General features: G+C 38.2%; 1 protein-coding gene, 1 non-coding gene and 1 pseudogene across 3 annotated transcripts; 2 read left to right on the top strand and 1 right to left on the bottom strand.

Annotated features, from left to right (window-relative positions):
* Positions 1-28810: 28810 nt before the first annotated feature.
* Positions 28811-29310, bottom strand: LOC139358904 (cyclin-dependent kinase 2-associated protein 2 pseudogene; annotated as a pseudogene).
* Positions 29311-33145: 3835 nt separating this feature from the next.
* On the top strand, positions 33146-63486 carry LOC139358609 (POTE ankyrin domain family member G-like). 2 transcript variants are annotated; one of them, XM_071079833.1, is made up of 13 exons: positions 33146-33687; positions 33949-34074; positions 38821-38935; positions 39095-39268; positions 42157-42263; positions 43594-43731; positions 46167-46237; positions 52072-52142; positions 53511-53555; positions 54587-54753; positions 61664-61787; positions 62443-62589; positions 62698-63486. In XM_071079833.1, exons 1-13 carry the CDS (start codon positions 33251-33253, stop codon positions 62779-62781), a joined length of 1806 nt encoding a protein of 601 aa, XP_070935934.1. In that variant the 5' UTR covers positions 33146-33250; the 3' UTR covers positions 62782-63486. The 2 variants fall into 2 exon arrangements, with proteins under 2 accessions (XP_070935934.1, XP_070935935.1); XM_071079834.1 differs by lacking the exon at positions 62698-63486 and having other exon boundaries at positions 33146-33711; positions 33862-34074; positions 62443-62646.
* Positions 44957-45063, top strand: LOC139358990 (U6 spliceosomal RNA). The gene has a single exon (XR_011614489.1). It is a non-coding gene; the product is annotated as a U6 spliceosomal RNA (small nuclear RNA).
* Positions 63487-72089: the final 8603 nt, after the last annotated feature.

Raw genomic sequence — 72089 nt, 5'->3', positions numbered from 1 at the left:
ATTTATACTAATACAATTGCTGTAGATATGTATGTATTTCTTTTATTTTGCAGGGTTTTTTTTCCAATTTTTGGATATGTTTTTAAATAGCATAATTTATCTCATTGTTTTGAAAAACGTAATCACGAGCTATTTTTGTTTTAGAAACATACACAATATCTGTGTTCGTAAAAATTTACTTAGTATTTGTTGTATAAAGTTTCACTGACACAGAGCTGCGCTTTAACAAGAAATTGTTTCATACGTTTTAATATTTCAGGCAACTCTTAAGTCTAAGGAAAGTGTATGTACATGTTTATTTCTTGCAGTCACACATGAGTCTTTAAAAATACATTGAGACATATAGTTATGAGTAACATCTAGTTTATCTTGAAACAAATCAGTTTATTAAAAATATAAATTTCTATTTACATCATATTTCTAACATGCTGGAAATAACAAATTATTCTTAAAGTAATTTTCAGCCACAAAACCTATCATTTATTTTATTAAATTCCTAATGACTAAATTAACTGTTATTATATAAATCTCAATGAATGTTACTGATACATTATTAATGATTTTACCAACACTGAAAGGAATTCTGTAATTTGATCACATCATGACATTAGAGAAATAAAGTAGGACTTTTTCCTAGAGAGAGAGAACAAGATAAAGAACAAAAGAGAGAGAAACGTCCTTACCTTAATTACCCTCAGCCCAGCTTTTTCCAAACACATTTGTAAGTCTATGTTTACTAAACCATTCTTTTTGGCACACTTAGAAAAATATGAATTTCCATTTTCCTCTTACCTCATTTATAAAAGAAAACAAAAATACAGTTTCATGCTTCTATTATATTATCAACATTTAGTAGTTTAACTTATTGTAAGAGGAATTACCCATGGTGCATCTACACTGTCTTAGTTTTTCAGCCGTGTTTATCATTCAACAGACAATCAGCTAGCAGCTTTAAACTAACTGGGGATTTGTCATCCATCAATAGTCACCATTCATTTTAAATAAGAGAAGCTTCTCTTTGGTCTGAATTGTGTTTCTTCTTCCACAGAGATGACATTTTTCCACATACTAGATAGATTGCTCAGGTTGTATCAAAGAGAAGCGATTCATCTGTGACAAGCCAAGATCCACAATACAGTTAAGAATCCCACTGCTTACCTCCAATCCAGTAAGAAATGTTGGGTTTATCCTTCATGGATGGAGAACAAAGAAAGCAACTGACCCATGGAATAAGAAACATAGCTGAATAACTTCGGATGGCAAAGGACAAAAGTTGTCTCCTGGGTATCACAGAACTTTGAAACATATAACGGTGCAGTGCAGTGAGGGAGGTGGGACATCCAAGATGCATGAATCAATCCAAAAAGTATGGTCTAATTTTTACATAAGAGTAGTAAAATTAAAATGAAAATGGTTGTCACTAAGATTCTTATAAAATAATAATTTATTTTTATGAACTTATTTTAAATTTTTACACACACTTTCATCTGAACTAGAACAAATATACATTTACCTGTGTAGCATTATGAATATGAAAATAAGTTTTCTTGGAATTTTTAAATATGTGACCTGTCTGTGTATTTAATCACCTGCCTAAACAAAATAAGAAACATTAATATTATTTACAGTGTTAACATATCTGATGCTTTTGAAGTAGCCAGGAATATCTCAATGGTTTTATTTATAAAATGTTTAATTTTTAGAAAAACATTATGCAGTAGTTACCATTTTATCCATATTTGACAGTTGAGGAAACTGAGAGATAGAATGTTGGATTAAACTTACCAGGTCACTAGGCCAGTACATTGTGGAGACAGAGATTTCAAATTCTGAGAGACTGAAACCACAACACATACATTTAACACTCTAATATGACACACCTTAGTTTGACTATTGACAAAAATTCATTTCTTGGCCAAATTTTAAACTTCTGAGATGTCTTCTAGACCCATCTGTGCGCTGCCTTATAAAATCTAGTTTTAACAAAGACCTCACCAAGTCGGTTTAACAAGAACTCCCCACCTTTAATATCTGATCATCTGAATATCTGATCAGGTTCATCATCCTCCGCTGTCCTCTAGGCACTGTCTGATCCCCTGGCTGGTTTTCAACAAGAATTCTATAAGTCAGTTTAGCTGGAAACCCCTTGCCCTCGATATTTTCTCTCTGCAATTTTCCCTCTACTGAATCCCAATCCGCTCCTTGGCTATAAATTCCTACCTACCCAAGCTGTATTCAGAGTTAAACCCAATCTCTATCCTCCTCTGCAGGACCCCTTTAGAGTGGTCTTTGTTGATCCTAAAGAAAATCTGCCTTCCTTTACTAGGATAATGGAATATTTAATTATATTTAATACATATTCAAGTATAATCGAATATATTTTATTAATACAACCATCTATTCTCGAGTTAAAACAAATAATAAAAAATATTACTTAGTCTACATTTGTGCCAATAAAAAAAAATCCAGTATACAGGATACTCTTAGAAAAATATGTAGCACCAATGAATTCTCAGTAAGTAATTGTTGCAGGGAAATGGAATAAAACAAAATAAAAATAAATGACTGGATAAAAACTCAGAAAAATGAAAATTAACTATTTTTAATAAGTTTGATAATTTTGGTGGCTCATGTATCAAGGTGATATTTTATTCAATTTCTGGACAGCTCTGGTAGCTAGAATTGCTTATTTTGAAACAAATCTGCCTTCTGTCATTTACCTCAATAATCATAGTTCTGTCCTCTATTTTCATGCAAGCCTTTCCTGAAATTTGAAGAAGGACGTTTTTATTTCCAATATGGATTTGTTTAGGGTACCTCATTTCACTCTTACTTGTATTTTCTGCATTTTGACCATGTACATTTACTTCCACTTGTCAAAAGATATTAACTTTCTGATGCGTATTCATGCATTTATGTAGCTATGAACCTTGATTACATTTTATATGCAATCAAATTATATATTGAAATCTTCCATATTAAGAAATAAATATGGCCGGGCGCGGTGGCTCAAGCCTGTAATCCCAGCACTTTGGGAGGCCGAGACGGGCGGATCACAAGGTCAGGAGATCGAGACCATCCTGGCTAACACGGCGAAACCGCGTCTCTACTAAAAACACAAAAAATTAGCCGGGCGAGGTGGCGGCGCCTGTGGTCCTAGCTACTCGGGAGGCTGAGGCAGGCGAATGGCGGGAACCCGGGAGGCGGAGCTTGCAGTGAGCTGAGATCTGGCCACTGCACTCCAGCCTGGGCGACAGAGTGAGACTCCGTCTCAAAAAAAAAAAAAATAAAAAATAAAAAAAATAAAAATAAAAAGAAAGAAATATTACCGGCTTTCCAGAAAGCCCCCTTGTGCACCATTTTAATCATCAGCCTATTCCAAAAGTAAACACTATTTTTTAAAAAAAAGTAGAGACAGGATCCCTTTCTATTGCCCAAGCTGTACTGTAGTGTGGTGCAAGCAAAGCTCACTCTTGGGCTTAAGGGATCCTCCCACCTCAGCCTCCTGAGTAGCTAGGGCTACAGATGTGTGCCACCATGCCTAGCTAATTTTTATTTTTATTTTTAATTGGAGAGCTGTAGTACCACTATGTTACCCATGTTGTTCTTCAACTCCTGATTTCAAGTGAGCCTCTTCCACTTAGGGCTCCCAAAGCACTGGGATTATAGGTGTGAGCCACCACACATGGTCATAAACACTTTAAATTTCAACACCATAGATTTATCTTTTGCCTGTTTTTTAACTCTGTGTGTGTGTGTGTGTGTGTGTGTGGTGTCACTATTTTGTGTCTGGTTTATTTAGCTAAACTTTTTAAGATTAAGTCGTTGTTAAATTGTTTTAGTTAGTAATAATTCACTTATTTTAATTGTCATATAATATTTTAGTACATATATCATCATTAATGTAACCATTCTGCTGGTTGTGGGTACTGAGTTTTCTCCTAATTGTGAGTATGAAAAATGATTCCATTAATATTTTTGACTTGTCTTTTGCTGAATATGTGAATACATTCTTTTGGATGTTTTTCCTTTCTTTCTTTCTTTTTTTTTTTTTTTTTTTTTTTTTTGAGACACACTCTGTAGCCCAGGCTGGAGTGCAGTGGCGCAATCTTGGCTCACTGCAAACTCCCATTCTCTGGTTCCCGCCATTCTCCTTTCTCAGCCTCCCAAGTAGCTGGGACTACAGGCGCCCGCCACCGCGTCCGGGTAATTTGTTTTGTTTTGTTTTGTTTTGTATTTTTAGTAGAGACGGGGTTTCACTGTGTTAGCCAGGATGGTCTCGATCTCCTGACCTCGTGATCCGCCCATCGCAGCCTCCCAAAATGCTGGGATTATAAGCATGAGCCACCGTGCACGGCCAGATATTTTTCTTGACATAAACTAAACAGTTAAATTTCTGACTCATAGTGTTTGTATAAGTTTGTAGGTACTTACAAAAAATTTTCCACACTGATTACTTCATTCTGCATTACCAACAGCAGAATATAACATCTACGCTTGTTAGACATTCTCTTAAACACTTAGTTCCATTGTCTTATTTTTCATTATAGATGTTTTGCAGCATGAGTTATGATAGGTACCACATATAAGGTTTAATTTATTTTTTCCTAGTGGCTAATGGAGTTGAGTAACTTTTCATGTTTCTATTGAGCTTTTTGAAGCCCTGTTTATAAAGGGTCATTTCAAATTTTTTACCAATTTTTATATGATTTTTTTTTCCTCTTCTAGATTGGTAAAACTTCTTTTGTATATGTTGTATACATTTATCAAATGTATATATTACAAATATCTCCTCTCTTTTAATGGTGTCTTTAAGGCAAACCAATTCTTAATCTGAATATAGTTCACTATTCATGTTTTTCCTGTAGAAATAACAGTTATTTGTGTTCTATTAAAAATATTTGCCTATTTCACTTTAACTCATCAAAGGCAATATTCATGGATCCATATAGTTAAAAAATTATTATGCTTTATATGACTTTAAAGCAGAAATTGCAATTTGGTGGTGATATCAAGCTTCTTTATGAAACAACATTGATTAGTTCCCTACCACTTACTAATTTCAAATTTTGAGCTAGCGTAGGAACACAACACTTTATCTTTAAAAAGTTTGAGAAAATATTTCTTCTCTTTGATATAGTATACATTTCAGATTAGCCAACCAATGATTTTTTTTTTTTTTTTCTAGACGGAGTCGGGCTCTGTCACCCAGGCTGGAGTGCAGTGGCACAATCTTGGCTCACTGCAAGCTCCACCTCCCAGGTTCACGCTATTCTCCTGCCTCAGTCTCCTGAGTAGCTGGGATTACAGGCATCCGCCACCATGCCCAGCTAATTTTTTTATATTTTTATTAGAGACGGGGTTTCACTGTGTTAGCCAAGATGGTCTCGATCTCCTGACCTCATGATCCACCCACCTCGGCCTCCCAAAGTACAGGGACTATAGGCGTGAGCCACCGTCCCCAGCCCCAATGACTTTTTAATATGTAACATTACAATGCAAGGTGAAGAAAGCATTCAGAGAAATTAGAAGTAAGATGTTTACTTTCTATTCTATTTTACCCCCTAATTTTTTTTTTTATTATTATACTTTAAGTTCTAAGGTACATGTGCATAACGTGCAGGTTTGTTACATATGTATACTTGTGCCATGTTGGTGTGCTGCACCCATCAACTCGTCATTTACATCAGGTATAACTCCCAATGCAATCCCTCCCCCCTCCCCCCTCCCCATGATAGGCCCTGGTGTGTGATGTTCCCCTTTCCGAGTCGAAGTGATCTCATTGTTCAGTTCCCACCTATGAGTGAGAACATGCAGTGTTTGGTTTTCTGTTCTTGCAATAGTTTGCTAAGAATGATGGTTTCCAGCTGCATCCATGTCCCTACAAAGGACACAAACTCATCCTTTTTGATGGCTGCATAGTATTCCATGGTGTATATGTGCCACATTTTCTTAATCCAGTCTGTCACTGATGGACATTTGGGTTGATTCCAAGTCTTTGCGATTGTGAATAGTGCCGTAATGAACATACATGTGCATGTGTCTTTATAGCAGCATGATTTATAATCCTTTGGGTATATCCCCAGTAATGGGATGGCTGGGTCATATGGTACTTCTAGTTCTAGATCCTTGAGGAATTGCCATACTGTTTTCCATAATGGTTGAACTAGTTTACAATCCCACCAACAGTGTAAAAGTGTTCCTATTTCTCCACATCCTCTCCAGCACTTGTTGTTTCCTGACTTTCTAATGATTGCCATTCTAACTGTTGTGAGGTAGTATCTCATTGTGGTTTTGATTTGCATTTTTCTGATGGCCAGTGATGATGAGCATTTTTTCATGTGTCTGTTGGCTTTATGAATGTCTTCTTTTGAGAAGTGTCTGTTCATATCCTTTGCCCACTTTTTGATGGGGTGGTTTGTTTTTTTCTTGTAAATTTGTTTGAGTTCTTTGTAGGTTCTGGATATTAGCCCTTTGTCAGATGAGTAGATTACAAAAATTTTCTCCCATTCTGTAGGTTGCCTGTTCACTCTGATGGTAGTTTCTTTTGCTGTGCAGAAGCTCTTTAGTTTAATTAGATCCCATTTGTCAATTTTGGCTTTTCCTGCCGTTGCTTTTGGTGTTTTAGACATGAAGTCCTTGCCCATGCCTATGTCCTGAATGGCATTACCTCGGTTTTCTTCTAGGGCTTTATGGTATTTGTTCTAACATTTAAGTCTCTAATCCATCTTGAATTAATTTTCCTATACGGCGTAAGGAAAGTATCCAGTTTCAGCTTTCTACTTATGGCTAGCCAATTTTCCCAGCACCATTTATTAAATAGGGAATCCTTTCCCCATTTCTTGTTTTTCTCAGGTTTGTCAAAGATCAGATGGCTGTAGATGTGTGGTATTATTTCTGAGGACTCTGTTCTGTTCCATTGGTCTATATCTCTGTTTTGGTACCAGTACCATGCTCTTTTGGTTACTGTAGCCTTGTAGTATAGTTTGAAGTCAGGTAGCGTGATGCCTCCAGCTTTGTTCTTTTGACTTAGGATTGTCTTGGAGATGCGGGCTCTTTTTTGGTTCCATATGAACTTTAAAGCAGTTTTTTCCAATTCTGTGATGAAACTCATTGGTAGCTTGATGGGGATGGCATTGAATCTGTAAATTACCTTGGGCAGTATGGCCATTTTCACGATATTGATTCTTCCTATCCATGAGCATGGAATGTTCTTCCATTTGTTTGTGTCCTCTTATTTCACTGAGCAGTGGTTTGTAGTTCTCCTTGAAGAGGTCCTTTACATCCCTTGTAAGTTGGATTCCTAGGTATTTCATTCTCTTTGAAGCAATTGTGAATGGAAGTTCATTCATGATTTGGCTCTCTGTTTGTCTGTTACTGGTATATAAGAATGCTTGTGATTTTTGCACATTTATTTTGTATCCTGAGACTTTGCTGAAGTTTCTTATCAGCTTAAGGAGATTTTGGGCTGAGACAATGGGGTTTTCTAAATATACAATCATGTCATCTGCAAACAGGGACAATTTGACTTCTTTTTTTCCTAACTGAATACCCTCTATTTCTTTCTCTTGCCTGATTGCCCTAGCCAGAACTTCCGACACTATGTTGAATAGGAGTGGTGAGAGAGGGCATCCCTGTCTTGTGCCAGTTTTCAAAGGGAATTTTTCCAGTTTTTGCCCATTCAGTATGATATTGGCTGTGGGTTTGTCATAAATAGCTCTTATTATTTCGAGATACGTTCCATCAATAACGAGTACTTTTTTTAAATTTTGCTAGATCATTGAACTTTGATACTTTGTCTTTTTAAATAAAACTTAGACTTGGCATAACAAACATTTTGCAATAATACTGTCCTTTATTTGCTTTTTGGTTTTCAACTTATAGCAATTTATTCTTAATATTTAGAGAATAAGTAGTAAAATAATTAACTTATTAAAAATGTTCTTCCTATAAAATATTACTGTACACATCCAATAAATTTTTATGTGCAATGGTCTCACTCCCAGAGAGAAGATTTTCTAGTCCAATATCCAGGTCTAAGAAGGTTTTACGTATGCTCTACTTACTGCCTAATTCTCTGGAACTATAAAGAATGAAGCATACAATATATTCTAAATTCCAAACTGCATTATCATCATATTTGTTTTACTTAAACCCTAATAATAAGTTTCACTTTTGATGCCTGAAATTATTACAATGGGCTTCCATCATGCCATCTCAACCTCTCAATATTTCTGGCATTTGCAGTATTTTTCTGAGATATTTGAGAAGAATCATCTGAATAGTATTTTGTTTATCAGAGCCTCAATTAATATATACATATATTTTTGGTTAATACAGGCCCTTAATCTCTAAATACAAGTACTAAAATATGTTTTTATTTTTTTGGCTCAACTTTTATAGTTCAGATAGCCCAGGATTGGAAAGACCTGTTGATGCTTATTACTGTTTTATTCTCTCAGTTCTTGCTTACTTGTTGTTTTTTTTTTCTCCAAACTGAACCTATGTTCTAAAATTCTGAAATGAATTTTTTTCATGCTAGTATGAAGAGGGTTTAATTTGAACTTTTTTTTGCATCTGATTAGGATATGTAAATACACACTTAGAGTTTGTACATATAATCTCCAGCTAAAAATAAAAAATAAATATTAATAGTTTTAGTATTATGTTAAATTTTCTGAAAGTATATATATCATCAATGTCTTCTATAAATCCATGATTTTTTTATTTCCTCTTGTTTTTATTTCTATCAGCCACAATATATATTAGTAAGTTAGTCTGTATCTCTAACCTATTATCATATTCTGTTTTCCTTTTCTCCAAATAAGTCATTAGTAAGTATATTTTTGCTTACTATTAAAAATGTTGGCCAGGCTCAGTGGCTCATGCCTATAATCCCAGCACTTAGGGAGGCCGAGGAGGACAGATCATGAGGTCAGGAGTTCGAGTCAAGACCAGCCTGACCAACATGGTGAAACACCGTCTCTACTAAAAATACAAAAATTAGCCGGGCATGGTGGCACCTGCCTGTAATCCCAGCTACTCAGGAGGCTGAGGCAGGAGAATCACTTGAACCCAGGAGGTAGTGGTTGCAGTGAGGCAAGATTGTGCCACTGCACTCCAGTCTGGGTGACAGAGCAAGACTTCATCTCAAAAAAATAAACAAACAAAAAAGTAAATAGTTTATCAGTTGTCCATTTTTACAATATTTCCCACTCTATATGTTACCAGTATAAGACATGTTTACAAGGATTTTAGAGAATCTTTTTATTTTAATTGTCAATTTGAGGTATTATTTATTGGCTTTTTTTTCAAGTGGTTATGGATTTTGTATTTGCCCATGTTTAATGAGCCTTACAACACTGGTATCAGAGAACATGAATTATTTAATTTTTCTTTTTATTTTTTACATTGACACCTAAAACATGTTTTTCTCATTTATAACATTGAGTTATCAATATATATTCTTTTCATTTACTTTATTAATTTTATTACTGATAACTTTACAACTTCTTATTTATACATATTTTATAATATATATACAAACCTTTTCAGTTTTCCCAAAGTAAATATATATTGAATATATATTAACTATTACACCATTTTCTATTATTAAATAAATATTTTGGAAACAACTGAATAGTAAACACATTTTCATTCTAAATTATATATCTCAGTGTTACAAATAAACTAAATCAGGGCATTCTTAGATAGACATAAAGAACAGTACAGTGTTTACTACTATAGCAAACAAGGAGATATTTAAAAACAACAGACCGGACGCGGTGGCTCAAGCCTGTAATCCCAGCACTTTGGGAGGCCGAGATGGGCGGATCACGAGGTCAGGAGATCGAGACCATCCTGGCTGACACGGTGAAACCCCGTCTCTACTAAAAAATACAAAAAACTAGCCGGGCGAGGTGGCGGGCGCCTGTAGTCCCAGCTACTTGGGAGGCTGAGGCAGGAGAATGGCGTGAACCCGGGAGGCGGAGCTTGCAGTGAGCTGAGATCCGGCCACTGCACTCCAGCCTGGGTGGCAGAGCGAGACTCCGTCTAAAAAAAAAAAAAAAAAAAAAAAAAAAATTTACATTAACTATAATATCAAAATATTTTTTAAAAGTATTTGCTTTAAGCAACAACTGTTGAAGATAAAACACAGTTTGTTACATATGTTATCAGGATGTTGTTGGACCATCTAATAATTGCTGCATTAATTTAAGAGTAGTCATTTTAGTTTTTAACCTTATAAATTGTATTCTTAATTCAAAATTTAGGTAAATATGTTTTCATGAAAATTACCTAGAAATTTTATGACAGATTATTTTCAAAATAGCATGGAATTGTTCTTCATTAAATGTATAAACTTTACATGTGTAATTGAAATTAGACCAGAGTTCAGTAAAAATCAGTGACAAATTATTAAAACATCAAGAATATTATTTTTAAAATTTCACTTTAAGATGAAATTAAACTACTGCCATAATTTTTAGGAATTAGTTTTTTATTTATTGTTTCTATAAGCATAGATTTGTTGGACATCAATTTGTAACATGAATACATTAAATGTTTCTTTCCACCTCTGCAAATTAAAGAGAAAATAATGTAGATAAATTATGCCAATAAAGTTAAATTAATATGCTAGTTGAATTTTAAAGAATATAAGAAGGTGATTAAAGTGTAAAATGAGATATATTATGTTAACATAAAAAATATAAGTGCAATGCATGAATACTATAGAATATTGATATACCAAAGTAAACACTAAGAAAGAGAGCTAAATTATTGATAACACTATAAAGTTATATTGGGCTCAAATATACAATGGAAAAATAATACTGTAATCAGTTATTGTGGAATTAAATGTCAGTTAAAACCATTAGATTGTAGCTTAATTTTTCTAGGTCATAATTCAAAACACAACCATTTTTCATATTAAGCCTACATAAATAACACTGTAGTTATTGGTCTGAAAATTATACTGTGTTACTAAATAGGTTTGATATTAAATTACCTACATAGAATGACCGCACAAAACTAATCTACCACAAAAACTCAAGTTGCTATGATTCAGAGAAACTGAAAGGAAAAAGGTACTTTTAAAGTCCTTTTTGGCTCATTTTACAAACAAAGGAATAAAAAATCCACAAAAATATTTGATTAACATATATTGTAACTTGTTTGTAAAGATAACCTGATTTCTGCTTTTGTCCCTATTCTGGAAAAAAAAAAAAAAAAGACAAGATTTACTTACTATGCTGGTGCTGTCCACTGAGGCCTCTTTTGTAAAAGTTTTACAACTTTTGGTCCTGATTTCCTCCCCTCAAAAAAGAAAGCAATGGGGCTAAACCTCCATTGCATGGAAATCCACACAAGAATGGCTAATCTAGTGAAAGTACCAGCCTGTGGCTCAGTATCTACCCTCTAATAATATTATTTAATTATTACTCCTATGTGAACAAGGCTAGTCCTTAATTTTTCTTCCACAAGAAAGCCTCAATGGAGAACATTAGCATAGGATGCAGCCATTCAGAGAAAGCAGACCATACAGTCTCTACGGATACAGAGAGATTACAAAGGTGTCCTGTTTGTGCTGTTATAACAAAATATCTGAGACGGGATAATTTATAAAAAGCAGAAATTAGTTTTCTTACAGTTCTGGAGGCTGCAAAGGTCAAAGTCAAGGCACTGGCATGTTTGGTTGTCTGGTCAGGACTGCTCTCTGATCCCAAGATGCTTGGTTGGTGCGTTCTTTGTAGGGAAAGGGTACTGTGTCCCCACAAAGCAGAGATAGAAGGACAAGAAAGCTGAGTGCAGAGTGAAGCCTCTTTCATAAGAACCTTCCCATTCACAAGGGTGAAGTGCCCAAGACTGAATTAAAAAATAAGGAGCATATTGAAGTTCAATTTAAAAATTATTTAAAAACATAGTGTTAAGTGTGAGTAAACATGCCTATTCCTGTACCAATAATAGAAAACCTAAGGCTTCATGCTTACAGAAATTCATCAGATGAGGCCGTGATCCTAGATAAGAAAGATGAAGCTTAAAAATAAATACCACCAAAAGGCCAAACGTATGTTTACAACTACCACAGAGAGGACAATGGGGTATTTTTTGTTTGTTTTCTTTGTGTGTGTGTGTGTGTGTGTGTGTGTGTGTGTGTGTGTGTATGTATGTATTTTCTTACTGTCTAGTTCCTTGCTTTAAAAGTTTGGGTAGGGACAAGAGGGGAAAAAAAAGAAAAAAAGAAAGAAACTCAACTAAACGTTTGTGGCAAAACCCTATGTTTAAGCAAACTTAGCAATTTACACTCACATTGTATCTTTGGTTCAGCAGCTTCACCCTAGAATATGTGTATGAACTGATAATATCTCTGGTTCACCTAGTAGAATTGAAACAAAAATAAACGTAGAATATAGAGACAATGTCTCATATCATTTCAAAAATGCATTTTTTTTTAGGATCCATTGCTAGAGAATTACTGTGTTTCTTTTGAAGATATCATAACATTTTGCTTTTTCATAGTTCTAGTATTATTACACTGATTTCTTCACACCTGAAGAAGCAGTCACTTCTTATTTTTCAATTTACTTTCATTGGGGCAGGACTATTTTTTTCAGGCTGTGACTAGGACGTATGTTGATGGAGGTCATTTGGCTTCGCCTCTGGGGTGCTTCAGTGGCGAATATTCAGTGTGGTTTTCTTGATGATAAATAGACTTAGGGCCACGGCATTCTCAAATGCCAGTTGTAGTAGTCATGTACTGGGCAGGTGAGTGGGCTCACAGCCTCCTGTGTAGCTGGGATGATGTGGGTGATGGTAGTAGCAGGGAGCAGAGGTAGTAAGAAGCTTGTCTTTTTCCCAGGCACTGTGCACTTCTGTCAACAGATGTGATGGACTGTGCAGGCTGACTTCCAGGCCTGTAGGTAGCACTTGCAGGTGACAGCCAACTGCAGCAGTGACAGTGAGTTTATGCTTGACCTTTGTTAACCAGGTGGGGTACTTGGGTGTCCCAGGTGATAGGTTGACCCATGGAATACTCAGTGGTTCAGAGGTCCTGTGCTCAGCCTGTGAAGTGTAGGGCAAGGGTGGGAATCAATGAAGCTGGCAGGGCTAAGCCAGACAAGCCTGCACTTGGAACCTGCGATAACAGAAGCAAGTGCCAACCCAGAGGGGTGTGAGGCTCCACAGGCAAGTGAGCAAGAGTTGGACCCATTTGACTCTCACACTCTGGAGCAAGTGAAGCTCCCTTCCACAGCACAACCGCAAAGTTCATGTCAAACCTCACTCAGTTAGCACGGATAATAGTGCTCTAAAGATAAATAAATCATCCCAAGTCAGAGCACAGGAAAAGCTTATCCTCAGTAAATAAGACTGCCAACACAATCCACAGCCAAATTATTCACAGTAACACATTTCAAATTAAAGTAGTTTAGACAGGTTAAAAAATAAATATATATGCATACATAAAAAATCCATTGTGGGGGCCACATTATAAACAAAAGCATTGAAACATTTAGAAATAAGAAAAATAGAACTTTAATAACATAATTTTATATCCGTATATATTTATGTTGAGTAGATTAGCCATTGAGATTAAAATGAAATGGCTATATAAAGTAGAAAGTTAGGTTAATCTATAAATAATTAGTAAAAAGAAAGATATGAAGAAGTCATTCATAATAAAGCACCAAGTGATTAAACAGCTGCAATATATAAAACAGAGGTAATTCAAAATAGAATCCAAAATGATACAGGTCAACATATTTCAGATTTCCCAGAAAATGATACTGCTTTGGGAACACAATATTCAAACGAACAACGACCATTTTCTGGAATTGCAAATGGGCAGAAATGCTCAATTCAGGGAGCATAAGAAAGATAATTCACTCAGAGATTTTACAGCACCCCAGCAAATGCAAATTAGTACATCTGTAGATAAAACATATCTAAAATGTAGATTTCTCAGCCTCTGTTTCAGTCATGGGTGTTTATGTGATTAGATTTCAGTTTAATTCGACGTAAGCATATCTGATGTGGTCACTTTTCAGAGTATCTGGAAATTAAAGAAAAGCTGCTTGCTCATGAGTTCTTCTTTGCTCCCTTTCTATGGTCTGCAGTGTGTTTGCGGCAGTGAGTACCTTTCACCTTGAATGCAGAAATTAGAGTAAAAATGAGATCAATGTCCTAGGGGATAACACAGCATCATTTGAGGAGAAAACAATAGCGAAAGGGAGAGAAAGAGAGAGAGGATAATGAGTGGGTAAAGTCATAGGAGAGGGGAGAGATAAAAGTTTAGACTTTGTAAAATTGTCTCATGAAATTGTTTTATTTATAATAAAAAATAAAGTGAGAGAATATCAGCTTAGGGAATCCAAATACATTGCAGCTATGTGAAATTTATAAGTTACTCCCAGAAAACTTAAAGACTAAAAACATTAAAATTAAAGGTTGGAAAAATACACAACCAACAAGCAAAATTACTGCTAGCCAAAAAAAAAATTGTGAAAATGATATGAAAAAAATTGGCTGAAACAAGCAAACCTAAATGGCTAGCAAACATAAAAAGTGTCAAATTTGCTAGTAGTTATTGGGAAATAAAATTGACATATATGTATATGTGTGTGTATTATATATATGCATAAATGTATATATTCATAGATGTATATATCAACTTTTAATAATTAAACTAGTAGAAATCTTAAGAAGAGAAAGCCTTGGCAAATAAACATTTATAGTACGTATTGTTACAAACATTATAGAAAGAAATCTGCCAGTGTCTATTTAAATAAAAGTCTATAAACATACTAACCCAACAACTCCACTATTAAAGCTCATCTGTGTAGAAATATCCATATAGCAAAATAATAAATGTGTCTTGTTAAAAAACAGGATTCAGGTACATAAGTTGCTAGGGCTGCCATAACAAATATCACAGACTGAGTGGCTTAAAGAATGGTCTTTTAGCCGATAGCGGTGTCTCACGCGTGTAATCCCAGCACTTTGGGAGGCCAAGGTGGGCAGATCATGAGGTCAGGAGATCAAGACCATGCTGGCCAATATGTTGAAATTCCATCTCTACTAAAAATACAGAAAAATTAGCTGGGTGTGGTGGCGTGTGCCTGTAGTCCTAGCTACTCAGGGAGGCTGAGGCAGAAGAATTTCCTGAACCTGGGAGGCAGGGCTGCAGTGAGCCGAGATCACGCCACTGCACTCCAGCCGGGTGACAGAGCAAGACAACGTCTCAAAATAAAATAATCAATAATTAAAAAATGAATAAAAAATAAAAAGAATGGCCTTTTATTTTCTCACAGTTCAGGAGGCTACAAGATCAAGATGTCAGCAGAGCTGGTTTCTTTTTGAGACTTCTGTCGTTGGCTGGTAGATGGCTCTCATTTTACGTGGTCTGCCCTGTGTACACAACTGTGTCCTAATCTTTCCTTTGTATCAGGACACCAGTCATTAAATTAGAACTCACTCGAATGACTTCATTTAACTTAATTACTCTTTGAAAAGCTCTTTCTCCAACTACAGTCACATCTTGAGGTAGTGAGGGTAAGAACTCCAACACATAAACTTTGAGGGGACATAATTTAATGCATAACAATATAGCTGGCTATTCTACTGTATTTTTAGTAATAAAAATGCAGAAAAATTCTGAATTACCAATAATAGAGAAATCATTGTGTAATATTGTAAGTCATCTATAATATAATAATTATACAAATTTAAAATATGATTTTATTAATTTATATTAATGTATATGGATATTCATAATATGGTATGCTATGGTTTGGATATTTTTGCCCTCCAAATCTTATGTTGGAATGGAATATCCAGTTTTGGAGGTGGCTTGATGGGAGGTGATTGGATCATGGGGCAGTTTCTCATGGTTTAACACCATCCCCCTTGGTGTTGTCAGGGAGAAAGTGAGTTCTTGTGAGATGTGGTGGTTTGAAATTGTGTGGCACCTCCTCCCTCTCTTCCTTGTTCCAACTCTCACTATGTGACGTGCTGGCTTTCCCATTTCCCTCTCCCATCATTAGAGGACTTTTCCAGAAGTAGATGCTGACACTGTGCTTCCTGTTTAGCCTGCAGAGCTTTGAGCCAATTAAGCCTCTTTTTCTTCTTTTTTAATAAATTGGCCAGTCTCAAGTTTTTCTTTACAGCAATTCAAAATTGGCCTAATATATCTGGTCAGGAGTAGAATGTAATGATGCTATTTTCCTAGAAGGGGACATTTTTCCATTTTGCTTGCTAGAACTTAATTTGATTATTTCTTTTTTTTTTTTTTTTTTTTTTTTGCTATTGAGTTGAGTTCCTTTTATACTTTGGGTATTACCTCCTTCTTAGATGCATATTTTGCAAATGCTTTTCTAGAAGGGGAATCTGTGGATTGTCTATTATGTCAATTGAACTTTTTGATGTACAGAAGCTTCTCAGTTTGATGAAATCTCCTTTATCCTTTTTTTTTTTTTAATTTGGTTACCTGTGGTTTTGGGGACATAGTGAAAGAAAAAAGTCATTACTTAGTCTAGTGTCGTAAAGCTTTTTTCCCTATGTTTTCATCCAGCAGTTTTACTGTTTCAGGTTCTACATTTAAGTTTTTATTCCTGTTTGACTTAATTTTTTTGTATAGAGTAAGATAAGGGTATACTTTTAATCCTCTGCATGTAGACATTCAGTTTTTCCAACACCATTTATTGAAGAGACTATGTTTTTCCTATTGTGTGCTCTTGCCTTTGTTTGAGGAAAATTAGTTGACCTTAAATGCATGGATTTATTTCTGGGTTGTCTATCCTGTTCTGTTGGCTGATATGTCGGTTTTTATGCCAGTATCATGCTATTTTGATTACTATAGTTTTGTAACATATTTTAAAATCATTTATTGTAATGCCTCTAGCTTTGCTTTTTAAAGAGTTAAAATTATCACAGGATTTAGTTATTGAAGATCAAAGAACTGTGATGAAATTGACAATGGCATATAGTTATACTGTGGTATAAATGTATCAAACTTAAGGCATGAAGAAACAAAGCATAGTGCATGTTGCCTCGGAAATAAAGTCCTGTAGTGGGAGGAAAGAAAATGAAAACAACATCCAAGGCAAGATTGAACTACTCACGGTCAGTATCTTATTGAAAATTCACCAATTAGGTAAATGTTTATATATCAACTATTACATCATGAGTGAGGACAAAGTAGAAGCCAGGATTCTCAGGCAGTGAGATTCTGCCAAAAAGTAAGGTAACATCAGGAGTAGAAAAGAGGTAATCACTTTCATCAACATTTACTTATGGAAGATCATGAATCAAGAGTCATTTATGAGATTTATGTACATGTGAACATATCTGCATTATTGAAGAATAGCACATTTTAAAATATAGTAATATCAAATATTTGAATACTCAATTGAATGCATTCTTCTTGATTTTAGATATATATTCTATATTTTGGATCAATATTTTCTGTCACTTTAGGTATAGTTATAGAAAGCTACACTCTTCGGAAATATAGAGCAATCAATATCATTCTATGCTAACAAAACAGTTATGAAAAAGCTTAAGGATGTTTTGAAATGATAATAAACTAAAAAGTAATGCTACAAGAAAATAAAAGCATCGCGTATTGGGCAAAATCATTGATTTTCACTAGTTTTTTTTCAGGTTCTTTTATCTACTACAATTCAGGGTAGTATAATTTTAATACTTAATAAATCATCTATATTAATGTCAAGAAAATAAAGTTAAGCAACCATGTTAAATTTTTTCTGCATTTTTTTTTAATTTGTAAGATTTTATTTTTCAATACACCAACCACTTTCTGTTGATTCCAGTAGTGGTAACTTGAGGCAAATTATTATATTAGCAGACTAACAAAATAGTTATATTGAAGTTCCAAGGCACATGCTTTTTTTTTTCTTAATGTGCTACTAGCTAAATCTATGAATTTTGAAAACGTACAGAATATCCTTGTTTAGACGATGTTTGATGAATTATTAATTTATCCTCCTTCTTCTTTTTGTATGTACATATCAATTTGAAAATGCCAATTCTCAATATCTCAGGATTCCTGTAAATTAGAACTCATGTGAGAAGTAAGGAAAGGTCTCTTGGAAACCTTTGAGAACATTATGTTTTCCTTGATAAAAGTGGTTGGCAAAGCTTCTTTCCTGATATTGCCTAGACTTTAAAGACTGAAGTGGGGCCGGGCGCGGTGGCTCAAGCCTGTAATCCCAGCACTTTGGGAGGCCGAGACGGGCGGATCACGACGTCAGGAGATCGAGACCATCCTGACTAACACGGTGAAACCCCATCTCTACTAAAAAATACAAAAAACTAGCCGGGCGTGGTGGCGGGCGCCTGTAGTCCCAGCTACTCGGGAGGCTGAGGCAGGAGAATGGCGTCAACCCGGGAGGCGGAGCTTGCAGTGAGCTGAGATCCGGCCACTGCACTCCAGCCTGAACGGCAGAGCGAGACTCCGTCTCAAAAAAAAAAAAAAAAAGACTGAAGTGATGACAGACATCTTGTTACAATGAGAAAAATGCTAAGAATGTTTCAGAGAAAATGGCTTTGCTCTAGTTATTTTATTGTGTGACACAAATGAATTTCCTTTAAATTTGCTTTTCGGCCATCTGTTGGGATTTTCCATTACTTATAATCAAAGCCATTTCTGATTTACATATAAAGCTTCATTTTTCATTTGAAGCACATATAGGAAGTACAATAAAAGAGAAGAAAGATTTTTAAGATTTAGCGTAATATAAATTATGGTATATGGGTTTTATTGTCTCAGTTATTCATATTAAACTGATTTTCATAAATTTCTAAAAAAAGTGTTTATAACAAAACAAACCATTGCATATTTCCTACAGCTATTACTGAATAAATGCTCAAGAAAAGATAAATCCTGGAATCTAAATCTTCTAGGCATGGCAACAAAAAATTTTGAAAGATACATAAAGGAAACATTTTTTAGCATGTGTCTACAGTTCCTTTAATTTTCTTATTATAGAATAGCATTGTGTGTCCAAAATGTGTTCTTCATCTTCAAGGATCTTTCTTGAAACAAAAACAGAGACTGAACAATACTAAGCCAAGCAAGTTACAACTTATTGATTACTCTTCATCCTCCCTATCAATCAATTAAAAATTTATTTTTCTCTATCATTTATTTTCTTCTATTTAAAATTTTTGCAATCTAGGAGACAGAATATAGATACATACCCTGATGATGGTTAGAAAATTAGGAATATAGCTACATAGATATTATAAAGTATCACTTAACACTACCAGTTCTTATTATAGTTCAAACAGGGTTTGACACTCATATTTTTTCTATGTTCTTTCTTAATATCAATATATTATTAATATTAAGTTGGTCATTAAAAAAAATACCTATTGGGTAGATACATTTTCTAGCTATTTGAATGACTTAAGATGTAAATATCATGTTAAGAAACATTTATAGGTGTTTAATGTATGTCTTGAGCTGTACAAATCATCATCTTATTTCACAAAACCTCTATGTAAGAACATTTGCTATACTAATTTTTTCAATGAGTAATTGAGGCACAAATAGCATAATAATTTATTTAAGTTCACACAATAATTGACACAGATAAGACTTGAACTCAGACGATCTCACTTCAGAAATTAACTTTATCCTATAAAGTTTTACTGTTTTTTTTTTTAAATGTTAAAGTCTAAAGCAAGTACCCTTTTTAATACTGACGTTCTTGCTTAGAAATAAAAAATTATTTGAAGTTTTTCTGGTCAACAAAATAAAGTATTTCTATACTTCTGCTTTTATTTTTTGGCAGGGCATTTTTAGAGTTTTCTGTCATTATAACACATGAACAATATGTTGTAAATAAGATGTCATTTTAATATAACACACATTGTTTTACATTTTAATAACAATTATGTTACATGGATCAGTAAAGGAAAACAGACTTTTTTTCCTGAGACAAAGTCTTGCTCTATTGCCTAGACTGGAGTGCAGTGATGTTATTATGGTTGACTGCAGCCTAGACCTTCTGGGCTCGAGCAATCCTCCTCCTTCAGCCTCCTGAGTAGCTGGGACTACAGGCGTGTGCCACCACATCTGGCTAATTTTTTGTTATTTTATTTTAATTTTTCTAAAAACAAAGTCTTCTTATGTTGCCCAAGCTGGTCTTCAACTACTGGGCTCAAGGGATCCTCCCAACTTTGCCGCCGTAAGTGCTGCAATTACAAGCATGAGCCACCATGCCTGGCCCTAAAAAATACTTTTAAAGTTTTTATGAAACTTAATTTCAGGCTACAACTGAAATCTCAAAATTAGTGTGTAAAGTTGATCATATTTTCTGAAAAGTATTTTAGTTTATATTGGGTTTATAAGCAAATATACAAGTTACTTAGTCTAGTATTCTTTATAAAAAATGCACTAATGTAATGAGCTTAAAATATAATAAACATTAAATAATAATAAATTAGTACATAGAAAAGAGTCAAATGACAGTGTATAAAACTTATTTATGCCAAAGAGAAGCTGGAAAAACTGAAATTAATGTCTATTTTAAATTAGAAAATTTTTTAAAAATTTGAAAGTTACCTAATTTTAAAATTACTTTTGGAATGCAAATACATATAATTCATAATCCATATAAATTAATGATTTATTTCAATATTTTAAAAATGGAGCCTTCTATACCAATGGAAAAGAAAAAAACAGGTGTTTTAAGTATATCTTTTCATAATTGTCTCCAACATGATTGATAATTGATTAGCTATAAATTTTCAATGACTAAAATTAAGATTTATCTGTCTGTATGAATGTTCCATTTCCTTTTCATAGCCTGTTGGAACATTAGTGTTCAAATGTTAACATAGTATTTTATACTTTTTATACTCTTAATCATAATGTCAACCAAAGTTTTGTAAACTGAATATCTGTGATTTGAACTGTGGGGACCTTTATATAGTAGAAGGATCTTTAGGAGTAAGTGGTTGATTGTTTTTGGCTGTCCCAGTAACCAACTAAAACCATTATACTTTTGACCACCATTCTCAGTTTTCCTAAGGTGTTCTACCAAAGCAAAAACAAAATCGGAATAAATTTACAATAGAATTACTTCTGAAATAAAATGAGTTGAAAATGTACAGAAAAACAATGGTACAGTAGCCCTCCTTATCCCAGTTTCACTTTCCACAGTTTTCAATTACCAGTTGTCAACTGCAGTTTGAAATTATTCAATGGAAAATTCCAAGAATAAACAGTTTCTAAGTTGTGAATTGCACACAGTTCTGAATAGCACGATGAGATTTTTATCCCATCCCAGGTGGAACTGAATGTGAATCATCCCTTTGTCCCACAAATGCATGCTGTCTGCGCTTCCTGTGGGTGAATCACTAAGGAGCTAGCTGGGTTATCAGATCAACTGTTGGTATCACAGTGCTTGTGTTCAAGTCACCCTTATTGTATTTCATAAGTGCAAGAGCAGTGATGTGCAGCAATTTGGATATGTCAAAGAGAAGTTGTAAAGTGCTTCCTTAAAGTGAAAAGGTCAAAATTCTCAGTAGGGAAAGAAAAAAATATATATACCCTGAGGTTGCTAAGATCTATAGTACAATAGAAAATGTTAAGAGAGGCCGGGCATGGTGGCTCACACCCACTTACTCCCAGCACTTTGGGAGGCCAAGGAGGGCGGATCATGAGGTCAGGAGATCGAGACCATCCTGGCTAACATGGTGAAACCGCATCTCTACTAAAAGTACAAAAAATTAGCCATGCGTGTTGGCACCCGCCTATAGTCCCAGGTACTCAAGAGACTGAGGCAGGAGATTCACCTGAACCCAGGAGGTGAAGGTTGCAGTGAGCCAAGATCGCACCAGTGCACTCCAGCCTGGGTGACAGAGCAAGATTCCATTTCAAAAAAGAAAGAAAAAAAAAAAAGAAAAAGAAATGTTAAGAGAGAGGGACCATATTCACATAACTTTTATTGGAGTATATTGTTATAATTGGTAAATTTTATATTAAATAATGTTGTTAATCTCTTTCTGTGGCTAATCTATAAACTTTATCATAGGTATGTATAAGAAAAATCATAGTACAGGTATATATTAGCTTTCAGTACTATCCATGGTTTCAGGCATCCACAGAGGGTCTTGGAACATATTCTCCATGGATAAGTGGAGACTACTACTGTCCTGAAATCTTAGAACATATAATCTATTAATAAAACAAAAACAAAAACTGGTTACTGGTGACATAGGGTATATTTTTGGAAAGCAGATATTTACTATATGATAAAAAGTATGGAAGTTCTTCATATAAAGATACTATATTTCCCTCTTCACATATAGGAGCAGGTTTAGAAACTATAATACATCACATTATATATCATACTTTCTATGTATTTGGAGGGTAAGGAAGGAAGTATCTAAATAGTTGCATCACTTTGGATATATTTGCAATACTTGTCATTTAAAATGCTTAAATTCTTTAATGTTTATAAAACTACAATATGAAACTTTCAGCCAAATCTAATATTGTTAATATAAAGACAGAAAAAATATATACACAGACAGACTGCACAGTCCTTGTAAACTATAAATCTAAATTTGTGTCTTAATGATGGCCTTGAGTGTAACATACTTTTTATGGTTGAAAAATAATGTATTCCTAACATATCCTTGCTACATAAATGATTAATCTAGGAAGAAATAAAGGAATAGAGAGGATTTTTACTAATACAGTTTCTCTTGACCTACCTGTGACAAAGACTTTCCTTTGAGTAAATTTTTAGTCAGGTATTTGAGTCCTTCTTGACTAGTCCTGACCTCAGACTTTTCTCTGTCCTTGTAGAACCCAGTTTGAACAAGAATCTTGCTAAGTCAGTGAAGGAGTTAAAAAGATTCCACCACAAAATATGCTACTCTGGCATATTGACTATTTTCAATGAAAACAAAGCCCCCCCCCCAAAAAAAAAAAAAAACAAAAAAAACAAACAAACAAAAAAAACAAGCAAACAAAAAAACTCAAGGCAGGTTCAAGATCACTCTTACTTTAACTCTGTTTTTTTTTTAAAACAAGAGATGAAATTACCATGTGTAATACATATTCTCTATACCAAAAGTAGTAGCGTTCTTGCCATTAATGATTGGAAGGTAAAGCTGAGGAAAATCTGCACAAATAAATCTTGTTAAACTAACCTTTTTCTTCCTAGTCACTTCTCTAACCAATAAATTACTGTAACCCAAGCCCCTTGGACTCACCACATTTCACAACCACTCATGTTTAATTCAATAAATAACGAGGTGGACTCTTAACCGCCTCTTTGGGTCTTCATTTCCTCATAAAGGCTTTTATGCTGAGTAAGATATATACAGTTGACCCTTGAATAATGCGGATATTAGGGGCATTGACACTCCACACAGTTCAGAATACATGCATAACTTTTGATTCCCCCAAAATTAACTACTAATAGCCTACTGCTGACTGGAAACCTTACTGATAACATAAATAGGCAATTAACACATACACACATACTTCATACATTGTATGCATTATATACTGTGTATATAATCAAGTGGCCAGTGGTAAAGAAAGTTGGTGAAACTAACGAACGACATTTTAGATTAAAAATGACTTTTATGTAACCCAATTATTCTTACCCTATGCTCACAAAGTTGAGTTTAAGGTAGTTCGATGCAGATGGTCACTCCATTCCAAAGCCTGGGTCCAAATACCCTGTTTCCAGGAGGAGCCAGCGTTCTTCAGAAGGTGGCAAGAGCATTGCAAATACTGAGGAAAACTTTTTTTGCAGTGTCTTTTTTCATCATTCCATATTTTGCTCTTTATAATTGCAACTTCTCTCCTTATACATGACTCTTTTGAGACTTCTCACTTCTCTAAGGTGCTATTTTCCCTCCTCATCTATTTTTTTATATGTAGCATATCCCTCCTTATTGTGCTGAAAAGGCTTCAGACTTGCTGTTCTTGCCAGGAAACATTTCTGCAGTGCGTATGGGAGTGGAACGACTTACAGAGTGTCAGGGCAAGTCCTTACATTTGTTTTATGCTTAGGACACAACACAGAAGATAATTTTCTAAGTTAAAGATTGTATGATTTTGTCTTGACTTCAGAAACTGGTCATACTTTTTACTTTAGTTTCTAAGAACTTCAGAGCTGAGCTTGAAACAACTTGAATAATTCCAATGAGACATTTGTTATTTAACCTTTTTAAAAAATACTTCTCTAATTTAAATCATATTATTATTGCTTTAAATTTGCCAGGTTCATTTTAGAGTTTTATAAACTGTTTTAAAACTAGTTTATGGCCAGGAGCGGTGGCTCACGCCTGTAATCCCAGCACTTCGGGAGGCTGAGGTGGGAGGATCACGAGATCAGATCAAGACCATCCTGGCTAACACGGTGAAACCCTGTCTCTACTAAAAATTACAAACAATTAGCAGGGCGTGGTGGCGGGCGCCTCTGGTCCCAGCAACTCAGGAGGCTGAGGCAGGAGAATGGTGTGAACACCAGAGGCAGAGCCTGCAGTGAGCCGAGATGCGCCACTGCACTCCAGCCTGGGCAAGATCCAGACTCCATCTCAATAAATAAATAAATAAATAAACTAGTTTACATTAAGTTGGAATAAAGTTAACCAAATTAATACAAACATGTTTTATTGCACTTCTCTTTATTCACAGATATGGCCTTTTTTTCTTTTATTTACTAATGAAATGTTTGTGACAACCCAGGTGAAACAAGTCTATTGGTACCATTTAATAAACAGCCTGTGCTCACTTTGTGTCTTGGTTTCACATTTTGGTAATCCTCACAATTTTTTAAATATTTCATTATTATTATATTTGTTATGGTGATCTTTGATCAGTGATCATTAATGTTATGGGAGGCGGAGTTTGCAGTGAGCAGAGATCACTCCATTGCACTCCAACCTGGGCAACAGAGTGAGATTCCATCTCAAAAAAAAAAAAAAGTTTTTATATGTAGGGTACAAAATAATATCTGACCTTAAGGTGTGTGCAAAGTTTTCTGAATTAATTAAGACTTAAATATTAACACGAGTGATTGTTTTTGTTACAATCACTAGGTTCGATACTTTCCCCAGAAGAAAGCATATACAAAATTTTCACATAATTTAAAAACATCCACAGATATGTAGCTATGGATTCAGTTTATGAATCAATAATTCAGCTCTTCAGAAGTAAAAGATGACATGAGAAAATATCTGATATTGAGGTGGCAAGGAATAATAATGTTGAATTGTACCTTGTTAAAAACTGCAGACAGTTGTGGCTGTCTAAGTAAGACATTGTGTGTTACTGAGATGCATCCATGTGCCGAGTGGGAAGACTTGTAAGAATCCGTTTGGGAATAATGAGAACATGAGCATTCCCTTCCCTACATCCACTACTCCCCTCCTGCCATTTGAATGTTGTGAATTTACCAAACATGGTGATTTAGGTCACTTTTATTATTTCAGAAATTCCAGATACTTTACTACTCATATTAAATAGGCCTCAAAGGGACGTTTGCCATTAATTAATGTCTAATACGAAGAAAAGACAAATGTATGTGATCTGTAGTAAATAGTAATAATACAATCTGAATAATACATTTAAAATTTTACTCCACTTTCCAAGTAATAAAGCATTGATTCTAAATATATTCTCTATTTGTCAAAACAAATAGAAATTATTTAGTATTTCATTTAGAAAAGAAATTAATTAATGATGTCTCTAAGTTAATTTTTTACTTCTTTCCCCCATATCATTTTTGTATTATATAAGAGAGCTTATTTTTCTACTGTATCTTGGAATTAATTAGCAAAACATAAAGTATGATATTTAACCCATGGCTACCACATTTTATTCAGTGTATTTAGTAGGTTCTTATATATCTGGAAAAGAAAACTTAAGATATAAACATAACCAAACTAGAATAACATCTTTTTTTCTTCTATTTACTTTACTTCTTGAATCCAATGATATAATATGGCTTCCTCTACCTCTGAGAATACACTTAAAACTACAGAAGCAAATTAACATTCTCCCGATTCACAGGTAGTGCAATATTGAAGATTTCATCTCGTTGAACACATGTTGGATCAAATTTACAATACTAAAGCGCTCTTCTAAATACTGCAGTGTGTAGATGGAAGACAAGCTAGTCAGGTGGCAGAGTGAACATCATGCTGGTAGGCCTTTTCAAGCTGTCACTTGCAAGATGTTTGACTGCTGAGAATGTTAGCCATAATTAATCGCAGAGATAGGAGGCTGCAAATGGGCGAGGTAATATCCAACCCCTGGAATGAACACTAGTCATGGTAAAAGATAATAGATGTGGCCACATTGCTTTGAGAAAATTTAGAGAATATTTTGGGTCACACGGATACATTTCTGCCTTATTTGTGAAACGTATTCAATGAAGTTACATCACACATGTAGACTTCCAGATCCTCTGTCTAACGTACTTTCCTTGGCTTTGTGGGAGAACACATATTCTAATGAAGCTCATTTTAAGGCAAATACTTTTTGAAAATACAAAACTGATAGATATATGTATGCAGGATTCCTTCTTATATGTTTTTTATAAACAGTGAGGTTGTATTTCTCCTTCAGTGTTTAATGTGTTTCATCACATAATGTCCTAGAAGTTTTATCAAATTTTTCTCTCCAGCTTTTGAAGGTGTGTGAGAGCGAAAAAAATGCAGTCTGCTGCTTCACTAATAAAACTAGGACAAAGGCCATTCCGACTGAAATATGTGAAACACTCACTTTTATTCATTTCAAGCATTTTAAACCTCTAAATTTGGACTTGAATAAAGACATTTCATAGAAAAACAATTATTTTTTATTTATTTTTTAATCTTGATAACTTTTAATAGTTTACAGCCACAGTGGCAGCTTTTATATGTGTACATGCATTTAAATACAGTTTCATACCATAAATAGCCATGTGGAAAAATATCTGCCTCTAGGCAAAAAACAAAAAAAATTCTTTGCCACTACATAAATACCTTTAAGTAATACTGAAAATAGACGTGAGGTAATTTTTTTATCTAAAGTGACCGTAGCCTATATTAAGACATATTCACTGTAACAATTCAAGTTTTAAAATCCTTGTTTTATAACTCGAAAATGTGTCTTTTTTGAAAAACATCTTTACATTTATCACTATTGTACATTTATTTGGTAGGAAACAGGGGTGTTTAATGGCTTGCAACAGGGATGTTTGATGTCTTGCAACGATAAAATGATCATATTCAATAGAAAATTATCTCACATTCTGCATAACTTCTGAACATTCTATAAGACAATTACAGAAGTGAAAAACCAATTTGTAGATAACTGAATGAGTACGACCATTTAATATATGTGAATAAAGGCATTTCAGAACATTTTAATGTACACTACACTTTCCGATAGTAAGATTTTAGGTTGAAATAAGATTATACTTTAAAAAGTTGACCATTTTGAAAAAATCATATCACTGTTGGCAATGCCATTTTCATACTTGAGATGCTAGTCCAACATATTGCTTATCCATTTGATTCTGTTTGATTTTATTGTTATTACATTCATGATAATGCTAAAATACACACACACACAATTACTTGGGGGGTTTTTTGTTTTGTTTTGTTTTTAATAAAAAGCCCAAAGAAAAATGCTGACAACGTTCAGTTGAAATTTTGAAACTGGGTTTTATAATTCTGCCCACACAGCAAAAGCTGAAATGGTCTATGAAGATGTAGTTTTTGAACTAATGAAGCAAGTAGTAAAACTGACAAAACCAAGTGAAAATTATACAAGGAAACAATAATAAGTTAACAAATGAATTATATATAATACAGTTTTTCTTCATGTTGACAAGACGTCATTTAATCCTTTCTAATATTTTCCCTTCTCTTATAAATAAATAAGCTTATTTGTTAATACTTTGTCTAACTCTAACTTTTATTCTGTTACCAATGTCAGTAATACTTTATTTTTCATTATTTCTCTTATAAAGTGACTTCTGAACTTGCTAGTTTGTTTAAACTATCACAAGGTCAGAAAACCAAACACTGCATGTTCTCACTCACAGGTGGGAATTAAACAATGAGAACACTTGGACACAGGGCGGGGAACATCACACACAGGGGCCTGTCATGGGGTGGGGGGCGTGAGGAGGGATAGCATTAGGAGAAATACCTAATGTAAATGAGGAGTTAATGGGTGCAGCAAACTAACAGGGCACATGTATACATATGTAACAAACCTGCACGTTGTGCACATGTACCCTAGAACTTAAAGTATACTAAAAATAAATACGTAAATAAAATAAAAAAATAAATACAAACATATTAATCATAAGTAAATGAAATATCTGATTATCTCATTATGTCTGGTAGTAATGTCATCTAAATATTTAAATATTCATCGATATATTCCTTTGCTAAATTTTCTTTTATTTCTCTTTTATATTAAACTTTTTTTAGAGAGCACAACTCCAAATCATCTTTTATTAATGTAGAAAGGTCATATTTAGCAAAAGACACAAGGCAGGGAAGTGTCAGGCCTGAGGCCTGAGACGTGCTGAGGGAGAAGGAGGCTGGGGGCATGTGGGAGAAGTGCTGGGAAGGGCTGAGTGGTGGGGCCCACAGAAAGTTCCAGTGGGCAACACTGTGGGTAGGTCATGGGTGGGACTCACGGGGACCTCGCTGCTAACTCTTGTTGCTTTGGCGGAGTGGGGTGGGGGGAAGGGAGGATCGTTAGTGCTGCCACCTGCAGTGAGAGCCACCCCTTGGTTCCTGAGGCCACCATCAAGGGACACAGGACCCAGGAAGCCCAGGATGGTTAGTGCAACTAGGGATGAGGGCCAGGGAGAAGCAGGTGCTCTGGAGTGGCCGGGAAAAGTCCAGACACAGAGGCTTAGGAGCTTCCTGTTAAGTGTGTGGGTTCCTCTGTGTCTCCGCCAGGCACTCTGACTAGGGATGGATGATCCCTCTCTTCAGGCGCTCCGTGGTGCTCTTGCTGCCAGCGAAGGTGGTCCGGATCCCTTTGCCCATCTCCCCTGTGACCGACAGCAGTTCCGTGTGGGTGCTCTGGCAGCCCTGGGCGCCAGGTGGTTTCATGGCCTGCACGCAGCCCATGGAAGGCGGTCCAAAGTCGTTAAACAGCGGTCTGAAAGGGACAGCGGCTCCTGGCACTGAACCCGACGGCGACAGGACGCTTCCTGTAGGGACCGGGGTGCCCGGCCCAGGGGTGCTGGAGCCGGGGGTGCTGCTGGGGGCAGGCATGATGGATCTGTAGAACATCCTCAACTTCTGGGCACTGCGGAGCCAGAAGGCCGCTCCTCGGGGGTTGGCTGCCTGGCCGCTCAGCCGAGATCTGATTTGCAAGCTGGCTGCACACCCCGTACTAAATCTATGTTAAATTTTTTAACTGCCGTTTTTATTAATCTAAATACAGTTCAGATATTCTCGATGAAAATTTCACATTTGAGTTGAGACGTACTAAAATGTAAAATACACAATGGATTTCAAAGATTTCATAAGAAAAAAGAATGCAAACTATCTCTAGTAATTTTTACATTGATTACATGTTGCCACAGTATTTTGGATTTATTGAGTTAAAATATGCATTATTTTTTTAAGAAATCTATGCTACACTTTTGTTAAAAAAATTTAAGTAAACTATGAAATTACTTCTTGGGATAGAAAAGGGGACATTATTAAATATTTACCTAAATTTTTTTCAAAAATGTATCTTTAACAAAAACATTATCAAGCAAAACAAAAGTATTTTAATTTTGAATAGGTAAAATAAACTTATTCCTGCTGAAATTCAATCCTGGTATGATTTCTTTTTTACGCATTTGAGGACTCTGTTTATAACCCAGATAAAACATAAAGCTTATGAAACTCCTCTGAGAATGTCGAACACAAATTACCTGTATAGATATCAGGGTGCAGATGATGCTGAGGCCGGGCTGGCTGAAGAAGAGCAGGATGAAGATGCTGTACTGGCACAGGGGCTGGCCCCAGGTCACCCGCCCTTCATGTACATGGCGACGGTCACCTGGCTCACCAGCAAAGTGAACAACAGGTCGTTGGTGGCCAGCCGCATACCAGTGTGTAGAAGGCGGTCTCCTTCTGCTCCTCGCGCGACTTGCACAGCAGCACGATGGCCACCAGGTTGCCCACCACCCCGAAAATGGATGGTGCAAGGCTGTCCAGCAGATTGGGCTCCAGGTGAGGGACACATTGACCTGGGAAGGGGTTAACATGACGGTGGCTGATGGTGTGCAGCCCTGGAGTGTGAAGCTGAGTCTGGGGTGATGGAAGAGAGACAAAGCCTCCATGAGTGAAATGACCACCTGCAGGATGTCAGAGCCGCGCCCAGGAAACGGGATGCTAACATGACAAGAGAGGATCTCAGTCCCACTCTCTGGATTGCAACCACTTACCAACTGCAGCCACCCAAATCTCCAGGCTCGCTCTGCTCCTGCCAGCGGCACACCATTGCTGATCTTAATATGTGTAAACTGAGCCTCACATTCCTCTTCCTCCCCCCTACCCCCCCCCCACACCTATCTCACTACTCTGACAAGAGCCATCTTCAGGGAAAGGTAACTCCCTAGTATTATTCCTGACAGATTCTGAGTTAATAAAATGCTCATGGAAACCCTGGAAGACAATTTGGAGAGTGTTCTCTTTCCTCCCTGGCTCCGCTGGCAGTGCCCCATCTCCACGCCTTCTACCCAATGGCCCAAATCCCATGTCACGTGTAGCGGCCCCAGTGGTGGCCTCTGCATGACCCCCTATGGTCAGCCCTCAGCTGTCTTGGACCAGCCTCCAGTCTGCCTTCACCTCCTCCTGCTCAGCCTGGAAAGTGCCAGGGCTTTGGCTTCTGAGAGCCAGGTCTCAGTGGCTGCGATTTAGGGATCTGAGGTCAGAGTAGCCAGTTTTCAAAAACGTGGGAAACAAGAGGGCCAGCGGGATGGATCTGGAAAGAACAGTGCTGGGTTACGCGTTCGATTTTTTTCCTTCCTTCAAACATGAGTCCCAGCTTTGCTGTGCCCCCCGGTGTAGGCTGTGGGAGGACAGCTTCCAGGTGTGCGCCGCACGCACAGGTGGCAGGAAGCCTGGGTTCCGGCTCTGGCCGCTGTCCGCCCCAGTCGCTAGCAGTGTCAGCAGCTACTGATGTTGGCGGCTGCCACTCACTGGCATTTATAAAGTACTCCACCCTTGGCTGGGTGCGGAGGCTCAGGCCTGTAATCCCACCACTTTGGGAGGCCAAGGCGTGTGCATCACCTGAGGTCAGGAGTTGGAGACCAGCCTGGCCAATATGGCAAAACCCTGCCTCTACTAAAAATACTAGAATTAGCCGGGTGTGGTGGCGGGTGCTTGTAATCCCAGCTACTGGGGAGGTTGAGGCAGGAGAATCGCTTGAACCCGGGAGGCGAAGGTTACAGTGAGCCGAGATCAGGCCATTGCATTCCACCCTGGGCAAAATGAGCGACACTCTGCCTCAAAAAAACAAAACAAAACGAAACAACAAAAACCCCTGCTCCTCCACCCCCTAGCATCAGAATACAGCAGAACATTTAGGTACCCACAGAACATAAACCAAGATGGTCTGTGTCCTGCATTTTAACAAACATTAGAGTTTTAAAAGAACTGAAATCATGTAGAATGTATCCTCCAGCCAAAATGGCATCCAATTCAAAATAAAAAAGTAAGATAACAGCAAAATCTTAAATACTTGAAAGATAAACAGCACACATTTTAGTTTTGTTGGTTTTTTTCTTTTTTACATTTTTATTTATTTTATTTTAAGTTCTGGGGTACATGTGCAGGATGTGCAGGTTTGTTACACAGGTAAATTTGTGCCATGGTGGTTTGCTATACATATCAACCCATTGCCTTGGCATTAAACCCAGCACGCATTAACTATTTTTCCTGATTCTCTCCCTCTCCCGCCCCCATCCAGGGGCCCCATTGTGTGTTGTTTCCTTCCCTGTGTCCATGTGCTCTCATTGTTCAGGTCCTACTATAAGGGAGAACATTAGGTGTTTCGCTTTCTGTTTCTGCATTAGTTTCCTGAGGATAATGGCTTCCTGTTCCATCCATGTCCCTGCAAAGGACATGATCTCATTCTTTTTTTATGGCTGCATAGTATTCCATGTTGTATGTGTACCACATTTTCTTCATCCAGTCTATCATTGATGGACATTTGGATTGATTCCATGTCTTTGCTATTGTGAATAGCGCTAAACAGCAAGCACACTCCTAAGGGAAACGTCTCAAGGGAAACTATTAAATATATTAAACTGAATAAAAATACGACATATCACACTTGATTCAACACAGGTAAAGCCAGTGCTGGCAGGAAAATGTGTTTCACTAAATGTGTATGACGGAAAAGTAGAAATTTCTCAAATAAAATTTCAGCTATCACATCAAGAAAGTAGAAAATAGTAGCAAAATAAAACCAAAACAAATATAAGAAAGAAGCCCGAGCTCTGAGCGGCAGCCGTGGCCACCGGCAACAGCACCGCCACGAGGGTCTTGCGGGCTTTCCTCAGAGGAGCCTGTCAGCATCCTCCAGTTCCAGGCGCTCTAGCCCCTGTCCTGCTTCAAGAGGCTTTTTCCAACCAGAGGCTTCTCCTCCATAGCCTGAAGGCTCGGCCAATTCCCACGAAGTTTGCCGGGAACGCAAGGCTGTCACTGATATTCGTGGCACCAAGACTTGTGCGCAGGTTGCACACATTGGCCACTGTCTGTGCCACGTGCAATGACGCCGCCTGAGGCGCGCACACCGCACGCGCACCCGCGTAACGGCTTGGCTTGCCTGTAACTGCTAGGCCTGGCTCTGCGTTCCTGGCTTGGCTTGGCGTTCCTCGCTTGGCTCGGCGTTAATCGCTTTGCCCGGTGTTTCTCGCTTGGATTGACGTTTCCTCCATCGCGTTCTTTTGCTGGGCTTGACCTTTTCGCTGCTGGGCTTGGCATTCCCTTGGCTGGGTTGGGTGTTTCCTTTGGGCGGGGCGGGGCGGGGGTTGGCCCTTCCTGGGGGGGGGGGGGCGTGGGATCACCCCGGGTGGGCGTGGGCTTTCCCCGGCTGGGTGTGCGTTTTCCCGGGTGGGGTGGGCTGGGCTCCCCTGCTGGGGTTGGCAGGTTTTGGCTGGGATTGACCTTTCTCTTCAAACAGATCGGAAACCCAGAATTTCCTGCTAGTTGGTGAAACTGGTTGGTAGAGGCGATGTGCTCGCGACTACCGGCCTCCCCTGGCTGTTCAAAGCAGATGGTGGCTGAGGTTTCTTCAATACCCGCTGCCTCCGCTGTGAAGAAGCCATTTGGTCTCAGGAGCAAGATGGGCAAGTGGTGCCACCACTGCTTCCCCTGCTGCAGGGCGAGCGGCAAGAGCAACGTGGGTGCTTCTGGAGACCAGGGCGACTCCGCTATGAAGACACTTAGAAGCAAGATGGCCAAGTGGTGCTGCCACTGCTTCCCCTGCTGCAGGAGGAGCGGCAAGAGCAACGTGGGCACTTCTGGGGACCACCATGCCTCTGCTATGAAGACACTTAGGAGCAAGATGGCCAAGTGGTGCTGCCACTGCTTCCCCCGCTGCAAGGGGCGCGGGGAGAGCAAGGTGGAAGCTTGGGAAGACTACGACGACAGCGCCTTCATGGAGCCCAGGTACCACGTCCCCCGCTGCAAGGGGCGCGGGGAGAGCAACGTGGAAGCTTGGGAAGACTACCACGACAGTGCCTTCATGGAGCCCAGGTACCACGTCCCCAGCTGCAAGGGGCGCGGGGAGAGCAACGTGGAAGCTTGGGAAGACTACGATGACAGCGCCTTCATGGAGCCCAGGTACCACGTCCCCAGCTGCAAGGGGCGTGGGGAGAGCAACGTGGAAGCTTGGGAAGACTACGACGACAGCGCCTTCATGGAGCCCAGGTACCACGTCCCTGGAGAAGATCTGGACAAGCTCCACAGAGCTGCCTGGTGGGGTAAAGTCCCCAGAAAGGATCTCATCGTCATGCTCAGGGACACTGACGTGAACAAGACGGACAAACAAAAGAGGTAACCGGGCCTGGGCTGGGAGGAGGCGGGACGTGGGGGGATGATGGGGGCATACCCTCCTGGAGGGATCGGGGTCCTGGCTTTCTGTTCCTCCGCAGGCCCCACACCACCCTGGGTGTGGAAACCTCAGAGAGGTCAGGGCACAGGCCCTTTATGAACAACAACACAGAAACAAAACTTTAGCTGATTTCCTATCCGATTATAATTTCCCTTATAGAACACTAATAGACTGTATGAAAGTGACTTAACTCGCAAAATCAAGTCGATGCAGCAGATTATTTTTAATGTACACATTTTAAAACAATGTTCTATACATTATAGAAAGGTGTATATTGAGAACTAAGTCCCATAATATATCAACTTCTGGGCTAAATATTTTTCAAATAAAATCCAATATGGATTTTATATCAATGTACCCTATGTAAATATGTCCTTTACTGAGGAACCTTACAAGGAAACTGAAATGAGAAGATGGTTTGTGTCCTTGAATAGGAAGATTCGTTTTTCTTAAGATGTGAGCTTTTTCTGTGTTTATCACTTTTACGTAAGCCAAATAAAAATAGCAAAGTTTTAGCATTTTTACACTGCACATCCTGTATTTTATTGCTGTAATAAGTTAATTTTTAGTAACAGAATGGAAAAAGACTTGCTTTTCCAGATATCAAAATGTGAATGTGTTATTTCCACAAATTGTTTACTAACAACTGAAAAAATATCAATGAATAGAACAGAATAGGAAATCCAGAAATACCCAAATATATGTAAGAATTTAGCACTTGATAATGGTGATGTTTCATATTGATAAAGCAAGATTAATCATTAATAAATGAAATGCATGCTGTTTGGAGAAAACTAGCTAGATTTTTATGTCACAAAAGTAAGTTCCTGGAGTATAGATTAAAATTTTTAAATATACAAAAGGAGAAAAATACCAGAAGAAAACACAAAAGCCTATTTATATATGCAACTATTTATTTATTTATTTATTTTTCTGGGACAGAATCTCACTCTGTTGCCCAGGCTGGAGTTCAGTGGCGCAATATCAGCTCACTACAACCTCCGCCTCCCGGGTTCGAGCAATTCTCTGCCTCAGCCTATTGAGTAGCTAGGATTACAGGTGCCCGCCACCACACCCGGCTAATTTTTTGTATTTTCAATAGAGGCAGAATTTCACCATCTTGGCCAGGTTGGTCTTGAACTCCTATCCTTGTGATCTACCCGCCTCAGCCTCCCAAAGTGCTGAGATTACAAGCCTGAGCCACTGAACCAAGCATATATATGCAGATATAATAAAATAAGCTCAATTTAAGATTGGGCAAGGTACTTTTTTGCATATCTACCAGTGACCTGTGCACATAGGAAAACGTAGTGTTCCTGGTAAGAGAAGGAACTTAAGTTAGAAGAGGAATGAAATACTGTTTTCTATTGAAGTTAGAAGAGGAATGAAAGGCCGGCCGCGGTGGCTCACGTCTGTAATCCCAGCACTTTGGAAGGCCAAGGCAGGTGGATAACGAGGTCAAGAATTTGAGACTAGCCTGGCCAGCATGGTGAAACCCCGTCTCTACTAAAAAATACAAAAAATTAGCCAGGCATGGTGGCATGCACCTGCAATCCCAGCTACTCAGGAGGCTGAGGCAGGAGAATTGCTTGAACCAGGGAGGTGGAGGTTGCAGTGAACTGAGATTGCACCACTACACTCCCGCCTGGATCATGGAATGAGACTTCATCTCAAAAATAAATAAATAAATTAATAATAAAAATAAATAAAGGAATGAAATACTGTCTTCTATCCACCAAGTTTGTGAGGGTGAAGAACAGTGGTATTTATGTAGTTGCTGAAAGTTTAAGCTGTTGCAACTTTTCTAACACACTTCGATGATAAGAACCACGTTAAAAATGTGTATGCCTTTTACCTATCAACTCTATTATACTGAAATATCTATATGAAATAGACACATATGTTTTTCTTAGTATTGCTTAAAATAGCAGTGTATTGAGAAGAGCTCACATAAAGATTTTATGAAAAAATTTCAGTGCATCCATAGGATGGAATAACATGTAACCATTGAAGGTGTCAGTAGATACAGAGATATGTTGTGCAAAGATGTGCTTTGCTATATCAAGTGAGGAAAAAATCAGTTTGTTATACACCTACACAAACAGAATCTGCTCTTGTGTTACCTGAAAACATGTAGAAAACATAATCAAACTTATTTCTGGGGATTTGTAAGTGAAGTTCTTCCCTTTATCTGTGATTTCTGCAATGAATATCTGAAAAGTTTTAGTTAAATTTCACTAGTAATGAAATAATCCTTGGGAAGAGAAGAAATATGCTACTTGCATAGATACAAATAATTTCTCACATTTTATTATTTATTTTTATTCCTGTGGATAGCTATCTTCTGTGAACTTTTACCCTCTTGAGAAGTAGAGGGATTCTGTTTACCTGTTCCTGTAGATTTTATTGTATATACATTTTATTATAAAATTATCTTTTCATTATATATATAAACATGTGTAAAAGGTATGAATTAATTATTTTATTTTAGTTATATATTTATGAAAACTAAAATAGCAAATATAAATGACCATTACTATTGTAAATGTATTGCTCTACTCAACAGGAGCATTCTTTAAAAATATTGAACTCCCAAGCTGTGTTTATGCATTCTTTCAATCCGTTTAGTCATCAAACATAAGCCAGACACCTATTATGTGGAAGGCATATTCTACCATCTCTCAGGATCCTTCCGTCTTTGAAAACTTCATATTTACCTGCTGGGCCTGAGCAAGTTGAGAGATTTAAAATTGGGGCATTAGGAGGTAATCTCAATTGAAACTTTTCTTCCCTCCTTTCAAACAAAAGCATTTCTGAAGGTAGACAATAGTAAAAGATAACCCTCAACTACCCTTCTGAAAATGTATAAGTCTTGAGTAAAGACTGTTTTAGTACTTTAAAGAACTAAAATGTGGTACACAAACAGCATGGAATACTATGCAGTCATAAAAGAAAGAACGAGAGCATGTCCTTTGCAGGGACACGGATGGTGTTGAAGGCCATTATCCTTAGCAAACTAACACAGGAACAGAAAACCAAATACCGCACGGTCTCACTTATAGGTGGGAGCTAAATGATGAGAACGCACGGACACCTAGAGGGAAGCGACACACACTGGGGCCTATCAGAGGGTGGAGGGTGGGAGGAGGGAAAGAAGCAGCAAATAGAACTAATGGGTACTGGGCTTAACACCTGGGTAATGAAATAATTTGTAAAACCAACCCCCTTGACACGTTTTTACCTATGTAACAAACCTGCACATCCTGCACCTGTACCCCTGAAAGTAAACGTTGAAAAAAAGCTCCACAAATAGTTTCATAAATTCATTTTAAAAGGAGAAGAATTATAACAGTCTTAAATCCTAATATGAATGATTGGAAATATCTAATGTACATACATTGTATAAATCTAAGTGGTTTTTTTTGTTTTTGTTTTTGTTTTTGTTTTTTTTTGAGACGGAGTCTTGCTCTGTCACCCAGGCTGGAGTGCAGTGGCCGGATCTCAGCTCACTGCAAGCTCCGCCTCCCGGGTTTACACCATTCTCCTGCCTCAGCCTCCCGAGTAGCTGGAACTACAGGCGCCCGCCACCTCGCCCCGCTAGTTTTTTTTTTTTTTTTTTTTTTTTTTTTTTGTATTTTTTAGTAGAGACGGGGTTTCACCGTGTTAGCCGGGATGGTCTCTCGATCTCCTGACCTCGTGATCCGCCCGTCTCGGCCTCCCAAAGTGCTGGGATTACAGGCTTGAGCCACCGCGCCCGGCCAAATCTAAGTACTGATAAAAATGAGCCCATGCCATTCATTTGAATTTCAAGCTTTCTTTGGCTTAAAGTTTTTGAAAACCAAAGTAAGAAATAGATTATTTTAGAAATTTGTTTGTGTTTTCACCTCAGCCCTCTTATTGCATACTTCTTTTAAGAACTAAAATTTATCTAAATGCTAGTCATCTGACTGGAACCGCCCCAGACGTGTTATATTGTAACATATTCTACTTAATGTAAGGCACCAGGGATTGTATGATGCCCCATTATTGTATGTCTCAATAAGAGAATTATTTAAATGCTGCCAATTATAGTTATAGTAAATCATGAATTATAAGTGGTATTTCAGTGTGAGAAATGGTGAAACATAGAGACAATGATCATCTTAGAATCACTAAAATACATCGTTACCTGTAATCTTTAAAACATACCTGAAAGTGTAGGTATAATTGTATCATCTCACTGAATTCAAATGTTGTCTTTAGTGGTATTAGTAAAAATTATAATATCTTACAATTACTGAGCTGTTATTTGTGTTAGGAACTATTCTATATCTTTCGTGTAGAGTCTTATTTAAGCATTACTGTGGTTTCCTCTGAGAAATCTACTCTTTTCATTCCCATTTTATTGATGAGGAAATTGAGAGCCAAAAAAGGTAAGCAACAGCTGGGAAGCATCAGAGCTTCAAGTAGGATTCCAGCCCACGTTGAATGCCATTCAAGGGCTCTGCTCTTCCTATTCAAATAGGCTGCTCTTTCATTCATACAGTGAGTCATGAGGTAATAAGTAGTGTGCTTTCTTCAAAGGGAAATTAAGTTTGTTTTGAAGGCAGAGTAATAGCAGGCTATTCTGTGTTTGCTATTGCATGAATCATTGATGTAGCTGTAGATCGTGCACTACAATTTCCTAAAAAGTCTTCTCACTCTCATAGGACTGCTCTACATCTGGCCTCTGCCAATGGGAATTCAGAAATAGTAAAACTCCTGCTGGACAGACGATGTCAACTTGATATCCTTGACAACAAAAAGAGGACAGCTCTGATCAAGGTATGCAGTAGTCAACTATATCAGCATGAGATGGCTTTGATTTCAATACATAGCATAAAAATGAGTTTTCTCATTTAAATGGAACTAGTTGGTGAAAGCTGTGGAATGTTAGTTTTAATTCTCAGGACTTATAATTTATTTTTGGTCTAATACTGACAGGCTGTACAATGCCAAGAAGATGAATGTGCATTAATGTTGCTGGAACATGGCACTGATCCAAATATTCCAGATGAGTATGGAAATACTGCTCTACACTATGCTATCTACAATGAAGATAAATTAATGGCGAAAGCACTGCTCTTATACGGTGCTGATATTGAATCAAAAAACAAGGTATAGGTCTACCAATTTCATCTTCAAAATACTAAAATGCATTCATTTTAACATTGACCTGGGTAAGGGCCAGGCATTCATTTTAACGTTGACCTGGGTAAGGGCCAGTTTTCCATATTTGGAAGCTCAAGCATAACCTGAATGAAAATATTTTGAAATGAGTTAATTATCTAAGACTTTGTTTTAAATATTGTTACTTTTAAAGAAGCATTCGAGGGTACAGTTTTTTTTTAAATGCTCTTGTGGTTTATGTTTTTTTAAAAAACACTGAATTTGTAAAAGGTAATACTTTGTTTTTTTTTCATGCCAGGTTTTTTTTCCCCTAATAAATGTAAAATGACAAAATTTGCCCTGGAAATAGGTTTTACATTAAAACTCCAAGAAAACTCAAACAGAGTTCAGTGAATAGTAATCCTGCCCCTTTGGCAAGTTCCCCCCCCCCGCAAAAAAAACAAAAAAAAACAAAAAACAGTAATAGATATGAGGTGATGGATTTCTCAGTGACAAGTCTTTTTCTCAGTGACAAGTCTTAAGATATTTCTGATTGCACATGAGGCAGAAGCGGAAAGGGAAAAAGACAGCAATCAGAAATATCAAGGCCAATTTGGAAATTAGGTAATGGAGGGAAAGACCATGAAGAGGTTTTCTGTGTGTGTGTGTGTCTCTGCACGTGTGTGTGTGTGTTGCTGTTGATCATTCATTTGTTTCCTTTGTATGGTGAGACAAGGTTCTTTTCAATTTTAGAGAATGACAGTTTTCAGTTTGGGATAGGGAGTTAGTGGGTTGTAAACTGCTTAGAGATCAATTTCAGGAAGCCTCTGAGGATCCAGATAGGCAGTGAATAGGTGGTAATGTAGTGGGAAACACTTGAGCAGAGGGAACGACAAGTAATTAACTGACTTAGTGTCCTATTCTGGTAAAAATGGCCAATTGGAGTCTCAACTCTGCTTTCAACTCTAGAATATCTTGATGGGAAGGTGGGTGATAAGGGGCTTATAAGGAGCAAGATCAGGTTGGATTTTGAGTTTACTAGACCTTGTTCTACTCTTACCGGGGAAAATTACGTGATATTTTCAGCAAATGAGTGTCTCTCCTACTCTTTCCTCTTTTTGGCCAAATCCTCAAATGATAAAGGGAATTGGTTATGTGGATGAGCGCTGAGACTGAAGTAATCATCTATTGCACTAGCTTCCAGCTAGAGTTGTGCATTCCAGTTACCTCAGGAAAATTTTTAAATAATCCACAAGTCTAGGCTTTCCCCTGAAGATTTTGATAGAGTAAGTCTAATATGTACACTTAAAAATGTTTCCTTGAAGCCAGGCATGGTGTTGCATGGCTGTAGTCCCAGCTGCTGGGGAGTCTGAGGTGGGAGGATTGCTTGAGCTCAGGAGTTCGAGTCTAGCCTGGTCAACATAATGAGACCCTGTCTCTAACAACAACAACAACAAATTTCTCAAAATCTGGATACACTTCTGCTTAAGAACCATGAATACATAAGTGTAATATGTAAATTCTTATGTCTCAGAAACTTAAGATATTTCTAGAAGAGTTGGAGTTGGATATGTGCTAATTCCTTTAAATCTTTCCTTTCCAATAACATTAATCTAACTTTTTTTTGGTTTGTTTTTGAGATGGGGTCTCAATCTGTTCCCCAGGCTATAGTGCAGTGGTGTGATCACAGCTTACCACAGCCTTGACCTCCCCAAGCTCAGGTGGTTCTCCAATCTCAGTTTTTTGTTGTTGTTGTTGTTTTTTGTTTGTTTGTTTTTTAGTAGAGATGAGGTTAATGTCATGTTTTTCAGGCTGACCTTGAACTCCTGGGCTCAAGTGAATCACCCACCTCAGCCTCCCAAAATGCTAGGATTACAGGTGTGAGCCCCATTCCTGGCCAAGTCTGACTTTTATATGTGGATGAGACATTAAAATGAATATTATTGGCACTATCAGCTTACGGAATAATACCTTTTCCTTTATACCTTCAGTTATTCCCTGCCATTCAGAAGGTCTTTAGAAATTTGCAGTGAGTAGTCTTTCATTAAGTAGAGAATGGCCCTCTCAGGATTTTGTGTCTCTTTGTTCAGATATTCAAGTGCTTAGGTCAGTAAGTCATTGTTAAGAGCAGAGTTTTCTCAATTAGAATTGTAGCAAATTCTAAACCTTTTTTTTAATCAATTGAAGCTGTATTGTGGACTATCCATTATGTCTCTTATGTTTGCAGAGCTTTGACATAATCAAGATGGCAGGTTTAAACACTAAAAACCATGGAGTTATTAAGAATACAGACGGGAATTCTGTTAGTTTCAGTAATCCTATGAACTGATGATTTAGTTAACAATCTGGAAAAAGTAAATACAAATATATTTTAAATGAATGAATGGAAAAATTCTTCGAATGGGCAGTAGGAGTATTAATAGCAATTTTTATTGCACATTGGAGCTTGAACTTTTGGTAAAACATGTGAAACTAAAGAAATATTTTACATTCAAATTCTTGCTTTATACACAAGAATTTTGTCTTAGGGTTGGATAATATAGAGATAAAAGATACATCCCCTGTCCTCAAGAAGCTCTTTGTTTAAATGGAAAAAAAATCGTCATCCAAAAGTGCCATGCCAAATACTGGGTTAGAAGCAAAGAGTCTTAGAAGCAGTAAATGTTGAAAGTGAGTTTTTGAGATGATCAGAGTTGATGTGGTCAGGCAGCGAAGGGGTGTTTCCAAGGGAAGCAGCAGCATGTGGGAAAGCACAGAAAAGTAAGATGGAAGCAGCTACATTTGATTTACTTTCTATGAGTGTAAGTCCACGGGATCTTATATAAAGTTTCCAGTTCAGCTGAGAAATAGGTAATTTTTTGAATTACATATTGTTTTTGTTTTATATTGTTTTACAGCATGGCCTCACACCACTTTTGCTTGGTGTTCATGGACAAAAACAGCAAGTGGTGAAATTTTTAATCAAGAAAAAAGCTAATTTAAGTGCACGTGACAGATGTGGAAGGTATAGTTATTTCTTTTAATCTGTGTGTTGTTCGAGATTGATAGCAGTCACTCAAGTCATAAATAATAAATTAGTAAGATTAAATTATACTTATTGGGACATAGTGATGAGTATCAACACAAATCAGTTAAGTAGAAAAACAATTATTTGGACTGGGCAACATGAAGAACAGTTTTAGTAGGATTCATCTTCTCTTATTGTATTGACTGATGTTATTTGTTGTATGATGTTTTTGGTTAGATGAGATTATGTTAGTTAAAGGGATTTCATGTTAATTTTATGAAATGTGAACTTTAGCTTTTAGTTTACTTTATGACCCAGTATTGAACTTCTTAACCTTTTCTAGTAGTTTTTAACCTCTGTGTCTTATATGCTTTTCTGCTAAATATGCTGCATGAAACATAAATAGGAGTTGAAAATCCTTTTTTCTATTCAATGACTCTGCTTTAAGTTGCCTTGTTTGAAGAATATTAATGTTAGATTATCCCTACTTGACAATTAATTGCTATTCCCACATACTGTGGGTCCAACAGCTTTTCCTTTTTTATTTCCAGTGTATTTTGATGGTTTTATTTTTAATTGGTATGGAGAGAGGGAGTGAAGATAGTTTTAAGTGGATACACTTTTCCTTTAATGAAGGCAAGCCGTAGGTGGGTGATAAAGAGAAAAGAGCTAGGCTTTGAATTCACACAAGACTGGGTTTAATCCCTAGCTTTCTTACTTGGTAAGTGTGTGACCTTGGGAATCTTATTTACCACCAAATGTGTTGTCATATATGAAAAGTAGGAGAATATATCCTTCAAATTGATTGTGCATAAGTAAGGAAGATATATATGGCATTTAATTCAGTGCCTAGCACATGCTTCTTGGCATCATTAACTGAAACTCCTATGACTATTCTTACCATTATTATTAATATTACTGCTTTCAGCAAGCAGAGAGGTCTTACTTATCTTACCCTCTAGCTGATTTTCTATTACAGCATATCAATCTAGGGAAGCTGTAAGGAAATTTTCACTTATAACTTTGTCCACTTCAGATAAGTGGCCCTAGCATTGTTTTTTGCCCATTGAAAGACTTTAAATTAATGTCTTCTACTTTCCAATACCTCACCGAGATAAGAGGTTTCCTTGTTGTCCCTTCCTTTAAACCTTGTTGGTATTTTACAAAGATGAACACTTAAGCACCCAAGTGCTTGTGTGTTTTAGTGCATGTAAATCTTTAATTCTGCATGGACAGGCAAGATGTTAAGTTGATCAAGTATATCAAATTAGCTTTTAAAATAAGTTTATTACAGTTCCTAAGGGAGAAATTATCTCTGTCATTTTAGAAATGCTCTGATACTTGCTGTACGTTGTGGATCAGCAAGTATAGTCAGCCTTCTACTCGAGCAAAATATTGATGTCTCTTCTAAAGATCTATCTGAACAGACGGCCAGAGACTATGCTGTTTCTAGTCATCATAATGTGTAAGTGTTTACATTAAAAGGCGAGTTAATGCTAAATTGAGGTTTAAAATAATTATAACAATAACATCTTACATATCAGGTGAGATGTCATAGTGCCGTTCAGCTAGTTTTAGAGTGGCAGTCAGTTAGTCCCCTGCATCAGCCAGAAATCAGAAAAAAAGCAAGACAATTTAGAAGTACCAATGGATACAGGATTCTTTATCTCAGGACTTTTAAGACCTTGATATTTAGAGACCCCAACATTGTTCATTTCATCCAAGTATAACACCTATGGATGGGATTAAAAAACAGTGTCATATCTTTCATTTTTCTGATTAGTTATTTGGGTCTTGAAATGTCCAGCTTAACAAAAAACCTTGTACTGTCTTCTGGAGACTATTTCCTGCATACTCCTTGAATTTTTCAATAACTGAAGGGATTCACTAAATACAAGGAAGACAGTCCCTTTTTTCAAGTCAAAAGGAGCAGAATAAAAAGGACATTCCAGTCATTTTGATGTTTCCCTTGTTTCTGTTGCTGCGTTGTTGCCACTCAAACTGGTCCTGTTGCCTGGTAATGGTTGACCTTTGACACCAAGATGCCCTTACTGATTCAGATCCCTCAAGTCTTTAAGTTCCCATATCTATGCTTCTATGCTCAGCCATTGTTCCCAAAGCACCAGCACCCTGCTCTGGCAGCTGGGTATCCTGACTTGATCTGCAGACAAAGTGAGCAAATTGACACTTGCCCCCATATTCAGAACCTAATGTGGAAACCACATCTTAGCCAAGAATTAGCTGAGACCTTCATGGTACAAAATCCTTTGAGGCCGTTGTTGGTCTTTTCTCTGGCAGATATTAATTAGGCTTGTTCTAAAGGGTCAGAGGGGTTCAAATAATGTGACAGAAAGAGATCAGTGTTTGTTTCTTCTTCTTTGCTATCAGATCTGTACTGTGAGGCACCTTTATATTCTCTATAGAACCTTAGGCAGTAGAAAGTCCCATATGAACCTTCTCCAAGCAGTGACTCCCAGTTGTGGTCGGCCCTTGAGTGATCTGTTTTACATGATAATGAAAATCGTCCAAGCTACTTTCATCTGTAACTCAAGATTTTAAAATATTTTCAAATTCTACCTCACAGGGAGCCATTGAAGAGAATTCTCAGAATCTCAAGTAGGTTAGTTGGACTTAACAGAACCAAGCCCTGTGCATGACTCATCACTAATCATGTGTAAAAGTAGGGCTTTGTGCTTGCTTCCGCAGCACATATCCTAAAATGGGAACAATACAGAGAAAATTAGCATGGCTTCTGCATAAGGAAGCAGTACAAATTTTTGAAGCATTCCATAGTTTGGTCAGTCACTGGAAGGTCATTTGACTATTTGCTGACTAGCTCTAAGGAAACAGTGTGAATCAAAGCAAAAAATGGGTACCACCAAAATATTGAAATTGTGATTTGCACTAAAAAAATAGTCATGTAAGATGGTCTATGAGGTGATTCAGAGCTGAATAATGCGTTTGGTGCAAAATATGTTGTTAGTGTGTATGTCAAAAATTAGAGAATGTCAACTTACAACTTCTTCATGGAAACTAAAAAACATATAGGTAGAGTTTTGGTCTCCATGTCAGCTGGAATTGAACATCAATATCAACTATTATCCTAAGAAACATCTGCTGGCTCAGAGTTGGAGTCGGTAGAGAAGGATCACTGGTCCAAGCCAGGTCTTAACATCCATTGGTTTTTCTGCCCTTGGTGTGATTGGTCAACTCCGTAATAGTGGACACTCACATTATCTACTTTAATGAGATATTTATGAGTAAATTTAGTTACAAACTAAGACGTAGTTGAGATGCCCAGAATTATAAGCCCTAAGGAGCAGGAAAACTAAGAAGCAAAATTAAGACTTAATAACATTTGCTGAAAACTATAACATTTGCATATTAGAACCTATGAACAAAATATGCATTGGGTTTTATTTGGGATTCCAAGATAATTTTAGTTATAATGTTTAGGAACAGATTATTCCTTTGCTTTACTATTTCTCTGAGCATTTAAAAAATGTTATCTTGTTAAATCTTTGTAACAACCTAGTGAAAGAAGGCAGCAAAGTCCTCACTTTGTTGAAGAAGATAAGCAAGTCATCCAAGAACAAATAGCAGCTGTTCATTATGGAGCTAGGACTTAAGCAGAGTTGGAACACTTTCTAGTATGTCATGCTAATGCAAGCTAATTTACTGGGTCACACTGCTCTCAATTTATGAGCATTTCACCCTACATTTTTGTCTTCTTAGAAGCTTCAAGAGAAGTTTGTAGAATGTACTCATAAGTGGATGGGATAATACTGTTAAGTTCTGATATTATGATATTGTTTGAAATACTCTAAGAATTTTATATTTGGTAAGTGTTTTACATCAGTATTAAAATAGTAATTTGGTTTATTACATTTTTATACATAGAATTTGCCAATTACTTTCTGACTACAAAGAAAAACAGATGCTAAAAATCTCTTCTGAAAACAGCAATCCAGGTAACACTTGTGATAGTGAATTACTTTAGGTCAGTTGTCCCCGATCTTTTTGGTACCAGGGACTGGTTTTGTGGAAGACAGTCTTTCTATGGGCTGGGGGAAGGTGGGGATAGTTTCAGGATTATTCAGTCATGTTACATTTATTGTGCTACTTTATTTATATTATTATTACATTGTAATATATAATGAAATAATTATACAACTTACCATCATGTAGAATCTGTGGAAACTCTGAGCTTGTTTTTCTGCAACTAGATGGTCTCATCTGGGGGCAACATGAGACAGTGACAGATCATCAGGCATTAGATTCTCATAGGAAGCACACAACCTAGATCCCTCGGGTGGGCAGTTCACAACAGGGTTCATGCTCCAATGAGTACCTAGTGCTATCACTGATCTAGGAAGGGGCAGAGTTCAGGCAATAATATGAGCCATTATTATTGGTTGGCTGTAAGTACAGGTGAAGCTTCCCTGGTTTGCTTACTGCTCACCTCTTCCTGTGTGGTGTGGTTCATAATAATCCATGGACTGCTACCGGTCTGTAGCATGGGAGTTGAGGACCCCTGCTCTGAGTGGTCCTACCATAGATAAAAAAGTAAAAGTAAGGAACTTTTGATCTCAAAAGAATGCTGAAGCAAAGTTACATTACATATGCTTGTCCCAAAAAGGTCTCACTATTACTGACTTCATTCCTCCTCATTTGAAGTTGGAAAGAGACACATTTACTTTGTTGGAGCAAGATGTGCTCTTCTACCTGCTGGTTAGTTGTCATGATAACAGCAATTTTGTTAGAACAAATGCTCTGCTACCATTTGCCAAAAGATTGTCATAATAAATATACAAATTTCTCAACTCTAGGCTCAGGAGATTATAATAAAATTAGAAAAATCTTTCACAATAACAAAAATGCTAGTATGCTACCTGGTTGTGGACACCTAATACATTGTATAACCCAAACGGTATGAGGACACCTTTAATTTAGCCATCAATTTATCAAAGAACTTTTATAAGTTTGGTTTTATAAGTTGCAGGAGATAAAGACGGAGCAGATGTAGTTTTGATCCTTAAGGTGCTCATAATAGAGTGGTCTCTATTTCATTTCTGTGCTTTTTCAATACAATTTACAAAGAAAATATTTCCATTTATGTTTTCACTTCACTTAACAAATAACTATCAAATGTCTTTTAGATACTAACCATTTTTCTAATGCAACAGAACACAATTAAAAATACAGACAGGAGTTTGTTATTATCATTGCCATTATTTTTTTATTTCACTACTTTATTCAGTTCTTACTGTGTGCTAGATGCCCATTGGAAGCTTTTAATTTATTATATATTGATTATGTGCCAGACATATGTGATGAGGAATGAAAGTTTTGGTAAAAAAAAAAAAAAGTAGGTATGATTCAAGGGAAGCATGCAGAGTGAGAAGAATTTTTCTAGGTAAAAAAGCAGAGGAATAATGTTTGACAGAAGGAACATGCAACAAGATTGTGTGTTGGCCAGAAGGAACATCTAAGGAGATTGCCTGTTTGGCAGGAAGGGCAGCAAGTGCAAAAGACAAGATGCTTGAGTGAACTTTGCAGGGTTTCTGAGCAGTTCACTTTTGCTAGCACCAAAAGTGTGAGATACCAGAGGTTGGGAATGAGGTGAATACTTGGGTAAGGCAAGTTTATGACAGACTTTTTAATACTACAGAAATGAGTAGGTTTCGTCCTGTGGGCCATGGGAAGTTTACCAGGTAGAATGCTTTGGACTGCAAATACTGATGAACAGTTGTGAAAACAGTAGGAACCAGAGTTGTTTTGTTTGTTCAGTGATATCCTAGGGATCCCTCTTGTCCCTCTTTCTGTGCTGTCGACAGTGTTTTATTCATGTCTCCTTTCATGGTCGGGTAATCTGCAACAGCTCCAAACATCTTGTTCTCACAACACAACATCTCAAGGGCTTCTTTTCTTCACCTGTGTTTTCTAAACAGGGAGAAAACTTAGAAGCACACAAGGGGCTTCCTGTAACATTTCATTGGCTGTGTTACACTACCTGCTCATTCCCAAACCAGGCACTGGGAATGCAAATACGTGATTAGCTTAGAATTAACGTTTCTCTTTCTGAGGCTGAGGAGGGAGATTGGGATAATAAACATCCCAATAGACTTGTGTTTCTTCTGCAAGAAAGAATAAGGAATGGCTATTGGTAGGGAGTCGACAATGTTTGCTGCAGGGGCTCATTGGAGACATGGGAGCAGGGGAGTCACAAGATTAAATTTGAGTATTAAGGCATTCTGATTATGGTGTAAAATGGGTTAGCAAGCTTTTCCTGTAAAGGACCAGGCGGGAAATATTTTAGACTATGTGGTCTCTGTCATAACTACTTACCCCTGCTGTTGTCTGCTGTTGTAGAGTGAAAGCCACCATGATTCTATGTAAGCAAACAGGCATGACTGAGCTCCTATAAAACTTTATTTACAAACCATAAGGCAGATTTAATTTGGACTGTGGCCTATAGTTTCCTGGGATTGGTGGAAGGTTACCATGGAAAGAAACCAGGAGACAAAGGAAGCTTTTGCAATAGTCAGCTATAGTTTCCGTCACACATCCTTGGACTAGTATCAATGTATTATAAGGTTTTCACCCATCCATGGTGGAATAAAATTAGGAATCTCAGTTACTCATTTTAATATGTTGGTCTTTGTTTTTATGGTGTTATGCCTTTTTATTTGTTTTGCTTAATTTTTTCATGTAAGAACTAACATTAGTAGTTGACGGTTTTCTTTTAAATAGAAGCCATTTTGTAAAGTTTATGTTCCCAGTGGCAGTGGAAATATAAAGCAGAGGCAGAAGAGAGGTATAGTCCATATGATTTAGTGATAATTGAATGAGAAGGGCTTGGGGGACCGAGAGAAATGTCAGATGATTTACAGGTTTCCAGGTCGTACACTAGTATTTAACCTGGACATGAGGAAGGAGTAGGAAATTTTCTGGTGAATACAGAAGAGCAAAGAGGTGCAGGTCAGCAGAAATGACCATTTTTTTCCTATGCATGTTTAATGGAATATTCATGTAGTATATTTTGAGTAGGTAATTGGATAACCAGCATTTATAACTCACATCCTACTACTTTGACTCTCAGTAACAAGACTTATCAAAGATCAAAGAATCTGAAAGTTGATGAAAATGTCATCATTTTCATCATCCATGTGTATCACCATCAGTGACCAAAAGTCGGCATCTACAGAACACAGAATTGGGATAGGTGAACTTAATAGATAAAGATGAATATCAGAATTGTGTTCCTCTTAGGGAATGATAGTCTCCATGACCTGTGTGAGTCACGGCTGCCAGAAAAGAAAGAGAGCAAGGAGTGTATTAAAGAAGCACAGCAAATTCAGTCCTAGAGTGCCCTGCTTGACTTCATGTCATAGTTCTGATTTCTAAAATACTATTTTCTGCAAAATATGCTTTCTGTTTTTCCCTTCTTGTAGCCTGCAACCAAACAGAATCCCTTCAGTGGGGCATTTTTGTGTTCTTCCTTTAATAACAGCAACATATAAATAACAAAAAGAAGTAAGAGAAAGAGTGTTTTTTTATAGGCTAGTATTTAACATAAACTTGAGAGTGAGTACCAAGATTATACTTAGAATTTACAGACCGGGTAGGAAGACGAGATAGAAATCTGAAGATTACTGACTCAAACACAGTGTAGTTTCATTGCTTTATTGTCACATCTCTGAATTCGCAACTAGGAGTTATATTCGTATGCACTATAACTTTAGAAAGCACCTTCCCAAACCAAATATTAAGTGATTTATTGTAATTTCTTTGACTTATTATAGAATTGACTTTCCAAGTGCTCATGAGAATTATTGAGAATTTGCTACATAGTAACATCTCAGCTGTGTCCACAAGAGCTATCTGTCACCTTGTCTTAATGACTATTGGCTCACTAGGAATATTGGTTTTGGCATTAAAATGATATTTTTCTAAATGCAGATAGGACCAGGATCACTCTTGAACATTAATGTCCAAGCATCTTAAAATTACACATCAGGTTTCATAATCTGACTTCTGCCCCACTCTCCATCTTTAGCCCTTTTCCCTGTGTGCCCTTTCTCTGGCATTACTGAGCTGCTGGTAATGTCCTACTCACTCGTTCACTCTTTCAGGCCTCACTCCTGCTCTTGCTGCTGTGTGGAATGCTGTTACCCTTTCCTTCCCTCTACCGCTTTTAATCTGGCTAGCCTCAATATTTCAGTCTGTGCTTGGGCATGTGTTCTAGAAAAGCCATCCCTGATATGCTTTATTTTCATTGTTTTTAAACCCTAATGCCTAGCATGTATGTAGCAGGACTCAATAAGAAATTTCTGAGTAAAATGAAGACTGTTTTTACAAAGATGATGTGCAGGACTGTTCTCTGCAGTCTTGGAGCAGAGGGGACAGACATGTGGGGGAATAATGTACAGTTCAGGTGGTAAAGATGTGGTAGAAAAATCAGTGAAGTCAGAAGGCAGCCTCAAGAAGGAGGTACCTTTTTATCTGGGGAAAGACATGCAGAATCAAGGAAGACTTCACATATCATTGTTTTAAAAGATGAAAATAAGGCCAGTTGTTGTGTCTCACAACTGTAATCCCAGCATTTTGGGGGGCTGGAGGAGGTGGATCACAAGGTCAAAAGATCAAGAACATCCTGGCCAATCATGAAACACCATCTCTACTACAAATATGAAAATTAGCTGGGCATGATGGTGCATGCCTGTAATCCCAGCTTCTTGGGAGACTGAGACAGGAGAATTGCTTGAACCAGGGAGTCAGAGGTTGCAGTGAGCTGAGATTGTGCCACTGCACTCCAGCCTGGTGACAGAGAAAGACCCTGGCTCAAAAAAAAAAAAAAAAAAAAAAAAAAGAAGAAGAAGAAGAAAAAAAAAAGAAAAAAAAATAAATTTGTCAGAATAGTAGGGGGAAATATTTTAGATATTAGGAAGACATTGTGCACTAATACAGGTGTCAGTAGTAGTTTTGGAAATCATTTATAAGGTACTATTGTTGCAGAAAACAGGAGGCAGGAGAGACCCAGTGGGTGAAACAGGAGGATTTTATTTAGGTGCACACCAGTTCAGTGGATTTGCACCCAAATGCTGAGTCCTGAACAAAGACAGAGCCTGGCTTATAAAGGCAAGCTTACAGAAGCAGAACAAAGGCAGTTAATCATATAGTGACAGTTTTGCAACCTCAGCATAGCTTGTGACTTTGCAACTACATTGAAGGAAAAGAGGAACTTGCAAAATATAAACATTTTTACAAAGAGCTATGAGTAAATGCTGAGGGGAAGGGGAGACGGTAAAGGAATTTGTTTTCTTAACCTTGCTCTGGGATGTCTGGACCCATACCTGTGGGCTCTGGCTTCTTGGACAGGGTCAACATGACCTTACCTGGGCCCTGCCTGTTACTATCCTTAGAGTCAGAGTAGCTAAGTGCAGGAAAACTTGTTTCTCTTTAAATTTCCTTTTCATTACGTTTACTGCTTCATGATTAGGAAGTGGAGAACAACATACTGTGTTACCTTATATGTTTCTACTGTATTTTAAAGTTGTGTTTCTGGTGGTTTTGTTCATTTATGTTGGGTGGATGAATTTGTGAGTGAATCTCATCAGGCGTCTCCCCAAGTGGTTTGTTGAAGTCTTAGAGAATGATTTCCTAAGTAACTATTTCATGAAACACTAAACACTCAATTTATGAGATAAAATAAAATGTTGTCTTAAATCTATTTTTATAAAGGCAATAGTTTTTAACTGTTCTAAGTGGTTCATTTTAACTGAATATATGGATTTCTCAACAGAACAAGACTTAAAGCTGACATCAGAGGAAGAATCACAAAGGCTTAAAGGCAGTGAAAATAGCCAGCCAGAGGCATGGAAAATTTTACATTTAAATGTTTGATTTAATGTTGTTTTCTTTGCTTTAATAATATTAGGTAGTCCAAATGAAATTATCTTTCAGACTAGGTTTTGAGAATCAATAGATTCTTTTTTCTAAGAACTTTTTAATAGATTCATAAAATTTAATAAATTCAGCAATCTCATTAACAGAAGAATCAATAGATTCTAAGTTAGCATTTGAAACTTAACTTAAAAAACATAACCACCATAAACTTTAAAATACTCTTACTTTACAATATTCTTATTTAAAATATTCTTATCTGCCTTTTTGATTAGCTTATAGGTAATCTTTCCTTTTGGAATAGAGGCAAAAGAAATTCCAGAACTTTGTTCTTTTATTCTTACAACACCCTGACATGATAAAGAAAGTAACATCAATTATTGGATTATGTTATTAAGCAAAAGAATTATGAGCAATGTAACACTGATGGTCCCTGAGCTGGATTCGTGGTTGAAGAGTAATCATGGCCAGTGATTGAAAATCTGCAGTTTTATATTGCAGTCACTGATAGCAAGGTGAAAGATATATTCTGCCTTGTGATCTCTCATTGACCTCAGCGTTTCTCTTCAGGGAGGGAACCAGGTCATAAAAGCAACCCAAATGCCTATTACAAGAATCGTATCTTGCAGAATGGGACCTTTGGTGTTAGTGCAGAAACACAATAACATTTGAACTTACTGCAGTTGCAGAAAATCAGTACAGATTATTAAAATTTTTATCCACTGTCGTTAGTACACATTAGAATATATTAGAACTGGACTTAAGCAGATAAACTAGATACATAACACTATCATATTACAACATATAATCTCAATTAAAATTTAAGAATTTGCATTTCTTTCTGTTTGGTGTTGATTTCAGCTCCTAATAATTGAAAGCATGCCTACAATCCAGTTAGTAATCTGTAGAGGCTCACTGGTTAGGGTTTGGTGAGGTAAACTCTTTTCAAGTGAGGAAGACTTTGCAACACTACAAATCATCCGCCGATGCATTTTTGGCAGATTTAACACGTAACAAATTAAGTGGAGTCCAAACAAATGGTGACAAAGTTAAGTTTGCTGGTTCATGTTGATCTTCTCCCGTTTACTAAGGTGAATTATTTTTCCCATGTTAGTCAGAAGCCAGTGATGTGGCAGTAGCTGAACGTAGATTAAAAAGTTAATTTTTAATTTTAATTAATTATTTATTTTAACAGTTAAATTTTAATTTTAATTATTTTCTAATTTTTCATTGTCTATACTTGATTACTTAAAATCAACTTATTTTTAAAACATGCATTCCAAAAGAGGAAACATCACAGAAATACAACAAATTAACCTTCTATTTTTGCATTTGCAGGAAATGTCTCAAGAACCAGAAATAAACAAGGATTGTGATAGAGAGGTATACCATTATATTCAAACGTTTCTGTTGAATTAGATGTTTACATTATGTTGTTTAATAAAGTGTTGTAAGTATAGGCATACATGATCCTATCATGTAAGTAGCATAAATCATCAGTGAAAAATTTAATATTTAACTCAGAAAGAATTCTGTAGATTGAGTTTTAAAGAGATACAAACCCCAGAAATATTCTTTCATTATTATGGAATAATCCTGAATGGTGCCGTAAAGTGCTAGGTCATGCGACTTTAGGAGCTTTGGATCAACCATTTTATCTTTCTTGGTTTTAGTCTGATTATCAATAGTTAATGTGGCTAAAGAAGATAATTTCTTATTCTGTGTATCTTCCAGCTAGAAAATCGTATGGCTATGGAATGTGAAATTTGGGGAGCATCTTATTTTCTGGGCATCCACGCTTGTACCTCAGCAGTTTCACTCTGCTCCTTGTGTTGTGGCGAACTTTGGTTCCCATGTTTCAGTGAGAACCATCATGTTTTTGATATCCCAGGGACCAAATGAAAAAAAATGATCAAAGGCAGTGGGGGAGAAGAATATCTCAGTGCAGAAAAGGGCAATCTTCCTTTCTATTCCTGAAGCCTCACAGTGTCTCATCCTCTAAATCTGACTGCTTAATGTGAGATCTAGGTGGTAAAGACAGAAGAAGACACATTTTGCATCTTTGTCTTTTTATTTGTGTGTTCCCACGAGTCAAATGGGATAAATATATATATAAGATTCTGAAGAGTCGTTGGGAATAAAAGCACAAAATGAAGGAGGGCCCTTTTTGAATTTTGAAAAATTCTATTTTATTCAGTCAAACAGAAATGAAGCAAATTTTACAATGATATGATAATTACATCTTAAAATTAGAGGGTAATTGTTCTGTATATATGATCAAACTTAAGTGTGAAATATTTTTAATGACTACAATAATGACAAACTGAGTCAATTGATAAAATCAATTAAAAAGGTTCTTTTTATTCAATAAAGTGAATATCCTTAATATCCTTAATATCAAACTTCCACTCAAGGCTGAAGAAGACATGAAGAAGCACGGAAGTAATAATATGGGATTACCAGAAAACCTGACTAATGATGCCGCTGCTGGCAATGGTGATGATGGATTAATTCCACAAAGCAAGAGCAGAACACCTGAAAGTCAGCAATTTCCTGACACTGAGAATGAAGAGTATCACAGGTAAGCCTATGGCAACATTTAATAGGAGATAGCCATATGCTGTCAAACTAATCCTAATTTGGGCTAATATTCATGATTAAAAATTTTGTATTTTTCGTAGGATATTCAGCCTTGCCTGGTAATCAGAAAAATGAAAATCAGCAAAAAATGAGTTACCATTTTTTCCAGTCATTAATTTATTTGAAAAATAATGAGTATTGGCAAATGTGAGGGGAAAGGAATTTCTTTACGTTTTAGTGAACTTTTATTTTAGCTTCAGAGGTACATGTGCAGTTTGTTATATAGGTAAACTGTATCATGAAAGTTTGGGCTACAGATTATTTCATCAGCCACATAATAAGCAAAATACCCAAAAGGTAGTTTTTTGGTCATCTCTCTCCAGCCATGCTCCACCCTCAAGTAGACCCTTTTGCCTGTTATTCTCCTCTTTGTGTCCATGAGTTCTCATTGTTTAGTTTCCACTAAATGAGTAAGAATATGTGGCATTTGATTTTCTGTTTCTGCATTAGTTTGCTTAGAATAGTGGCCGCCAGCTCCATCTGTGTTGCTGCAAAGGAAATGGTCTCATTGAAAAAGACATGTCGTACACTGTTGGTAAATGCATTTCGAACATTAATTGAGTAGCATATTCACACACACATATATAACATAGTAAGGATATATATGTATATTAAGGATACTTGTATAGATTTGTTACGTATATACTTACATATAAGAACATTTATTACAGCATCATTATATCAAAAGATGGATCCTTATCAGTAGGAATTTATCATTATTAAAAGCAAATCCTTACCAATAGGAAATAGCTCAATTTTCATTCCCAGAAAATAATGTAGTATGGAACCATTTTTTACAAATGAGGTTAGATCTAGAGTATACGGATTATTTCACAATTAAAATGTATTTAAAACCTTTGCTTTGATAACACATCTTAAGATAATTTTGTTAGAATTCTTGTAATATCTGCTGTGTTGCAAATGGAAGCTGCATGCTCCATTGACACTGTACCTTGATTGCTAGTTATTAAATTTTTGTTGTCAGTGCCTGAGTGCTGAAATATTGGATCTTCAATCTGAATATTGCCAAGGGATTGTATGGGGATCTATATTTAATATAAACATTTCAGTATATTGGGTAAAACTTTTATTAAAATGTATCAAAGGATCTTTCATCTACTAAACCAGGATTTGGTCAGATTTTTCTGCAAAGAGTCAGTTAGTAAATATTTTAGGCTTTGCAGACTGTATATATAATTTTGAGACAGGGTCTCTGTTGCCCAGGCTGGAGTGCGGTTTTGTGATCATGGCTCACTGCAGCCTCAACTTTCTGGGCTCTAGTGATCCTCCGACCTCAGCCTCTCTGCTAGCTGGGACCACAGGTGTGCAACATCACACCCAGCTAATTGACTCTGTGAACTGTAGAGTGAATAAGCGTGGCTGGGTTCCAAGATACTTGACTTACAAAAACAGGCAGTGGGATTTGGCCCACAGGTGCTAATGTGCTGGCCTTGCGCTAAAAGGAAGGTGCTGCTAATGCAGTAACTCTTATTCATAAAAGTGTCCTGCATGTGTGACATTATCCTTCCTTTTAGAAAAGGATATATTTCAGTATTCACCACACCACATTTTTCCACAGTGACTTCATATAATTTTTAAAATTTCATTTGTAACATAAGATTATTTTCTGCATTTCTGTCACTTTATTCCTGTTAATAGAACTCAGTAGTTGACTGTGATCAATTACTTTGTATATTTGATGAGTATCAACTGTTCTAGAATTGGCTGATTTTTATCAAGCCAGAAATACTCTCCTTGAAACGTTTAGTGTTTCTTGGTCTTTATGTATAAGCATGAACATAGTGATATTCAGCTTATGGAATCTAGAATTGTTTAAGGTGACTTTTAGTTCTATAGTTTTAAGGATTTAACACCTCAGTCTGGCATTTTTAATGCCACATGTGTATAATTTTATAACTTTTAAAATATATAATTGTTATGTAAAATTTGAAGACTACACCTGTTATATAAAATTAGAAATTAATTGTCTATTATTTTCCATGACTGTGGAAGAAAATTACAACATTCTCAGCCATGACTTCTAAGTATGATGTCCTTAAAAGAACTGTCTAAGTATGATGTCCTTAAAAGAACTCATGAACTCAATTATCTTTTCATTCACTCTTGATCGCACACCAGTAAGTCTTCAGTTTCAGTACTCCTCCAACGTTGTTTTTCCTCAAGATTATCACTAATTTTTTTCTGTAATAAATCTAGGCATTTTTCGTACACTTCATTTTATTTAATCTGTTAGCAGAATTTGAGCCAATGGAGGACATCTCCTCTATAACAGCATCTTCAACTTGGCTTCCAGGACCTCAGTCCCTCAGGCTTTTCCTCCTGCCTTTCTAATCCATTCATCATGGCCTCTTTTGCTTGCTCCTCCTCATCTTTCTCCATTTGGACATTGTTTTTTCCGAGGGCTCAGTCCTCAATCTTCTCTCTCATGACTTTTTCTTTTTTTGAGACAGAGTTTCACTCTGTCACCCAGGCTGGAGTTCAGTGGTGTGATCTCGGCTCACTGCAACCTCCACCTCCTGGGTTCAAGTGATTCTCCTGCCTCAGCCCCCTGAGTAGCTGGCATTACAGGTTGGTGCCACCATGCTCGGCTAATTTTTGTATTTTTAGTAGACACAGCATTTCCCTATGTTGGCCAGCCTGGTCTCAAACTCCTGACCTCAGGTGATCTCTCTGCCTTGGCCTCACAAAGTGTTGGGGTTGCAGGCATGAGCCACTGCACCCAGCCCCTCGTGACTTTTTCTACCGTGTATATGCTAGTGATTTCCAAATGTATGTCTCTGGCTCAGATCTCTCTCCCTAATTCCAGATTTCCATATGAGCCTGCCTACTTGATATCTCTATTTGGTTAGCTATTGGGTATCACACACTTGTCAGACCCAAAATTGGGCTACTGATGGCCTTCCTGAAATTTACCCCTCATGTAGTCTTTCCTACTTTGGTTAAGGGCAACTCTTCCAGTTGCTCTGCCAAAAATCTCGTTGTCATTCTTGACTCATCTCTGTCTCCATCTCTGACACCTTACATCTATTCTCTCAGTAAATCTTGTCAGGTCTATCTGAAGAATATGTCCAGAAGCCAGTCATATCTTCTACATCTGAGCCACCCTCATCTGCAGTCTACATGAGTGTCATAGACTGGTAATTGATAGTCCTGGCTTTTAAAAACTTCCCTTTTCATCAATTCTTAACTCAGTGGATGTACTTAAAATATAAGTCAAATTTTGTCAGTCCTGTGCCCCAGCCCTTCTGATTGCCTCCCATTTCACTCTGAGTATGTGTCAAATTTCCTCCTAATTATCTCCCTTGCTCTGCTTTAGCCACACTGAACTTCTTGCCATCCCTTATCTACCCCTAGTGCTTAAAGACTCCAAGCACACCTCTGTACTTGGCAGTTCCCTGTGTCTGGAATGCTTTTTCCCCAGATATCCTCCTAGCTTACTCTTTCCATTCCTTCAGTTCTTTATTTAAAACCTCCTTTCTGCTAAGAAGTAGAAAAAGGGTAAAAAGAAACACATTATGGAACAACCACTTTCTGAGGAAGAACCATGTACTACCCAGATGCATCATGCTTAAGATTCAACTGGGAGTGTACCAGGGAGGCTCTCTAATGTAACCAAGGGAAGGTTCAATGAAACAAAGTGATTTATCATCTCTAACTTCAAATCCATTTGTATCTTGACATCAACACTCTTAACCTTATATCATCATTTCTTAGAGTCTTTGATATACAAATAAAAGGTTTTTTGTATTAGAAAGAAAGAAATCCCCTTTCTCAGCAGAGACTTTTCTGACCATCCCAACTTTCCCACCACCCTCCCCATCAAACAAATAAACATTTCATTTTCCTGCTTTAGTTTTTTCTCCTCTAACGTACTGTATATTTTGTCTTCTCTGTCTGTTGTTATTGTGTGTTTATCTCACTCTCATGAATAAGGATTTTATTTTTCACTACTATATCCTCACTGCCTAGAAAAAGGCCTAGCGTATTAGATGTAGCTACCTAATAAATCCTTATTAAACGAGTGAATGGAGTTTATCCTGGGTATGTTGTTTGATTGATTCTCACTTTAAAATTTTGACATGGGTCATTCTATTAGTTTTGTCTGGTAATTATATGCATTTTAATTATTGTTTTGGCTTTTTATAATAAGCTACATTCTTTATATTAATTTTTTTATTTAGGGAGAAAAGCCCAATATTGTGGTTATTCATTATTTATTCTTTTATTTGTAATCATAATTGTAATTATGGTAAACTGAGTCAGAGGAATTGCAAACTTTACTAGTATTTTATTTGATTTGATTTTTGAGATAGAGTCTCACTCTATCACCCATGCTGGAGTGCAGTGGTGGGGTCTCAGTTCACTGCACCCTCCGCCTCCTGGGTTCATGTATTTCTCCTGCCTTAGTCTCCTGAGGAGCTGGGATTACAGCGGCATGCCACCACACCTGGCTAATTTCTGTATTTTTAGTAGAGACTACTAATTTCACTTTGTTGGGCAGGCTGGTCTCGAACTCTTTACCTCAGGTGATCCACCCACTTTGGCCCTTCAAAGTGCTAGGATTACAGGCATGAGCCACTGCACCTGGCCACCTGCTTTAAAAAAAAAAATGGGGTGGCACATTTAATGGACTTACAAATTCTTTTCAAGGGATTATGAACCTTTGGTATTTGAAATAAAAAGACAGAGATGGAAATTTTTTGCTTCCTATAGTAAGAGGAATACTGGTCCGGCACTGGCTATTCTGATGGAGCAGGTGCTGCTGCTTGGCTGTATTTCAGAAGCAAGCTGCTCACATCTGTATTGGTTGGTGAGCAAGACCAGTGGTCATTGATTGGTTGATTAGATTTCAAACTGGCTCTGGGTGGCTTCTTGTTACCATTGGTACAGGTCATTTCTTTCCTAAGTTAGACTCAACTTTAACTGAACATTTTCTGTTTAAAAGTTGCCTTCAATTAACTATGTTCAAAATGAAACTATTTTATATTCCAGAATTTTAGACCTCATTTTAAAATTGTGGTCACGATGAATTGGTTAATAATAGCTCTCAGGAAGATCTATTTACATTTTTTAAAATACATATTTCTTTGCATAATTTATTCCTTAAAATTAATTGCCTTGTTTCTGTTATTGGTATTTCTAGAAGCTTTTGTTCAAGTCCTAACATAAACTCCAGTAGGAGGTTTTAGTCTCTTTGTCAGTTAATATATGTATATGGTAGTGATATTCTCTTTTTAAATTCCTTTTCTTGTTCACTGTCTTCTCTGTACAATAACAGTAATATTCTTATGCATTTTTACCTCATTAAAAATAATTACAGTTTTCAGGTCATGTGATGCCAACATGTTTGTTCCTTTTGCTTGGTGTGTGTGCTGCTATTCAGGCTCTGTTGTGGTTCTACATGAATGGCAGCTTTTTAAAATAACTCTGTGAAGAATGACATTGGTACTTGGATAGAAATTGTATTGGATCTGTAGACTTCTTTGGGCACTATGATCATTTTCACAATATCAGTGCTTTCAGTCCAGGAACATAGGATGTATGTTCATTTATTTGTGTCATCTCTGATTTTCTTCAGTGGTGTTTTCCAGTTATCCTTTTATAGTTGACTCACCTCCTTCGTTACATATTTTCCTAGGTATTTTACTCTTTTGCAGCCATTGTCAAAGGGACTGGGTTCTTGACGTGACTCGCAACTTGGTTGTAGGTAGTGTATAGTGGTACTACTCATTGGTATTTGTACATTTTGTAGCCTCTGAGACTTTACTGAATTCATTTATCAAGTCTAGGAGTGTTTTGTAGGAGTCTTTAGGGTTTTCTAGGGATAAGATCATATCATTGGTGAAGAGATAATTTGACTTTCTTTTTTCCAATTTGGATGTCCTTTATTTCTCTTGCCCAATTGCTCTGCCTAGGACTTCCCAGTTTTATTCTTAACATGCATGAAATAAAAGTAAAATCAAAAGTGATTAATGATTACTTTATTTCACATCTCTGTCGCATACACAGATAAAATTAATTCAAAGTTGTATGTTAAAAACACAATATTAGACCCTGTCTTGTTCCAAAAGGAATTTCTAAGTTGTCTATAAAATACAGAGGAATCAAGAATATAAGTGGAAAGTGTTTCCCAAAAATAAATATAAAAAGTATGGGTTAACACAGGGCTTCCCAATCCCCAGGCCATGGACCAGTACCAGTCCCTGGACTGTTAGGACCTGGACCACAGAGCAGGAGGCTAATGGCAGATGAGCAAGCAAAGTTACATCTGTTTAAAGCCACTCTCTGTCACTCACATTACTGCCTGAGCTCCTCTTCCTGTCAGATCGGTGGTGGCATTGGATTGTCATAGGAGTGTGACTCAAACCTTGTTGTAAGCTGCTTACACAGGGTATCTAGGTTGTTCACTCCTTATGAGAATCTAATGCTTTATGATCTGTCACCATCTACTGTCACCCCCAGATGGGACCATCTAGTTGCAGGAAAACAAGCTGAGGCTCCCACTGATTCTACATTATGGTGAGCTACGTAATTATTTCATTATATATAAGTAATAATAGAAATAATATGCACAATGAATGTTATGTGCTTGAGTCATCCTGCAACCATCCCCCAACTCAGGTCTACAGAAAAATTACCTTCCACAAAACCAGTCCCTGGTGCCAACATGGTCGGGGAGAACTGGGTTAAGAGATGTGAGACCCCTTTGCCTTGTCTTGGATTAATGTGCAGATATGCATTGTGTGAATGACATCTGATGGCACCATGTTGCCCTGTAGATCATTTTAGGGACACCTCCAGTATTTCATGAAAATCAAAATTTCTTCTAGTGATGAACAAAATGATACCCAGAAGCAAGTTTCGGAAGAACAGAATGCTGGAATATCACAAGAAGAGATTCTGACTGGTAAACAAGAGCAGATGGAAGTGGCTGAAAAGAAAATGAATTCTGAGGTATTTTCTTTAGTCATTTTCAAATGTTTTAATATGTGTATTTATTTAAAAGACAACTTTATGTATTTTGGAAAGTACACAGGATTTTTAAAACAGAAGTGCAATGTTTAGATGCCTACGTGTACATTGTGGAAGGGTACAATGCTTAAACAGTTATGAATAAATGCAATTCCTATAACTGACTGTAAAAATATTAGAAAAGTAGTATATTGATAAAACTTTCTTCAGAAAAAGGAACTTAAAGAACTTTAAGAAATTGCTTCTGTCCAAATATATGCATAGCTAAGGTTCTTACAATGGTGTGGTTGATAGGTTAGATATCAGAGTATAAACCCAATTTTAAAAATATATGCAAGCATATTAATCTTATATTTTATGCATCTGGTTTTTTTATAATTCAGAGAAAGGCTTTTCCAATTCTGAAATTCTAAAAATCCTCTAGTGACTTATTTTTCATGGTCTTTAAATAAGTATTTCAACTTTTTGGAATTTACACATTTTTAGATTTGAAGTTTTGTCCAACTTTTTTCCAGTTAAATATCCACTATGGGAATTCTTTCCTTATACAAATATAAATGTCATCCTTTAATTTCAGAAGAAATCATGATATGTCATTCTCTTGAGTGCTAATTAAAAGTTCCCTTTGTTTACTTAGGTTTCTCTTACCAATAAGAAAGAAAAAGATCACTTGCATGAAAATCGCATGTTGCAGGAAGAAATTGCCATGCTGAGACTGGAAGTAGACAGAATAAAACAGCAGAGCCAGCTAAGGGAAAAGAAACTTTTGGAGGAAATTGAAAGTGTGAAAGCAAAGAAAGATAAACTTCTAAAGGCTGTAAAATTAAGGGAGGATCATTAACAAAAATCAGCATTTCAGTACAGTGGACAGCTTAGCATTTTGACAACTGAGAATAATGATAAACTTCTTAAGGCTGTAAAATTGAATGAGGAAGCATTAGCAAAAATCAGTATTTCAGTAGAGTGGACAGCTTAGCATTTTGACCGCTGAGAATGCTCAGTTCTGAATTGCAGAATGTAAGACACAGCTAGGAAACACTGGAAATGGAAATCCTATCATGTCGCTTTAGACTGACTACTGCCCTACATGACTGTGATCAATGTCAAATAGATGAAACAGACTTCTTTACAGAGAACAAACACGAACAGGTTTATTTACAGGAAAAAATGAATTCTCATATATCTAACCTAAAAGATAACAGTGAGATTCTTTCTGAACAACTCTAATGTTGACAGCAAAATTAACAGCCTAAACATTAAGCTGCATCACACAGGATAAATTCTGAGAGACAAGATGGGGCAGGCCCCCATCTTTCCTGTTCAGACAACTTAGTCATTCTAGTGTGTGGGCTTTGGAGACTACAAACCCATCAAGGGCAGAAGAGATCCTGTGGCACGGCACAGCTGCTTTACCAAATCATGGCCAGACTGCTTCTGTAAGCAGGCCCTGATCCTGTTCCTCATCACTGGACAGGACCTCCCACCTGAGGCCTCTAGCTACCCCCACCAGTGTTCCCTGGCCAACGGAGATTTGAAACCTTCCTGGGACAGAGTTCCCAGAGAGAGGGGAGGGCCACCACCTTTGCTGTTTGGGCACCTAGCCGTTCTGGCCCATGGGCTTTGGAGAGCCCAAGCTGACCAGGGGTGGAAGTGGTGTCTCAGTGCAGCACAGCCACCCTCCAAAAACATGGCCAGACTCTTGTTTAAGTCAGTCTCCAACCACGTTTGTAAACACTGGGTGCAGGCTTTCAACCAGGGTCTCCAGCCACCTTCACTGCTGTTCTCTGGCTGACAGAGGTTTCAGACCTCCCTGAGTCAAAGCTCCAGGGGAAGGACCAGACTGTCATCTTTGCCATTTGGACAACTTAGCCATTTCAGTCTTCAAGTTTCAGAGTGTCTGAGGCAACCAGGGGCTGAAGTGAACCCCCAGCACAGCATAGCCACTCTACAACAATGTGACCAGACTTCTTTTTTAAGCAAGTCCCTGTTCCTGTTCCTCCTGACTGTTCAGGACTTCTCAACTTGCCTCCAGCCACATCCTACAGGTGTGTACAGATTGGCAACTGGTTCATACCTCCGAGGTGCAGAGCTCCCAGAGGAAGGGGCAGGCTATCATCTTTGCCTTTTTGCAGACTTCACTGCTGATACCTTCAGGCATTGGAAAATAGGAGGCCATTGGGGACTGGAGTGGACCCCCAGCATACCACAGCAGCCCCACAGAAAAGTGGCCAGACTGTTATGTGGGTGCCCATTTCCATATCTCCTCAATGGGTAGGCCCTCCTGGCAGGGTCTCCAGCCAGCCCCCCACTGGAACTATCAAGCCTGTAGCAACTTGGCAATTCCCTGGACTGAGCTTCCAGGAGCAACTGAAATCCTCTCTGCCGCTGCCTCTGCAGTGGAACTGCCCTTGCTTCCCTCAGAATATCAAGGGAGCAAAGACCCTAAGTGCCATATCCACACCTCCAACAAGCTGCAGTTGACCCAAGGAACACACCAGTCCATTTCCCACAGGTACCACACACCCTGCACTGTTCATCACCAGACAGGGAACCCTGACTTGGGCTCACAGCACAGACCCTCCATCCTGGGGTGATTACATTAAGTAACTGCTAACTTACATCTCTCTCGGGTGGAGCCTCCAGGAGACAAAGTTGTAGAGCAACAAGTCAGTTGATATGCAGCCCAGAGGGCAGGGACAGCTATCTCTCTAGCTCTGCTTGCTCTTATGAGACACTTTATCCAGCACTTAAGGAGTGCTGCGGTCAGACCAGCCCTGTCTCATGTGCAAGATTGCCCAGCACAGATCAGGTCTAAGAGTTACCTTTTTTAAAAAGGGGAGTTTCTTAAAAAAGAAGTCTGGCCATGTTTGTGTAGAGCAGTTCTGCTGTGCTGGGGTTCACTTTTGAGAGAGTTCTCTGAGACCTGATCTCTGCTAGGCAGTTTTGCACATCAGGTGAGGGTGGTCTGTCCTCAGCACCCCTTAGTCAGCTTGCCTCTCCCAGGACCCCAGCCAGGCCACACCTGCTTACAGGACACTCTCGGGTGCACACACCATAGCTTCTGTACCAGTGGACCATGCCTGATTAGTGGAGAGCTGCAGCAAGGTGGCCCCTACAGCCATGCACCAGCCTGCACATCACCTCTCCATACTGCAGCCCTTTATATGGAAACTTCTCACATCCCTTTGCTGTGTGTGTTTACACAGGTGGGTTTTTCTGTACTTGCCCTGATAGCACATGGGAGTGCAGCACACACCCCAACCCACACCAACTGCCACTGAAGACGAAGCTGTGGTTGGAACAGAGCCAAAAACCCCATCCCTGTCAACATCAAGATATGGGTAGGAATAAAGTTCACTGAGTGAAAGAAGTACGTTTTCATCCAATACAAGGAAGCTAAAAATCATTGTACAACACTGCAGGAGATGACAGACAAAATAGGCAGTACAGAGAAAAACATAACTGACCTGATAGAGCTGTAAATCACACTACAAGAATTTTCATAATGCAGTCACATGGTGATTGTGTGTGATGGCATTATGAAAATTATTGTAGTGTGTGTGGGCACCCGAGAGTGCCCTGTAAGCAAGTGTGCCCAAGCTGGAGTCCTGGGAGAGGCAAACAGACTAAGGACGGCAGAGGTCTGACCAGCTCCATCTCATGTGCAAAACCACCCAGCAGAACAGACGAAGCAGAGGAAAGAATCTCAGGTCTTGAAAACTGGCTTTCTGAAATAAAACAGGCAGACAAGAATGGGGAAAAAAAAAAGAATGAAAAGCAATGAACAAAATATCCGAGAAATATGGGATGATATAAATGACCAAATCTGTGACGAATTAATGTACCTGAAAGGGATGAGGAGAATGGAACCAACTTGGAAAACGTACTTCAGAATATCATTCGTGAGAATATCCCCAACCTAACCAGACAGCCAACAATCAAATTCAGGAAATCCAGAGAACCTCAGTAAGATATGTCACAGGAAGATCATCCCCAAGACACACAGTCATCAGATTTTCCAAGGTCAAAATGAAAAAAATAGTACGTTAAAGGCAGCTGAGGAGAAAGGCAAGGTCACCTACAAAGGGAATTCCATCAGACTTAGCAGACCTCTCAGCTGAAACCTGACAAACCAGAAAAGATATTCAACTTCTTAAAGAAAAGAAATTTCAACCCAGAATTTCATGTCCAGTAAAATGAAGCATCATAAGTGAAGGAGAAATAAGATCCTTTTCAGACAAACAAATGCTGAGGGAATTCATTATCACCAGATCTATCTTACAAGAGCTCCTGAAGGAAGCACTAAATATGGAAAGAAAAAACCATCACCATCCAGTACAAAAACGCACTGAAGTACACAGTCCAGTGATGCCAAAAACCAACCACATACACAAGTCTGCAAAATAACCAGCTGACAGCATGACGACAGGATCAAATCCACACATACCATGATTAACCTTAAATGGAAATGGGCTAAATGCTCCACTTGAAAGACACGGGGGCAAGCTGGATAAAGAACCAAGACCCATTTGAGTATGCTGTCTTCAAGAAACCCATCTTGCATGCAGTGCCATACATAAGCTCAAAATAAAAGAATGGAGAAAAATATTTCAAGCAAATGGAAAACAGAAAAAAGCAAGTGTTGCACTCCTAGTTCCTGACCAAACGGACTATAGCAATAAACATAAAAAAAGACAGAGGGCCGGGCGCAGTGGCTCACGCCTGTAATCCCAGCACTTTGGGAGGCCAAAGTGGGCAGATCTCGAGGTCAGGAGATCGAGACCATCCTGGCTAAGACGGTGAAACCCCGTCTCTACTAAAAACACAAAAAATTAGCCGGGCACGGTGGCGGGTGCCTGTAGTCCCAGCTACTCGGGAGGCTGAGGCAGGAGAATGGCATGAACCTGGGAGTCGGAGCTTGCAGTGAGCTGGGATCGCGCCACTGCAGTCCAGCCTGGGTGACTGAGCGAGACTCCGTCTCAAAGAAAAGAAATAAAAGAAGGAGATTACAATGGTGGTCCTGACCTTTGATAAATCTCATTATTGATTGATACCAACCTGGGCTATCTTTATTGCCCAAACCAATAGGATAATTTGCTGAGGTTGGGGAGTTCTCCCCTGCAGAGAGTTCCTGATCTCCCAAAATTTGGTTGAGATCTAAAGTTGATTTTGCTGTACAAGTCCTTTTCTGAAGTTTTACTCATTTCCAACAACGAAGGCAAGTTTTCCTGCTTCCATGGCGATGGAGAGCAGGCACCTCCTTTCCTGAGTTTCGGCTTGCTTCTGACAGGAAAGGTGAGTGTCAGTTTTTTCCAGCTTCTCAGATGGCAGAGAACGATCACCAGCCTGAGCCTTATTTCCAGGTAAGTAACTGAATTAGACTTTTGTCTTAAAATTTTTTCTAATGACTAAAATTTAAGATTATCCACCAGCTACTTTTAATTTCTCCTTACCATGAGAACACTCAGTAATCATATAAATGGTGCATTTGTTTGTTTTGCTCAATTCTTTGTGTTTGTGTTTGGGGTTTTATTGTTGTTGTTTCACTTTTCTCCCATCTCTTCCTGACTTGGTCAAATCCAAGGGAATGTTCCAAATTGTGCAGAGCAAGGCATCTGAATTGGCTAAAAGCCCTGTGGCTGCAAAAATGAAAAAAAAAATTCCAGTTATCAGAAAATATTTTTTATTTTTATTTTTTTTGTTTGTACATAAGTGGGCTCACCTACATAACAAGGCCATCTTTTGCTAGCCAAGGCCAGGCTGAAGGAGTAGTCTTGGTGACCCAGTGTTAAGATTCTGCTTGTTAACTACGGAAACCTGAGTTTGGTTCCTAAGTCTAGTTCTTTCTGTTTGATGTTTGTGTTACTTTTGAAATATCATCAGTTTGTCCAAGCTATGATGTGGTAGTAAAAGATTCAAAAGGATTTTTTTTTAAGTTCTATGTTTAAAAGTTTACTTAAAAGCAAATTTCCTTTTTTTAAAATTATACTTTAAGTTCTGTGGTATATGTGCAGAACATGCAGGATTGTTTTATGGGTATACACATGCCATGCTGGCTTGCTGCATCCATCAGTCCGTGATCTACATTATGAATTTCTGGTAATGCTATCCCTCTCCTAGCTCCCCACCCTGACAGGCACTGGTGTGTGGTGTTCCCCTTCCTGTGTCCATGTGTTCCCATTGTTCAACTCCCACTTATGAGTGAGAAGGTGTGGTGTTTGGTTTTCTGTTTTTTGTGTTAGTTTGCTGAGAATGATGGTTTCCAGCTTCATCCATGTCCCTGCAAAGGATATGAACTCATCCATTATTGTGGCTGCATAGTACACCATGGTGCATATATGCCACATTTTCTTTATCAAATCTATCCTTGATGGGAATTTGGGTTGGTTCCAGTCTGTGCTGTTGTCAACAGTGCCTCAATAAACATACGTGTGCATGTGTCTTTATATTAGAATGATTTATATTTTGAGGGGTATATACCCAGTAATGGGATTGCTGGGTCAAATGCTATTTCCAGTTATAGATCCTTGAGGAATCATCACACTGTCTTCCACAATTGTTGAACTAATTTATACTCCCACCAACAGTGTAAAAGTGTTCCTCTTTCTCCACATCCTCTCCAACATCTATTGCTTCCCGATTTTTTAATGATGGCCATTCCAACTGGCATGAGATTGTATCTCATTGTGATTTTACTTTCCATTTCTCTAACGACCAGTGGTAATGTGCTTTGCTTCACATGTTCGTTGGTTGCATAAATGTCTTCTTTGGGAAGTGTCTGTTCATATCTTTGCCCACTTTTTGATGGGGTTCTTTGTTTTTCTCTTGTAAATTTGTTTAAGTTCTTTGTAGATTATGTATATTAGCCCTTGGTCAGATGGAGAGATTGCAATAAATTTCTCTCATCCTGTGGGTTGCCTGTTCACTCTGATGATTGTTTCTTTTGCTCTGCAGACACTGTAGTTTAATTAGATCCCATTTGTCAATTTTGGCTTTGGCTGCCATTGCTTTTGGTGTTCTAGTGATGAAGACTGTCCATGCCTATGTCCTGAATGGTATTGCCCTACTCAAGGGCATTTCTGTGCCTGAGTGCCATACCACCTAAAGTAATTTATAGATTCAGTGCTATTCCCATCAAGCTACCACTGACTTTCTTCAAAGAATTAGAAAAACTGCTTTAAATTTCATATGGAACCAGCAAAGAGCCCACACAGCCAACAGAATCCTAAGCAAAAAGCACAAAGCTGGAGGCATCACAGTACCTGACTTCAAACTATTCTACAAGGCTACAGTAACCAAAAGAGCGTGGTACTCATACCAAACCAGATATATGGACCAATGGAACAGAACAGAGACCTCAGAAATGACACCACACAACTAAAACTGTCTGATCTTTAACAAACCTGACAAAAACAAGCAAAGGGAAAGGATTCCCTATCAATAAATGGTGTTGGGAAAACTGGCTAGCCGTATGCAGAAAACTGAAACTGGGCTATTCCCTTACGCTTAATACAAAAATTATATTAAGATGGATTAAAGAGTTAAATGCAAGACCTAAAACCATAAAAAACCTATAGAAGAAAACCTAGGTCACCAACTGCAGAGAAAGGTACTTGCAGTGAAATGCATGGTACAACACGCATTCCCGGCTTCCCTGAGTGGGTCAGGTTGACGAGTGGTCCACCTGCTCTGGGTGGATCCCTGCAGACATGGCTGGTTGCTCTTTGAGCCAGGTTGGCCTTGCCTGGCATGCACAAGCCGCAGTGCAACAACTGTGCTTCAAATGGAGCCACACAGAGAAAAGCAGCAGCAGGATCAGGAGCAGGGTGTGCGCTGCCTTCAGTGTTCCAGTCCATTCCTCAGGGCTCAGATGGCACTGTGGGCTTCTTCGTTTCAAAGAGGGAGACCACAGGCCATCTTGAGGAGGACTTTATGTTCAAGTGCAGAAAGCAGGCAGGAGTTCCACCCAGTGGACTCGGCCTTCTGTGCCCCTGGCCAGATTTAGAATTTGACCCGAGGCAGGACAAGCTCACTCAGAGTAGCATGGTGGTAGCTGCGGTCTATGCATGCCAGGCAAAGCCAAACTGGCTCAAGGAGCAAGCAGCCACGTCTGCAAAGGTGAGCTGGAACAGGTGGAACAGCCACTGACCTCACCCACTCAAGGAAGCAGAGATGGTTTCAACAGCCAGACTGGCTGCCACCTGATGGCTGATAGAGCTGAGGCCTGAGGAGAAGCAGATGGCACTGGGGCCCTACGTCTAGGGTAGAACTGATGTACTATAAGCGGCAGTGAGTGAGGTTGGTGGCTGGTCCACCAGCTCCTGGCACACCCTTGCAGAGGTGGTTGGTTGCTTTTTGAGCCAGCTTGGCCTTGCCTGGCATGCACAAGCCTCAGTGCAACAACTGTCTTACACATGGAGCCACATAGAGGAAAGGAGCAGCAGGCTCAGGAGCAGGGTGTGTGCTGCCTTTAGGGATCCAGTCAATTCATCAGGGCTCATATGGCACTGTGGGCTTCTTTGTTGCCAAGAGAGAGACCACAGGCTGTCTTGAGAAGGACTTTCTTCTCAAGATCAGAAAGCAGCCAGGATTTCCACCCAGGGGCCTAGGCCTTCTGTTACCCTGGCCAGACGTAGAATTTGGCCCTAAGCAGGACAAGCTCACTCGGAGCAGTACTTTGGTACCTGTGGTCTGTGCATGCCAGACAAGGCCAAGCTGGCTCAAAGAGCAACCAGCCACCTCTGCAAGGGTGCGCCCAGAGCAGGTGTAGCAGCCACCAACCTCACCCACTCAAGGAAGCAGGGATGGCCAGTTTCCAACAGACTGAGTGACTGCCACCTGATGTCTGGTTGAACAGAGGCATAAGGAAAAGCAGATGGCTCTGGGGCCTTACCTCTAGGGTAGAACTGATGTACCATGAGCGGCATCGAGTAAGGTTGGTGGCTGGTCCACCGGCTCCTGGCACACCCTTACAGAGGTGGCTGGTTGCTCTTTCAGCCAGTTTGGCCTTGCCTGGCATGCACAAGCCTCAGTGCAACAATTGTCTTACACATGGAGCCTTATAGAGGAAATGAGCAGCAGGCTCAGGAACAGGGTGTGCGCTGCCTTTAGGGTTCCAGTCAATTCTTCATGGCACAGATGTCACTGCGGGCTTCTTGGTTGCAAATAGGGAGACCACAGGCCATCTTGAGGAACACTTTATGTTCAAGTGCAGAAAGCAGCCAGGATTTGAACCCAAAGGACTCGGTCTTCTGTGGCCCTAGCCAGACTTAGAATTTGGCCCAAGGCAGGACAACCTCACTCGGAGCAGAATGTCCGTAGCTGGGGTCTGTGCATGCCAAGCGAGGCCAAGCTGACTCAAAGAGCAACCAGCCACCTCTGCAAGGGTGCGCCTGTAGCAGTTGGACCAGCCTTTAACGTTACCCATTTAAGGAAGCAGGGATGGCCAGACTTAGAAATTGGACCCATGCAGGACAAGCTCACATGCAGCAGTGTCTGTTTCTGGGGCCTGTGCATGCCAGGCAAGGCCAAGCTGGCTCAAAGAGCAGCCAGCCAACTCTGCAAGGGTGCGCTCAGAGCAGGTGGAGCACCCACCAATCTCACCCACTCAAGGAAGCACGGATGGCCAGATTCCAACATACTGAGTGGCTGCCACCTGATGGCTGATGGAGCAGAGGCCTGAGGAAAAGTAGATGGCACTGGGGCCCTAACTCTAGGGTAGAACTGATGTACCATGAGCGATAGTGAGTGAAGTTGGTGGCTGCTCCAACTGCTCCAGAGGCACTCTTGCAGAGGTGGCTGGTTGCTCTTTGAGACAGCTTGGCCTTGCCTGGCATGCACAAGCCTCAGTGCAACAATTGTCTTACAAATGGCGTCATATTGAGGAAAAGAGCAACAGGCTCAGGAGCCGCGTGTGGGCTGCCTTTAGGCTCCAGTCAATTCCTCAGGGCTCAGATGGCACTGCGGGCTTCTTCATTGCCAAGAGGCAGACCAGAGGCCGTCTTGAGGAGGACTTTATGTTCAAGTGCAGAAAGCAGCCAGGATTTCCGCCCAGGGGCCTAGGCCTTCTGTGGCCCTGGCCAGGCTTAGAATTTGGCCTCAGGCAGGACAAACTCACTCAGAGCAGCACTTTGGTACCTGAGGTCTGTGCATGCCAGGCAAGGCCAAGTTTGCTCAAAGAGCAACCAGCCCCCTCTGCAAGGGTACCCCTGGAGCAGGTGGAGCAGCCACCAACCTCACCCACTCAAGGAAGCAGGGATGGGCAGATTCCAACAGACTGTGTGG

This window comes from Macaca nemestrina, chromosome 15 (assembly GCF_043159975.1).
Source record: "Macaca nemestrina isolate mMacNem1 chromosome 15, mMacNem.hap1, whole genome shotgun sequence".
NCBI lineage: Eukaryota > Metazoa > Chordata > Mammalia > Primates > Cercopithecidae > Macaca > Macaca nemestrina.
This window is presented reverse-complemented; position numbering and strand designations above follow the sequence as displayed.

What these genes read in the sequence shown, in the direction of transcription:
- LOC139358609 (XM_071079834.1), top strand. Translation starts at nt 33,251, where the DNA reads ATGTGCTCGCGACTACCGGCCTCCCCTGGCTGTTCAAAGCAGATGGTG. An exon ending in AAGACGGACAAACAAAAGAG is followed by an intron (nt 34,075 to 38,820) that starts GTAACCGGGCCT and finishes TCACTCTCATAG; the next exon opens with GACTGCTCTACATCTGGCCT. An exon ending in GTTTCTAGTCATCATAATGT is followed by an intron (nt 43,732 to 46,166) that starts GTAAGTGTTTAC and finishes TTTTATACATAG; the next exon opens with AATTTGCCAATTACTTTCTG.